This window comes from Megalops cyprinoides, chromosome 20 (genome assembly GCF_013368585.1).
Source record: "Megalops cyprinoides isolate fMegCyp1 chromosome 20, fMegCyp1.pri, whole genome shotgun sequence".
NCBI classification, from domain to species: domain Eukaryota; kingdom Metazoa; phylum Chordata; class Actinopteri; order Elopiformes; family Megalopidae; genus Megalops; species Megalops cyprinoides.
This window is the reverse complement of record NC_050602.1, coordinates 7,483,561-7,544,508: the sequence shown is the minus strand read 5'-3', so window position 1 is coordinate 7,544,508 and position 60,948 is coordinate 7,483,561. Positions and strand designations below refer to the sequence as shown.

Below are 60,948 nucleotides of genomic sequence, written 5' to 3'. Positions count from 1 at the left end.
GCCAGTCAGAACAATGAACCTGTTATTCAGGAGTCTTGTTTTTTAGTCACCATTCCGTGACCCTCATGCAAGGATTATGATAAAGAACAGAAAGTTGTTTCACCCATTGTTAAATGACATGGGGTGAAATATACATTGAAAATGCCCTGGTGTGACATTTCAGGCAATTTTTCCCATGCACAATGAGAACCTGGCTGCAATTCTAAAGAAGAGACACAGGGTGGCAGTAAAGTGCAACAGTTGTCCATACAATATGCAATTCCAGTCTCACACGAAATTTATTCTTAATTAAAAAAGAACGACAGCTGAAACTTTGAAATGTTCGAGAAAGGGCCCTATCTTCAAATATCACTTAAAACAGGTTGTCGCCAGCCAGCCTAACGAACGTTAAAAACGTGTTGTCAAAGACACGAAACTCTGAGTTAAGTGCAAACAACAAAACTATATAATTGCGCATAGCTAATATCACAGGAAACACACACCACAATATATGATACGCAGACATTAATGTCAACTGTTAGCGAGATTGTGGCTCGGGAGATTTAAAGACCAAAAAAAAACAATGCCCTGTGCCTTTAAGAGTGGGCTGCATGCGAGAATGTACAAAGGGAGCGAGGAATTGAGAGATGACGCTGAAGTTTTAGCTAACGTAATTCCCTGACCCGGGAAGAGCCACCGCACACAGGCATTACAAATGTAGCAGCAGACAAAACGCTGCAATAGGTCGGGTGACAACAGTTATAGTGTAGTTAGATGTTATTTTATGCGGCGGTATCCGCACGGACGACGAGCAGTTGCTGTGATTTGCAAGTAAGCAAGTGTGGAAAAGCGAAGTTCGCGAGGCAGAGGCGCCCCGGGAAAGGAGAACGATTGACAGGTAGTGTACTTACTACTGTCGCGACAGAATAGAAAGGAACACATGCTGCTACCAGCACGTCTTCATAGCAAGGTTAGATACTGCACAGTGAGATCTGAGTTCGACTTAAACAGACATATTTTTCCAGTTTGTCTCCTATCGCGTTTGGCGTTGAATTAGTCTGCAGCTTTTCTGCATGTCATTTTTGTAACTACAGCTTGTTTTGATCGTAGTTAGTCAGATACATTACCTGTACTGGATTGAGCACGAAATCTACGTTCCTTTCCCATACGACTTCTGGTGGAGTTTTGAAAAATTATCGCATTGCTCAAATTAATGTCCTTTGCTGCAGTGCATCGCGTTTGGACTGGCGGTAGCTATTTGTTCGTGCGTGCCTATTTTTAAACTAGCCTTAGTTTACAGCTGACTACGATCAGTACCTGGGCACGGCTACCTACATGACTTGGACAGTTTATCTCTGTATGCTTACAAGCTGCGATCTCTCGGCGGTGCGTCGTTTAAAACGGTGCGCCAAGCACTTGCAGTCGCCGCGCTATACGACTTCCTTACTGTACTGCGTGCAAGAGCAACAGAGCGCATTCAACTCGCTTGTCTCACTGCCTACGTCTTGTTTCTTATCTATAGGTCAAGTGCACGCTCGTAATTTATGAGGTGCACGCACGCATTTATTTCAGCCAGCTCACTTACAATATTTCAGAATCTTACCAAGGCTAATCTCTAACCGTGACAGTAGGTTTTTGTCAGTAGTAGGGCGGACTGAGTGAACGTAGCTTGTCGAATGAGTATTGTTCCCGAGCACATTGCGTAAGAAGAGAGCACGAAATGCACACTGAAGCTTTAGGGTCAAACGCTCTTATGGCAATGTTCTTAATGCTCTTACCTCGCTAACGAGCTGACACATTTGATTTAGAGTTGACGTTGCATTTATGTCGCTGTTGTTTAATGCCATAATTCCGATTTGGGATAGTGCTAGTGCTAGTGCTATTTCCCTATCTTTCTTTGTATAGTAGACGCATAATGTTGCATTTCATATTGTGTATACGTCTGCACACAAACACAACTCACTAGCTGCTGTGACCATACGCAAAACGTTCAACGTGTGAAGGGGGATTAAAACGTCTTTTTTGCCCTTCAAATCCTTCAAGTCCTGTTTTGGTGCTGCTCAGTTTTCTGCTGCTAAAAGGTCCTATTTGTCACATCCGAGTGACACATTCTTAGCAAGTGCGTGGGTGTTATGCTTAGTGCACGGAGACGTACAGAACTCGAGTCCTGGCAATCGGAGCCTCAAGTTCAATACAATTTTGTATAGTGCCTTCCACAATGACATAGACCAGAAAATATCCACATGAAGATGGAATCATGGCTACAAAATCCAAAAATCAAAGTTGTTTAACCAGAGCAACAATAATAAACATTTTACATAAACATAAAAAAAAATAAAAAACCAAATACAAAAACTTGAAGTTGCATTATACTTTAAGTTACTGTTATAAATGTGATTGGGTCATGATACTATACTGTAGTTGAGGACTACTTAATGAAAGGACCTCGAAATCTGTATGTTACTGGGAAATACGGTCAATGTATCTATCAGGAGCCACAAGACTACATTTTTGTCTTATTTTTTGCTCATGTCATACCTAAGAATTGTATATTGTTATTTTTTTCCCAGAAAATATGCTTTATTTTAACATATTTGAATACAGCAGAAATAATTAGCTGCCAGCATGGCAGAAAAATATAAATCGCCCACAAAAAATGCTATAATGGGAAGCTCCTAAAATCTGGTGTGTCAATCGTTGTGGTCTGTGTCCCATAAATTCTACATGACATTTAGAATGTATCATATAGTGTTTTATTCTGAGGGTAGGGGGGAGCCAGACATTCATGAGGTCCTGAATGGGTAACAGTCATTTACTGGTCACAAAAGAGTGTGTGCTCTTGTGTGTTCATATGGTGGAGATTTGGCTATAAATACTATTGACAGGTTATGTATTTTGCCATTGCCTGACATTAAATCGTTCAATTGGCCTCATGGCTGAACACTTGTGCTGGAACAGTAGGGGTTGGGGGGGTGGGGTGGGAGAGTTCCTCTTCCTCCCAATTTACATATATGGGTCTAGTGTTTTGAATATCTCTCATACCCAAATGACTTTCACCTTTTTACCCTATGTTCAATGCGCACAATACATTTTGATTTATTAGTAACTATTGTTTTGTTTGTGTGTATGTTTTTAGTGTATATGCGTGCATCTGTGCATGCATTTCTGTGTGAAGGGAGCTCCTTGAGTTCGAGCTGAGTTTGTTGTAATGCAGTATATTTTGGCTCTCACATCCGCAGCCATTATCCAAACATTAGCATTTGTGCTGTCGGGGCTGTCTGTCTGATGGAAGTCAGCACCCGAGGGGCACGGATTCGAATCCTGTGAGAGACATACTTGTTCAAGCTGAACCGAACCTAGTGATGTCATCGCAGCATCAACGTGAATCGTCGAGTGTGTGTGTTTGTGTATGTGTGTATGTGTGTGTGTGTGTGTGTGTGTGTTTGTGTGTGTGTGTATGTACTCTGCGGGCTCTGACCCTTCTCTGCCACGGTACACGGAAGCGGACAGGTTGGCATGGTAGTGAAGCCGGGCAGGGGGAGGGATGGTCCCGGTCACGGCGTGTCCCGGCGTCACTCAGTGCCAGCGGCCGCTGTTGTCTTTGTCAGTGTTGCGGTTTGGCCGCGTGTCCCTGCGCGCGTGGGAGTGCAGCCGTTATTCAGCAGCAGCTGCCCCCCAGGCCCGTATCTGAGAAGGGCCCGGCAAGGCCGGCGTGTATGGGCAGGCCGGCAGCAGGAAGCCTTTCCCACTCCCACAGGCTGTCTCCTCTCTGCCCGCCCCACCTCTCTTTTGCGTAGGATGGTAAAGAACTGGTAAAGAACTGCCAGGTTGATGGTATTCCAACCCCCCCCCCCCCCCCCCCCCCCCCCCCCACCTCCCTGTCTCACCCCTGACAACCTCAGCCTGGGTCATTTCCTTCCCATGGCACTTCTATGAGCACTGCACATGAGGGGCTCTGGTGCCCAAAGCACGGTCAAGCATGCAGTCAAAGAGGAAGTGGTTCTGACTGAGCAGGGCCTCTTGGGCCTTTTTCATTGGGAGGAAACCACAGAGAGGGGAAACTGGGACATATGTCGGAGGGTACGCAGCGGTTTCCTAGTATACAGGAGCTGGACGGCAGCGAATTGACACACCAGGGAGGTGCAGGTTTGACCGCATGTTAGCATCGTGTAGGGCCCTGGCCCCTCTGCCGGAGAGCAGCCCGTGAGGTGCACACTGCTGGCGTTTTTTTTTTTTTTTTTCCCAGCGAACTCCAGGTTACCTTTTATGGCGAGCTGCCCAGCATTTTCAGCTTGGCGTGCTGCTAGCAAGGCTTCGGAGCCTGCGATGAGGCATCGCGCCAAGCCCTGCTGCGCTGGCCTGACAGGTGTTTGCACAGAAGCTAGCGATGGCCTACGAGTCCCGCCAACGGGGCAGCGCGGGGCAGCGCGGGGCAGCGCAGCGCAAACAGAGCGAAAGGGGGTGTCGCAAGCCCTTCCCCCGAGGCGTTTTCACTGGGATTACTCATGATTCGGAGCTGTGGATAAATTATCGCATTGATTATGCGCTGAGGGGCAGAATTTGATTGGCAGTGTTCAAAATGAAAGCAGAGCCAAAATGAGAGATGATGGGTTCTGTATTGGAACACCATCTGCAATGAACCAGAATGGCGCAAACACACACACACACACACACACACACACACACACAGACTCAATAGTGTAGTCCTTTTCTGCTCTGCTCTTAAAAAAGGTGATGACTCAAGCTTTAAAAAAGATGGTTTGAATAGATCTTCATTCTCTTTAGTGCCTTCAATTATCAAACTACCCAGCATGCACTGCTAATGTTCCTTTTAGCAAAATGCTTTTGTAGGAGAAAGGACTTCAGATTGATTCTGTCAATATAAATTTATCCTTAATGATTTCATTAAGTAGTCATTTCTTATTAGCATGTTCTGGAGTTTTGGCTCCACATTTATTATCTTCCTCTAACTGCCTGGAACCCAGCAGGTCATTCATGATTTGTCCTTGAGAGCATTAAGAATTGATCGATTCTGGGGCCTTCCTTTTAGCATGTGCACGGATTGCTCAATGATTCATACATCAGACCTGTGAGCATCAATGGTGGTTCCCTAAGGCAGACTTTTCTGGGTTAGTTTTTTAGGGGGGAGGGATTCCTATTAACACCAGGTCATAAATAACCAGAAAAATGGCATTTCTATTCTTTCTGACTCAAGTAAAGGAGTGTGTTATTAAGGGTTTCCTACTATGGCTGATGTGCTCTGGAATCATTATGCCACTGTCAGCTTTAGTCCAGCAGCCTACCTGAGACTGTGCCTCCAGACTAATATTGGACACCTGTTAACTGGGATGAACTACTCAGTGGAGGAGTGCAGTGTTCCCAGTGTCCTGTGGTGATGTGCCAGCTGAGCTCCGCGTTGCCAGGCACCCCTGTTTTGCTGCACGCTTTCATCATCAGAGAGATGGCCTCTATTTGTGTGCCAAGGTCAATGGCTTAGCTGTCTCTGCACACACGGTGTGTCCTATTGGAGGACATTGTTTCTAAACCGTGTTGGTCCTTCTGCCGTAAAAAGTACACTTAATCCCCACCCCAAACCTCTTGTAGCAAGCAGCTGAATGGACAAGTCCGTTTGAGTGACAGCCCTGGCACCAATCAGGCAGGTGGGCAGGTCTCCTCGGGATCTCTGTCCTCACTCCTTTGTCTTCCCTCATGTCCACTCAGAGGACATGCACTTGCTTTATGTGGTATTGTACAAAAAATTTTCTGCATATATTTTATTTTTAAAACATAACACAGTATCAATCAACTGCGTGTCCTACACTGCGTCCGTTAAAGAATATACCAATTTCGACATGAAAATCATTACTTATTTACAATAAAAAAGAAAACTTAAGTCTCCCGCTTACCGACAGCCCCAGACAAACGAGGTCCCCATTTGAATTATGCGTCGGTGGATGGAAATGTCAGGCCTTTGTGCGTGTGCTGATTGTCATCGTCCAATACTGCGTGTTTGAATGGTCCTTTGTGGCGGTGCAGGAGCCCTTATGAGTAATGGCCAGGATTGACTCACCGTTTGTGTGTAGCGTTTGTTATGGTCAAATAATGTAAACCTCATTAGTCTTTCGGCCCGGGATGCATCCTGGTGTTTTCACTGCGGGTCAGCCCCGCGGGAACGGCAAGTTCATCGTGTGGGATGGGTGATACATGGTGGCAGAGAGAGAACAGAGAAGCAGAATGGATTTCCATCACACTTACATTAGCCCTTTCGACTAACGGGAGTCAGCTTCCGTAATGAACTGTTGTCCGTGACAGGCCATTCGGAACAGTCATAATGTGTCTATATCTTTGTCTTTTGTGCCGTAATTGGGTATGTGCCTTCTGAGGTTAAGATGTGTTTGATATTCAAATGTACAGTGTTCCATGGCTCCCAAAGCAGAATGATCAATTTTGGCACTGCCCTGCTTGCACAGAAGGAACTGTATGAAAGCTATGCACTTCAAACAGGCCAGGGTTCACTCACACTGGAAGGCAGGAAAATGCACTTCAGTATGTTGCCTGCTTTTATGCAGCATTCTAAGACTCTCCTTCTGGTGCATTGATGAGAATGAGTGAAATATTTAAAGCATGCTCATTGGCAAATTTGAATGCTGATTGATTACTCAGATAAATCAATCTCAAGGCCAAAAGAATATCTGCTTTCATCCATATTGGTTATTGCTTTACAGCCTAGTTTTAACCCAGCTTCCAGTCCATAAATCCATAAAGCTAGTGACCAGAGTGTGATCAGAGCTAATCCTCTTATGTACATAAAATAGAAACTTTGCAGAAATGATTATGTTCCCCTCTCCTGTATTAATTCCTCTCACCAATGTGTGCGCCTAAGCACTGGGTGTAGATGTATGAATGCGTAGCTGTCTGTTTTAACGTTACTCACTTATGACATGTGACTTATTTTCTTCATAGGTGACATATTTGTTTGTATGTCCGACTTCTATTAAAAATCACAGTGTCCCTTGTCGCTCATGAGAAAAGGAGGATGTTGGCAAATGCTCAGTGTTCTTGTTTTAAGAAGTGATGTGAAAGACATCATGCAACTCATTGTTTTTGGTTACTGTTCGCTGTTTTATGAGTACATGGAAGCCCTCGGGACATAGACACAATTGGACAAAGATGCTGTGACCTGTTCACACTGTGCTCCAGTCAATAAAGACTACAAATCAAATGCCGGCATAATCATTGTTTGAATTACCCTCTGTTGACTTTATTGCTGAAGCTGTGATGAAACATACCACTTTCTTTGCCTATGAATCATCGCATTCGAACGGTCTTTAACTCTTTGTACTCTGGCATTTGTAACATCCTTCTCAGTTCCCGTGGGTCAGGCTAAACTGCAGTGTGATCGCACTGCTGCTGTACCCTTGGGAAAGGTACTTAACCCAGAATTACCTCAGTAAATACCCAGCTGTATAAATGGATAACATTGTAAAAAAAAAATGTAACAGATATGAGTCGCTCTGGATAAGAGCATCTGCTAAATGCCAATGATGTAATAATGTAATGTAAAGTTTATTTTTCTGTGGTACACAACTGCACATGAATTGAAATCCAGTGAGGTGTTTTATATTCTTTTTTTTTTTTTGCACGTATTAGTTCTAGTGTGCATGCCAGCTTTCTCACCACATCCCAGCCCTGCAGCACCATATTGGGCAGCGTTGCTCCTTGTTTCTGGCGAGAATGTGCGAACATTCAGGAAAATGGATTAAGGCCAGGTAGTAAAATGAAGGATCAAGTGCTAAAACGTACTCTGAGTTCCAGCTTATCTGTGCATCTGAATTTACAAAGCTAGGAGTTTTTGTTCTGGCTGTGGTGTTGAAGGGAAGGTAACGCCCTCTGTGATACTGCCGTTGACCCTACACAAATGGCATTGTAAGGGAGGTGCTAGGTGCTGCTATTGAGCCTACCATTGAAAGGTAAGGACATTGTCATTTGGTGTGTTTCTTCAGGTGTTCTTGCAGCAGTGATATAGGCTGAAGGTGGTGATTATCGTGTTTGTTGTGCTGGTGTTTCCTAGCAAACAGTTATCAATGCTGCGAGGGAGATTGATGGCAGTGCAGGGTGGAGAAGACATAAGTGAGAGGGAAGGTAGCCTACCTTAAGTCCTCATAGCCTCAGGATGGTGGCCTCACCATCCCCTCGCACGCACACACTCACACACACACACCCACACACACACGGCATGACAATGCAGCTCGACCACCACTCAGACAAGCTATATGAGCTCACAGCGCAATATTTGTCTTTGGTCTGGTGGTTCATGAGCAAAGCCTGAGGCATGTGTCCATGAAAGTGTGTGTGTGTGTGTGTGTGTGTGTGTGTGTGTGTGTGTGTGTGTGTGTGTGCGCGCGCATGTGTCTGACGATAGAAGAGCTCTTTGTTGGAGGTAAGGGGGAACGCTTCTGTACTTTCTGTCCCCTGCTGTAGGTGGGTGTGCTGCCGGATTGAATCGCATCGATTCAGCGGCCCGGGCAGAGAGGCATTCCGCAGCACAGTGGCAGCTCTCAGCAGGCCCACTGTGCAAACCTGCTGTGTCACTCTCCACACACTCAGCCTGAAGTGCAAAAAAAGAAACCTTGCTTGTGCGAGGGACATGGCACTGGACATCTCCCTGGTAGCTTTACAGCTGTAGAAGTCAAAGGCACCTGAGTCAAGCAGAGCTGTTACCAGGGGAGGCCCTTGCTGAGTGGCACAGTGACCCATCGTGGTCTGTCCATGTAGCCCAGGTGATGTTGTAACGTAAACTTCGGATAAAATACAACAGTGAGGTAGTGGACCAGGCAGTTGTTTTGCCACTGCGATGCTGGTGCTCCAAGCGTTGGTCCTACGGTGTTGTTCAGAAAGCGGGAGCAGTGTGAGCGGGCCAGCATTCTCAGTTTTGTGTTGGCAGGTGTATGTGTTACCCTGCCCAGGTATTTACACTACTGTGTGACACCATTAGCAAGAGGGAAATTAACACTCTGCTTGCCTTACCATCACTTAGGATGTTTTAGTTGTTTGGAACCTATAGGGAACACAATTTCTCCTCACCATAAATACCCTGTCATCACCACTAATACACCCCCTACTCTTCAGCTTGCTGTACTGTGTGTTTGTGTGTGTGTTTTTATGTATGTATGTATATGTGTGTGTGTGTGTGTGTGTGTTTGTATGTATGTATATAGGTATGTATGTGTGTGTGTGTTTGTGTGCCTGTGTGTGTGTTTGTATGTGTGTGTGTGTCTGCCTGTGTGTCTGTGTATACAGTGAGGTTTGACTGTATAAGCATTCATGCTGGATGAGGCTGTGGGTGTGTTCAGGGAGGGCGGTCACCAAAGAGCAGTGGTGTGATTGGAGCACACCCCCAAAGACAAGAAGAGCGAGTCATGCTATGGGCTGACAGGGCTTTCTCTGTAGAGAATGACGACCACTCTGATCACACGGCAGGTTTTATGACCGTGGGTTTTACGAGCACCAAGAAGAGTCCCTTGTCCACCGCGGATCTCAGTAGTGAACGTTTTATTGTCCCTTAGTTACATAAGTAATTGTGACCAATGAGGTTGAGGGTGACAGAGAAGAACAGAGAGAGGGAAAGAGGTAGAGAAAAAATTCTGTGTGTGATTCCGACCTCACTAACCAGCTTTGTGTCGGACCTGGCTCTTTCAGCCAGCTTTGCGCATGTCTGGTAACAACTGTTATCTCATCTGAGGTAAGTATGCAAGGACCGCCCCCTGAGTGCAGGGTGAAGTGTAACCCCACTCACCCCATCCCTAATGAAATGGTGAAAAGCCTGCTGTGTGCTGATGGAGCGGGTGAATCAGCTGGCGCTTTCGTTTGCTCGGCCTGCGTGTGTAGATTATCTGGCAGTCAGAAGACATGCTGTCAGGCCTTACGTACGACTGGAAGGGGAGTCTAGTCCACTACTGGATAATGACTCAAATTACCAGCAAATGGTAGCCTAAACATCCACCCAGAAAGCATGCTTTCATATCATTCATTTCCTAAGGCTCCAGCTGGGCGATGACTAAACCCTCCCCTACAATTGACTGGTGGGTGAGATAAGAGAAGCGTTGTTAGGTCATGAAGTAAGACGAACATTCTGATAGCCCGGTGGACAACTTAGTTATATGCTTTGGTTGGTCTAGCAAGCTCAGGTGGTCCAATGAACATGGCAAACAAAAAAACACAGTAAACTGTTATTATTTTAATATGTAATATGTATATGTAAATGTACATCCTAATGTGCCACAAAGCTAATGATCACATCCACATTAAAAACAAGCCAATAAATAATACAGAAATAAGACAATGAATACGTACAAACACTGTGACTTTACACTGATCTGAAGGAAACTATTGTCAGTCATTGTTACATGTGCAGAAAGAGACCAGTACACTGTTTTATGGTGGGTAGCCTATTTTGAAGACCTGTCTGTTCATAAACTGTTATTGTGGAGGGTGGACTGTGTGTCTTTTTATGCAGCTGCAGTTGTGAAGAATACAGTTCTTGCCAAGCGTCACCTCAGCTGGTTGCTAATCTACAGGTGTATTGAATGTTCCTTTTTTTTGTTTGTTTCCATTTTTTCCTTCATTTTTCCTTGTTCATTTTTTTTTTTGCCTTGTTCGTGTTTTTGTGTTGTTCAGGTGATTTCCTGTTTTGTTTTTTTTTTTGTTGTTTTTTTCTAGGGGGGTACTGATGATTCTGCATTACCACCGTCATTTCCTGTTTGTTCGCAGGCTGTGCGGAGCCCACGGGTGCAGAGCTCTTCATGGATCGGGCTGCTGGAGACCGAGTGACGGACTGACTGCCCTGGGACCCATGGATTCTCAGCGGTGACTTCAGCCATGGACTGGAAGGACCTTGAGCCCATTTGTGGGTGACCAAGAGAGAGGGGTCCCACCCACGTGTCAGCCAGCTACATCCGGGCCACTATTGGGGCCGGTAAGTCCATGGCAGTTCAGCACTGAAGCAAACGTCCTCTGCCTCTGACTGTTGTTCCCTTTGTGAGGGTAGAATGGGTCTCATCGTGACATCACCCATGGCTAATATGTAATAGGGTTTGTGTGTGATAACGGGTCACTCACAAAGTTTTGTACATGTATTGTGCAGCTGCACAGCATGTTGAGAAGTGCACTTTCTTTAGGGAGCCAATCACAGTGATTTTTATGCATTAAAATATTGGCAGATTCACTAGGATGCACTAGGTATGACAAAAATCCTCAGCTTTTCCCGGAATACAATTAGAAATACCTATCCGATAACCATTGTGAGGCTCACAACAGCCTCTTAACAGCGTTTTACATCTGCCTTTGTAACACGCGGTGTTGTTCTAAGGCAACGCTCTCACCTCGTTACTGCGGCCGCCAAAACTGCCACAACTCTGCACCTGCTGTGGTTTGCCGTTCGGCGTACAAAAACAGGAACTGATCACACAGGCCCAAAATATCTGAGCCATGAGGTTTATTTTTCTTCGGTAACTCCCTGCTGAATATCGGCCCCAGCAGTCTGGAGGTGAACGTTAGTCAGAGTCATCTCTCTTGGGCTCAAAGCAGCCAAAAAAAAACACAGGAAACCGTCTAGTCATGAATAAACAGACTCTGATTTTGCTGGGGGTGGGGTTGGGGGGAAAGAGAGAGAACAGCTAGCTTGTGATTGGAGGAAAATGACCTAATGACTTTTCTTTAATTACAGTCTGCTTATCTCTGCTCATCTGGGACAGTATCTGTAAATGCTACTAAAATTACAGCTTTATTTTAAAGCCCCGATTGCCGTGTTATTTAGATTTTTATCCAGGGCCATTACATAGGATGGGTTGGGCATCCAGTACAGAAAAGATTTATTTTATTTTTTGGTTATTTGAAAAAGAGTCTGCAGTAGGACTTGAAATATGTGGTGTAGGGGGCTTCTTTTTGCCTGTTGGATGTGCAGAATGGTCAGGCTGGCGCTGACAGCACAGGTAGTGTGTGCTGATGCATGCCTGAGAGTGCGTACATGAGGGCGTCACACACTGCGTCAGTCTGACAGCAGGGGCACACGGGTCAGAATGTGTGGCCCTTGTTGTGAGAGAATGTGCTTGTGAACGTGTGTGCGTATGTGTGGCTGGAGGACGGGCTCAAGCATGCGTGTGTCTGTGTGTGTGTGTGTGTGTGTCAGTGCGGAAACTTGTATAGTTGTATATGTGTGTGTTAGTGCTGCAGGTCGTATAGCTGTATATGTGTGTGTATGTGTGTGAGTGCTGCGGGTTGTATAGCTGTACCTTTAGCACAAATGTGGGTTGGAAGGTGGGCGGCGCCCCCAGGGGAGCTGGAGTCTATTTTTACCCCCAGGAGGAGAGTGGGGAGAGGGGCTGGAAATAGCCCAGGGCCTTGATGCGTAGGTAGTGTTGGGCCGAATGCCTGGAGGTCCTCAGGCCTGGACTGACAGCTCTGGAGGGCAGCAGGGTAAGAGGAAGGAGCCGGGGCGATGTTATTTTAACCCCGCGCTCGCATCAGCCCGTCACCCCCAGCCTCACACACGGGCATCGGCTTACTGCGCTCAAGGACACGCCACGCACCTCTCCGTAGCACGCAAGCCCTGGCAGCTGTGTCTTTGCCGCTGCACCCACTTTCTTACAGTACGCCACAGTGGGGGTCATTTCCCTGCAGATTCACCTGCTGGTTACAGGTGAAGTTATTCTGTGCAATTCTTTCAGTGTCGTGTCCTGAAGCTGTCGTTCACAGCATTGATCTGAGCGAGGATGCTATGGCAACCTGAGCTCCTGGCTCGAGTGGAAGCTTTGTCCTGTGACAACAACAGTCAGTTTGGGCATGTCCACGACCTTTGGACATGCCCCCCCCTCCCCCCCCCTCCCAAGGTTTTTCTGAGAGCTGCCTCAGAAAGCGTGGCACGGTGTGTCGTGATGTGCTCTCCCTCTTATTTGGGTTATTATTATTGGGTAGTTACTATAGGTTTCCTGGACAAGCAGAAGAGCCAACCTATGAGTCTGATGAAGAAACCCCCCTCCATGTCGTCCTCTGGCAGCACACTTCTCACCTGAGCCCCTGAAATCCACCCACACACCTCCGCAGGGGGCCGGTGGTAACACACTGTAAAAGAGCTGAGCTGTAGGAGGTAAAAATGGGAGGGGGGGATCAAATAACCCCCCCCCCCCCAGCTCGCTCACCACTCCGGCACCGTCCATTCAAAGTTGGACAAATTCTACAGATACATCTGGAGTGGTTCTGTAAAATTTAAATCAATCAAAATCCCAAGATGAAAAGTGTTCACGCTGGTGAGGGCCATCAACTCACTGTGCTTTCAGAATGTCTAACTCAACACTTACTTTGGGGTTCATCAACTTTTTTTTTGTAAACAACTCAATATTAGTTTCCAGTTCTATTCAGGTACACATTTCCTCTGTGAGTGGAGGTTAAACTACTGAAGTAGGGAAAACCGTGGCACCTTTAAAGATCCTATTGCACTGTAAGATCCCAGGAGATGCAGCAGTTTGATACTACTGTACTGTTAGACGTGAAGTGAGTGTGAGGTGAAGGCCGGGCTCGGAGAAGGAGAAGATTTTGCAATCCATCTTTTCTCAGGTCGTTTTCATCAAGCGGTCCAAGCGTGGGCGGCGGGATGATTGGGACTACTAGGTGACTTATAAGTGAAATGACCCAGGGGAGTGTTCTTAAGTGTGTGGGTGGAAAACCTGCTAACAGCTGCTAACACGCCTTATTCCTCTCTCAGAGATCACAAGTCACTGATCGCTGGTTTGACGCTGGAAAATGATACAGTACAACAAGACTGCCTGTAATTAGCTAAGATGCTCTAATTAAGCTGCATCGCCAGACATGCGGTAACATCCGAATATTTGCCACCCATCGGTTACAGTTTGAGAGAGGATTCTGTTCTGTCATGTTGCTCTGCAGACCGCTTTGAAGGGCAGGGGAAATACAGCAGAGGTTCTTTTGGGAAAACACAGGAAGAAAACAGGAACAAAACAAGTTTAATATCCCATGTGCAGAGGCCGTGTTGGAGCCTGCACATGCTCCCAGAATCAGAGGTCTTCGTCATGGTGATGAGACGCAGCTCCCCCAGGGCAGGAAGTCTGTTAGCTTCTGCCGCATCGCCCTAATCATAGCATGCCGTGCTTGTATGGGAGAGGTTGTGCTGTTGAGCCTATTTGGGGCGGTCTTCACTCCGAATCAAACAGAAAAATACCCAACTGCAGTCACTGGCACTTTCTGTTGGATGAGATGTTCAACCAAGGTCCTGACTCATTGTGGTCATTAGCAATCCCCTGGCACTTACCCTACTTAGAGTAGGAGGCTCCTTGCATCTTGTGAATAAGGCTTGCATAATGTGAATAAATAAATCCCTCCCTCTCCACTTTGGTTGTAGTTTTTGGCACAAAATGGTGGCCATACATCACTCGTCTGAGGGATACACTCAGGCAGTATTAGGGCTAACCCCCCGCCAAACAAAATCATTTCGTAATGATGTTATTATCAGTTCAATGTGGTAATTAATTATTACAGTCAGTCTGGCACAGCTCCCTCCTGGAGTGCAACGGTCCTGCCAATTTCAGAGGTGAATTTTGTTCATTACATTTGGTTCACCTGATATCCTGGGACCCTGTTGAATAATTCAGTGTGGAGATGGAATGAAACCCTGGTGACTCTCTAGACCCACAGACATCTCCTCTCTTTAATAGTGAACGCACAGACAAAGACCATGGGCACCATTTTTAAAGTTTTCTGCATCACTCCTGCGGGTGTTAATCCCACAGCCTCACGGGTTCGGGATGGAAGCTCTCACCTCCCGGTACGTGTTTCTGCATTGCCTTAGACAAAGCGGAAAGGAAGCCATTGTTCATGGCATTGTTAATTTTGTCTATCTGTTTCATCTTTAATCAAGGCCAAGAGATTATCTCAATGCTCAATACTATTGTTACTGCAGTAGTTCACCCCTGGTATGTTGGTATGTTACGCCAGTTCAGTCGTGGTGAGCCGAAATTTATTTTGGTCTAGAAATATGAATGACTGGCTCGGGGTGAAGAATAGTTAATGGTACTTGCTTCAGAGAGCAGGTAAGAGGTGGTAAGATACTCTGGCTCAAAAAGCATATCAATTAGACAGAAGTGAATATGCTACTTTCATGGTTCTTCAGTTGCTGTAACATATTCTTAAGCTGTTCAGTAGCAGGCAGTTTTTTTGCCATTTTTCTTTTTTGATGTTCAATGTTATTTTGTTTGGGGGATGATGAAAAATATTTTATTTTATTCCCTGCACTTTGTGTTTGGAATTTACCTTCAGGGCTCCTTTTAATTTAAGAATATTTCCCTGTCATTTTGGCATATTTTTGTGAACGGGAATGGGCTTGGTAGTGAATGGTCTGTAATCTCTTTTCTGGCTGTAAGTGCCACTTTTGTTCCAGCATTGTTCTTTTTTTTAGGCATAAAAATAGAGTAATCCCTGGGAAGACAAATTGCCCACTCAAATCACAGCTTGGTGTCTGCCTTGAAATCCGTGTGCTAAATATAGGGGAGTGAGCATCCTTCCCCTGCACACTGCCCTCTGCTGGTGAGCTGGACAAACACGCTTAGGTTGCGATTTTTCACTGCACATTTTAATTTAATCGAGCGTGAGAGGGCGCCGGAGCCCTGCTATCGGAGATTGGTGCACACTGCAGGGTGAGAAGCAGACATCGCCAAGGTCAGGCACGCACTGTGCTAGCGTGCTCACGTGCCAGCCGGGCAGCCGATTTCCATTGTGGCGCTGCAGGGGGTTGGCATTTCTGATGCCCAAATTCGTGAGGGGAGGGCGGCTTTATAGAAATATTTTGTACGGCACGCAAGGCAGACAGCACGACATTGTTCAGCCCTGCTTTATGAGGAGCAGATTTCTTAAAGAGAGAGATGTGGCTGCGCTCTGGTTAGTCAGTGCTTACGCAGCTAGATCAGACGGTGTTCATCGCTGTGGGGGAACGAGATTATATGCAATGACACCGTCCGCATACCATACCGCTAACGCGCTAACAATGCTGTCAATAACAATCACGCTGGTGGGTCAGGGTATAGCTGAGTGTAAAGCACTCTAGCAGCCTGCCTCCCCTCCTCCCTACAGTCTCAGGAAGCAGCTAAATAACTCCCAGCGAGGTGACTGAGTGCACGCTGGCTGTGGGTCATTAGGTTATTAGGAAGCGTTGCATTTGCGTGCATGCCGCAGAGCGAGCTCGAGGCTCTGAATCAGAGACAGCAGCTCTCTCATCAGCCCTGATAAGAGTGACCGGGTCACCCGGCCCGGCGCTCTCCTTTACAGCGGCCCGTAATGAAGATTGGAGCCGAAAGGGGGACAGGGGAGGGGTTGGGGGGTGGGTGGAGGACCAGCACACCAGCCCGGCGAGCAGCAGAGTCGTAATTCACCGTTTCCCAGCAGGCTGTGCTCAGACGCCTGGAGCCGTGTGTTCGCATAGGCCTAAATGGCAGGTCCGTCAGCTGCAAAGTGCCTAAAGTGCAGTTACTGTAGACCTGGAGGGCTCACACACGGAGTGGCATGTCCCGTCTCACGGCGTAACTTCAGGATGACATGAAGGCTGTTAAAGGGATAGATCTTCCTGCTGTTTTCAGGGGTGGGGGTGGTGTTTAGCAAACCCTCCCTGTACCCGCTTACAATAAGAGTAAACATAAGCATGCAAAACACTGTGCAGTGTGCAGAACGTGCCCCGTGCGCAGTGTCCTGGTGATCTCTGCTGTCACGATGCACAGCTTCTTGGAGGCGTGGCGGCCGCATGTGCTGATAGAGTGATTTTTTTATTGCTTTTTCTTTTTTTTTTTCCTCACCGCGAGCCGCTAATCCGTCCCCTCGCATCACCTCCAGCTCCCGAAAACCCTCTAAATCCCACCTGTCCCGGAGCAAGGGATCACCAAAATAGAGGCCCGCCCTTTTTTTCCTAGAAAGGTGCTGTGGGCGTAGGGATTAGCCCGTGGAATTTGTTGCCCCCCCAATACCTGACATTTGCCGAGAATTTTCCCGCCATGTTCCACCCCTCCCTTTGGGAGAGAACTAGAAAGCCGGCCGTGGAGAAAGGAATCATGGGACGCATCCACGCTGGGGTCGGAATGACACGGCCTGATCTGAACCTGTGCCAGCTCCGGGGATTAGCGGGACGGTACACCGCAGCACACAGAGAGCACACTGATTGATGTGCGCCTTCTGCATCTTCACATGTGCAACCAGTGTAATGTGCTTTTTTCTGTGTTTCTGTTACCTTATAAAAGAGATGGCTGACTCTCTCTGTTACAGTGTAATGTGTTACAGTGTAGCATCGTGTGTTGTATCTCACCCCTGGTCCCAGAGATCTGCCAAGCTAGTCTGCCTTATCGCCCTAAATCGAGATCGCCCTGAGATCCACCAGTCAGCATTATCGTTAGGTCTAACGATCTTAATAATTAAAATCAAGTAAACAATAAAGAGAGGCCTCTTTGACATCACAAATTATAAATAGTTAAGAAGTGGTGCTCGTTGTAAATAATTTATAACATACTAACAGATAACATGCTGCAATGAAGAAAAGACTCTCAAACACCGTTTGGGTAATAGGAGACTCTGACTTTCAGCCATGGCAAATGATTTATCTGGTGAAGTGCTTGTCTTGAGGGCATCTGCTTACAAACGTGTGGGACGATAAGGGTTACCCATGTAGACAACCAGTTCATTTCGGTCTCGTTGGGTCCTTAGCATAGCTTGCCGGGTGGTCCCCTGTTGTTTTACACAAGCAGTTTTATCCTCGCCCTTGGGGCAAATCAAGGCGGGTGCTTTCCAAAGAACCTGTCACAATTCAAAGATATAAGTCATTTCAAATGACATGAATGGGCGGCTGCAGCTAGACAATGTTTGCATGACGTTTGAGGTGGCTGCCTCACTCCATGCACAGTGGAACAGAAAGCGGAGCGGTCACATGGCGGGATAACCGACATGGTAGCGGAATAGTAAGTTTGGGAATGATCAGAGCGTTTGAACGCTGGCACGGTTCGATTGCTCTAGCACTGCAGTTGCGTGAACTCTCCAGCTATGGACTGGAGAGCAGCGTGAGGGCTCTAGCTGCAGGTCGGCCCATGCGCTTCTGCCCTGGAGTGCATAGAAGCGACCGGCCTCTCAGAGCCCTTCCGCCGCTTCATCATATGGCGAGGATTTAAATTGGAAAAGGAGATTACCTCTCAAATATGAGCGTGCACGTGGAGAGGTCCACGCTTCGCCCGTGAGCCGCTTGTCCTGGGTATGATTAAAGATCAAAACCGCGTCTCTCAGGGAGCGGGAATTTAATCAGGCACATCTCCAACGGCAGGATCCCTGAAAATAGCCTCATTCTGGAGAGCACAGCACAGAAAGATGCATCTAGGTATTGGCTGTGCAGTGATTTTCATCTGACATGGCCGTGTGTTTTTTTTTTTTTTGGCCTTGGGTGTTCATCGTCCCAAATGGCGGTGCCAGTCATGAAAGTCCTACCTCGTACTCCTACCTACCTCGTTCCATTTAGAGGCCGGGGTGTGATGTACATCCTGCCCGGTTGCTTTGTTCGTGTGGGTGAAAGCGATAAGGCCGGCCCTAAAATCAACACTCACGACTGAGGCTGCGTGAACCATAGCCCCTCTTTCTGCATCACTCCGTCAGGCCTACAGACCCCATCACCAAACTTAACACTTAACCCTTAACACAGCGTGGGAGGCTGGTACTCCTTTACAGTGTCATCACAGTAGGAGCCACTGTACTCCAGCTCAAAAATGGAAAGTGGCCTTTGGGAATTAAATATTTTTGTCATAATTGTTGACATTGTAAGAAAGTCTGCATTATAATGGGTTAACATTATAAGCTTATGAGAAACTGGGTCACTGTGCTAAAATAATTTCTTTATGCCTTAGTGCAGAGTCACTATAGCGCTCTAGAGAAGACTTCCTTTCCTCCCATCTGCCCCACATAATGCTACATTAGAGCATGGCTTTCTCAGTCTGAATACACCACAAAACCTAAGTTTGGTTATCGATAAAATGTCGGGGTAAATGCCTTTGCTAGTAAATTATTGAGGGAAATTGAATATGAATGACTCTGTACAGACCAACGGCTCTGTGTCCAAGCCTGATATTTCTGTCAGTGTACTGAAATGCAAATCGTAGCCTGCCTCAAAGCTACACATGGACTGCAGTGCTGTGAGGTAGGCCTGCAGGACTGGCATAAATGAGCCATTTTGTGGTCTTTCTGGTGGGAGGCACTGTGGACCCACAACCAAAACGGTAAGAAGAAACTTTGAATCTATGCAGAGGTAGTTCTGTCATATATGGTAATATAATTACGGTAGCGTGATCATTCTCATTTATAGAACTTGGACAGACCATATGTGGTACCTAAACTCTTGCATTTCTAAGCTTGTTTAATTGTTAAATAAAGAATTTAGCATCTTAAATCTCTGTTATCACACACGTCTTGTCTTGTAATAAATATGTTCTTTAACTATATTGTGGTCATGGCTCATTTTCACGTACGTGAAAGGTATAATCCATTCCTCAAGGTTCTGTATCCGATTGGCTGGCCGGAATGCGAGCTTGATGCTCATTGGACCCCACCGGGATGTCGTATCGTCTGGTTTTAGAGCTCCCACGCGGCCACTAATGTTTTACAGCCGCTCGCCCACTAACAAGATGTGTCTGCAGCGAGCCGGGCTGCACGAGTTCAGGGTGAGAGCCATGCACCGAATGTTCCCCCAGCGTAATGAGGCGGCTCGGCCCCACCGTCTGCCGATGCTGCAGTCGGGAGGACTGATGGATGTGTCTCAGGGATAATGTGGCCGCCCCTCACATTTCCTCTTAATCATCGAAACAGAGGTGTTCTTTCTCATTTTGTTTTGTTTTTAACCTCTTAACACAAGGAAACAGTGTTTTTTTTGCAGGCAGTTGGCTTTGGTTAGATGGTTAGTTAGTATGGAGCTCAGCATTTTACAACGATAGGAAACACAGCTTGCAACTTGACGATTTTGGTAACGAAGTACACAATCAAAAACGGCCCAGGTATTCTGGTTTGGACATCAGCTTTAAGCGAGAAAACGTATGAAGAATAAAAAACAGAAAGCACTGCTGTTAAACTTTTTAGTGTCCTCATTCAGACAGTACTTGTTTCAGAGCTGACGTGTGAGAGTGGGCTTTTAGCATCTCTGGCTGTGGACAGTACTCCTTTCATGTCTGACACAGAGGGACAGACCGTGGACGGTCAGAAAAAAAGGGACCGTGTGTTTTTCAGCGTTATGGCAGCGCGGTGCAGTCGGGCAGCCGGCGGGACCGTTGGTCCGGGGAGGTGGCTCGGGTGTCCCCTCACGGCTCCTGAATGACAGTGGTGGATTTTGTTTGGGCTGCGTGAGGAGATGGATGCCGCGAGCAGAAAGCAGAGAGCTGTGCACGTGAGGCAGGGGAGGGAACACGTGCCACGGCCCCAGCGAGTCGTCACCAGGTAGAGAGGCCGTGCCGCAGCAAGCACTCCGGCACCCAGCTGACAGCCATGCGTGAATGAGTGGCACATGCATACCCTACACGGACGTGCGGGCGCACACTCACACACACACACACACACACTGCATACACACACACACTATATACACTACACACACATGTGCACACACCCAGGCGAGGCTGTCCTGCCAAAGCCACACTCGGTCGCAGGCCACCGCGATAGGGTTAACTGGGTTTATTAATTCTAGCCCCGAGGCTCTTTCTTTTTCTTTTTTTTTTTTAGCAGGAGCAGCCTGTCCACCCCCAATGGCAGTGCCTAATGGAGCGTGGTAATTTCATCAGGGAAGCAGTGGGCTGCCCTGCCCCTCATGCCTCCCTCTCTGCGTGTCTTTTCATGTCTCTTTCTTTCTCTCTCTCTCTCTCTCTCTCTCTCTCTCTCTCTTTCTCTCTCTCTCTCTTTCCCTCCCTCCCTCCTTCTCCCTCTGTCTCTGTCTGGCGCAAATGTAGGCCCGTTTCCATCGTCAGGAGAATATCCCGTAACAGTGAGGCAGAGGTGTGGGGGCTGGGGTGGTTTTGGGGGGGTTTGGGGGGGGGCAGTTATAATGACATCGCTGTTGATTCTGCAGCCATCTGGTGAGAGTGAGAGAGATGGAGGGAGGGAGGCACGGAGGGAGTGATGCTGAGAGAGAAAGCAGGGGAGAAGCGATGGGGCAAGGGTGGTGCAGCCGTGGCACTGGAGACAGAGAATGGATGCTGGGCTCCCTCTAGCAGCAGAGTAGTGATTCTGCTGTAGAGCTGACAGAGTAGAATAAAGGGAGACAGAGAGAGAGAGAGAGGAGTCCGGCTGCCATGATGGATTCAGGTCTTCGTTCAGTCCGACTTGATAGGAAGCCCAGGTCCTCCAGCCCCTGCCGGGGGGCGGGGGGGTGGATAGAGGTGTGTGTGGGAGAAGAATCAGGGGGAAAATGGAGGGAGTGGGGCGGGGATTTAACAAAAAAAAACAACACAGCAACACCTCATTCGCATGACAACAATAGATTTGATTTGCTGCTGATGCAGGCTGGTGCGCTTTGAATCGAGCGGCGCAGTGGAGGAGGAGGGCTGATTGAGGGGGAGGGCCACCGGCGGTACAGGGAGAGGGAGGGGGGAGAGAGGGAGAAAGGGAGAGAGAGAGAGAGAAAGGGAGAGAGAGCGAGAGAGAGAGAGAGAGAGAGAGAGAAAAGGGGTGAGGGAGACCCAGTTGGTCATCCAGCCTGAATTGAGGGCTGAGACCTTAAAAGCACAGCACCTGATTGGGCCTTAAAAGCACAGCACCTGATTGGACCTCGAAAGCACAGCACCTGATTGGAGAGCTCAGCACAGGCCTCTCTGTTCTGTGTCCCCCCGTAACAAGGAAACAAAGCCAGCGATTCTCTTCCCAGCATCCCGAGAAAGCCAGACCACTCTATCAGGACAGAGTCAAAAGGATTCTCTTTTTCGCCAAGCGGGCTACAGTAGACTTTCAACCTCCAGCCTATTCTGCGCGCTTCACAGACAAGATTTACAGACATTTCTGAGCATTCTCCTGATGCTCCAAGGAGGTCTTCTCAGCTTAAATAGGTCTTTACCCTCTGTGGTTTCACGTTGTATCCCTGACTGTGGAATTGACAGGTCCGTTTTTTTGTTCTTAATACGCTGCTAAAGCAAGCAAGCCATCGCGGCATAAGACAACAACACCAGATAAACGCAGCCGAACAGCAGGAGCATCACAGACAGAAGACGGTTTACGCGGCAGCGCGTCGGCGGAGAGGCAGTCGCGGGCGTCCGGGGCCACTCTCTTAGTCGCGCTCGGCGGCTTGATCCTAACGCTGGCAGACAGGGGGAGTCTGTAAACAGTAAACGGCGAGGACGCAGGCGAGAGGAGTGGATCAGGGGGGATCGCGCGGGGGGTAGCCTCGCCCGTCCAGATGTCCGCCCCGCGCCTCCCCAGATGGCCGTCCCCGCCGAGCTTTCACCGACGCGTTTTTTTCCCCCTCTGCCTCTGTCCCGGGCAGATTAAAGCTCCTCATTAGAGGGCTGTGTGTGTGCGTGTGTGTGTGCGTGTGTGTGCGTGTGTGTGTGTGTGGAGGGGTGGGGGGGGTGTGGGCGCTCTCAGCGATTGGGCGAGCCGGCTCAGGACCACCGCTCACTGGAGAGACTGTGACAAACAGAACATCGCGTGTCACCAGGGAGGTGACTGATCTCTCTCACTCCATTGCGGTTACAGAAAAAAACTTACAATAATCATTAAGGGAATAATTATAACAATCATTGACAGATCAGCCCCTGGGCATCAGCAGAGCAGTCAGGGCTGTGTTAAAAAAAATCTCCCAGGTTCCCTAGCTGTGAGCTGGTGCTCAGAGCGGGCAGCTGTTCGGAGACGCTGGAGCACAGATGCGACCAGGGGACCGGTCCCTGGGAAAAGGGGCGCTTTCCCTGCTTTTCTCTCCTCCATCCCCCAGCTCCGTGCATTTTTCGGGATAACGAGTGCGCGTTAAGGACGGGACAACGAGAGCAAGTGCCAGATACAAAAGGACATTGCGGAGAGGCGGCGCGGATGTCGGCTGAGCGGGATGCGCGCTGGCATTAGCGGCAAGCGGAGGTCTCCCGCGACACAGACCTGCCCAGGGATGAGCGGGGACGCACAGTCGCCACGGAGAGGGGAAATTGAAAAGCACGCCTCCCTCCTCTGAGACTCGGGGAAAACCGGAGGGGGCGAGGGAGACGGAAAAGAACAGTCCGTTTGTTTTTTCCGGCGAAAAGCCGAACCGGTCTCTTCAGGAGCATCTTTGGAGTGAAGCTGGCGTTTGACCTTTCAGCATGGGGGACACTTCGGAATACCAGAGGCTCCCCAGCGACGAGGAGGAGGTATGGCTTCCCTCACTAAACGTATCCATTCATCCTCTGCACCGAATGACATCTCCTTACATGTACATCAGCCAGTGGCTAGGTAATCTATTTAGCTATAGGTATGGGACCCATTACCATTGTGAGTTTGATTACACAAAATGCTTGTGCAGGGGTTTTTACATGAAAGGACCTTAGCATTCATACTGTCGTACATCCGCTACAGAGATTATCCCCACCCTTCTGCTCCCCCCCTCCACCTGAGCCATCCCTGAGTATCTATTGTCAGAAGCCATCGCTCAAGCCACAAAGAAAAAAGGAAATCAGAATTTGAAATGGGCACCAAAGCCCATATTCTCTGTCTAACATGAGACTTCGACCTTTCATTTTTGAGTAGTGAATTTGAGCAGGTGTTAGATTTTTACATGCCTATATGTACCAGGTTCAGCAATCAGAAATGAAGGAAAAATAGTATGTCAGAATCCAAGAAATGTAACACTACCTGAAATTTTGTACACAAGGTTGAAATGTGAAGTGTTGTAGTGGTTGGATAGAATGCCACCTTAACTGCAAGTCCAGTTTTTTGTTACTGCTGAAAATGCAGGCAGCTTTTGATTTTGGTTGGAGATAAAACCATTGAATATAAATTTGGTGCCAAAATGAACATAAAATGACAGGAAAGGATCTCTTAAGTGTTCTCACTTGCGCTGTATTGAAATAAGGGAAGGGAATGATCATAGTGGTCTTTTAAAGGAGACCTTTACGTCTAATTTTACCTTTAAAGCATAGCATGATTTTTCTGATGACTCCTCAGATTCCAGTGAGGTAATCTGAAGATTTGTGAATGGTAATTGGTTGAGATCAGCAAAGGACCGTGTACTGTATTTGACATATCTGCTGTCACGGAGTGAGTCACGGCCAAACTGCCGACGGTGTCTGGCTTTGGCCATGTGAAGCCTTTTTTCCTCACTTTGCGGGATGACCTCACCACCCCCCTGAGGGGCTGTCAGGGTTCCCACGGTGTTTTTTAGCAGAGGCCAGCGGATCCTCTCTTCAGCTCTTTAGCTCACCTTTGTTTTATTGCTCTCACAGAGGAAGTCTTGTCCCAGCCCTCTGGGAGACGGGTAGAGGCCTCAGCCACAATCCACCCTGTGTCCTCCAAATCTCGCAGACTGTCACAGGCGGGCACCTGATTACAGTACCTCTCCCACCGGAGTGGGGAGGGGGGAGGAGGAGGGTCAAGGCCTTTTGTCGCCTAATAGTGGTAGCTGTGACACCAAAGCCAGTGCCATTCTTTCAGGCTCAGACACTTTGGAACTCAGAACTGTGATATCTGGAGTCAGAGGCCCTAAAATTCATGTTCACCTTGTTTTTTCATCAGATGAACGTGGAACTTTTGGTGTAGGACCACCCTGTAAATGGAGCAGGGGTTCTAACCCAATGTTCAGTTTGGCTGCCAATGCTACACGTTGTTCCAGGAGTTGTTAAGCTCATGTGGATTCCACCCATGTGATGGCAAGCTTGGCGTGGCGTCCGGAAAGGCTCAGCCTGCCTTCATGGGTTTCTTCCTGCGGAATTCTGCTGTTAAAAAGGTGCCGAGGTTTGACTCATCAGCTTCATCGTGCTGCATCAGGTCGCGAACTCCCCTCAAGCTTTGTCCACAGTAGGCCGTAACGCTCGTCCCAAGTCAACCGCTGAATCTGAGATAAAGAGAGCACTGGAGGGAGGGATAGAAAGAGAAAGAGGGAGAGGGAGGGACAGCTTTGCATTGTATATTAAGCCACCGGCTCTGCTGCTGAATTTAATTTAGAAAGGGCATGTATAGTACAGGCTTGTCTCTGGGGCAGTGGCGGCTAAAGCTTCACCCCCCATGGAGAGGGGGATGAAGTGAAAGGCGGTAATCCGGCCAGAGTGGCAGGACTGGAAAGTCAGGGGGCTGTCTCTCTGGAGACAAGGCTTTGGCGTCCACCATTATCCGTACTGTAATTTAACATGTTTAGATGGGGTTTTTTAGGGTAGGGAGGTGGTGGTGGTGGTGGATTTGTTTTTGCTTCACTTTCTGTGTGGTGTTATGGTAAGGTTAATGGAATCGAATAATGTAATGTCAAAAACTAGACTCCCGTTGGTGAACTTCTGGATTTTGATAGGCCCTGCAGGTGCAGGGATGAAGGGGAAGAACTGAAGAACCGGTGTGTTGATTCCTGGTCTGGTTTGCTGTGCTCCACCTTCAATGGCAGGGTGTTCGTGGTGTGTGGAGCACCGATGGAGTTGCTGCATGGAGGTGTCAGTAACAGGGGGGCTAATCAGAGGATGTCACATCATGTCTCGTTTCTCTGGTCCATGGCTTAATGAGAGACTTGGCCATGCTGACACTGTATGCACTCAATCTCTCAACACTCACACACTGCTACATGCTCACACATTGCTACGCACAGCACTGTGCACTCACTGACACACCATGCATTCCCACACTTAACTACTCACACAATGCTGTGTACTCACAGTCCTACACATACTACCACTCATATCCTCACAAGCTCGCGCGCGCACACACACACACACACACATACACACACACACACACACACAGGCATGGTTAAACACATAGCGTGCTGCATACAGTATTGCACAGCTTGTAAAATCGAGGTTCTATTGGGGTTTGTTGCAGTGACTGTCTGTGGTTATACACAAGTTAATCTGCTCTGAGAAGAGGACACACACACTCTCACTCTCTCACTATGCTCATGTGTCAGGATACTGCAGCGCTGTGCTCACTTGACACAGAGATGCTTGTTCCTTTCGCCCTGCTGCACGGACACCCATTCACGGGCAGAACATTGTGTATGAATTCGCACATTGAGTGCTTTAAAAAGGAACACGGGAGGACTGTGTGAGTTGTCAAATCCAGGAGCAGTGTTTTGATACATAAAGCGTTTGTATATCAGTCTTCCTAGGGCTGTCAGCTTGGTACACGCGTGGCACATCCAGCTGAACACACTACCAGGGGAGTATTTCCAGGGGGGTGTGTTTTTATTAATATTTCACTCCACAGAAAGGGTAAAATTAATGTCAAGGTTAAATTTACCGTGTAAAATGGTAATTGTTGTGAAACTGTGGATCGTTTTTTCTCAGTACGGCCTGAGGTGCCATTTAAGAAATCCCTCTGGTTGACCCAGAAGTCAGGAAAGGAGGGCGTCGCGGCAAGCGCGGCGCTGAGAAATCCATCCTGTACGCCGTTAGACGCGCACACGCACGCCTGCGCGCAGGCTGCAAAAACAAACGGATTGCAGTTTTTTTTTTTTTTTTTTTGATCCGTGATGCAGTTCTAAGTAGCGCTTGGCCTATTTCTGACGGTGGGGCTCTGGGAGGTGAAGGAAAACAGCGGGAGCTGGGAGCCTGTCGCCAGAATTACGGAGAGAGGATGATCAGCTTGCTGGCGTTTGATTGGTTAAACCCGCAACGCAGACTGGACCTGGGAAAATATGGTACAAATGTTGTATTTAGATCATTGTAACCCTGTGGGTATGTACAGGATTCCGAATGACAGATGTGGTGATCAATAAGCATTTAACGAAGCTCCTTTGTGAAGACAGGCATACTCAATTTCAGTTAATTTATTGCATAGCTGTTGGAATGCTGTGAAATCCGTGTGACCAATGTAATTGTTATTCAATGGGCTGTTCCATCTCGGAGCGTTCGCTGACACCCCGTGGCGGAATTGTGGAACTACAGCTCCTGCGGGACCTGCCTGAGACTTTAAAAACCACAAAGAACGACTTGAATGTTTACGCGATGGCGAAAGATGAGCAGTTTGCGGACAGAAGACATTTGTCAGGTCTAAAATCTAGTGCCGTGGGAGGCTGCACGTCCGCGGAGCTGCGCCGCGGATAAAGCGTGATGGTGAACTCGTTTCCTAAAAGATGTCAGCTGGCGCGGAATGAAATTAGCGCTGGCGCGTTTATTCGTGCATCGCCTGCGAGGCCACAGATGTTGCTCATTAAGCGGACGGTGAAGGGAACAAGCAGGTTTATTGTGAGGCGGCGGTTCATGAGCGCCGTGTCAAATACAGAGCCCTTCCGAGAAGTTAGCTCATCCAGCGCAAATCTGCGAGCAGGACAGAGATTACTGCCGGTCAGGAAAGAAAACTCATTTATCATATAGATGTATCATGTTTATCATTTAGATTTTCGCAGCAGGCATGCATTATAGTGTCAAAAAAGTTCATTGCATACGTGCATTAATTTGTTTAATCAAATTAAAATAACGAATCTTAATATGATTAATTTAGCTGTGTTGCTGAGAAGTTCATTTTGATAGTTTCATTCCTAGGCTTCCAGGCTTGTGCCAGTACTGCTAGGTATTAAACGTTAGTCTGATATAATAAAAAAGTTAAATAAGGAGCTATAAAAAAGAAATGTAGTGGAAGTAAGGTTGTGTGTGTGTATACATATATAGATGATGGTATAACAATAATCAGTCACACTATTGCCGTAATAATGATGGGTTGAATATCATCATGACATTTTCAATCGCTCAGAATATGAAGTATACATATAAATATAAAGTGTATATATAATTCTTTCACAATGGTTGATTATGTAAATGCAGCAGGAAAATAGGTCACAGAGAGTCTTGGTTGAAATAAGTTTTATAGAGGTTTGTTTCATAATGCGCAGAGCAATCCTATTCCTACTTCTTCTCGCATCCATCTCTGTCATAACTGAAAATTGCTTCTAGACTCTTTTCCAGAACATTCCTTCCCGAGTTAATCGACCAAAGCTGCGCTGTGCTGGAACTCCAGAGAAATTCCTTCAGTTGGGAATTTAATTGAATGCAGACTGTTTTTGACGTGTAGGGCCTCCTGCTACTGGCACGGTCCTTGTTGGTTTCATAACACTTCCAGCCTCCAGAAAGAACCCTGGCCATCTTTTAAACTCTCCTCAGCTGGTTCTGAAGTTAGAATTGCATGCATACCTTTTGTTGCCAGTACTTTAAAGTTTAAAGGTCATTCCCTAATATGAAGATTTGTCTTGTTTAGCGAGAATTGGAATAGGGGGTGCATGCAAAACTTAATTTGGCCTGCGTAATTCATGTCAGAATGAGGAATGAAACTTCTTTGTTGGAATGGCTGGACTTGGTTTGTTTATAGTTTGGTAAAGATAACATTTTTGGAAGTATTCAGCCAGGAAATCTAGCAAGAACCAAATAAAGATAGGTTGCTTTGTGGGAGTGGACTCTGGAGGGGGGGGGGGTTAGACAGGGAGGGAGGGGAGAACGAGTAAGAGAGAGAACTTGTTAAGATCCTAACATGGGGGGAAGGGGGGGGGGGGCACAGGAAATGAACTCTCCGTCCTGCAGTTAAATCTGACCTCTTGGCTCCCAATCAAATGCTCTCCCCCCCTCCCGGAATGCCACAGAGTCTGTCCCCGCGGCGGGGCACGCAAGGCGGTCCGCGGGCAGAGGCGAGGGACGCTCGCAGCGGCGTCTGGGACCGGCAGAGAGGCAGAGGCAGCGGCAGCGGCGGAGGGGACCGCAGGAATTGCGAAAGCATGCCGTCCCAGATGGGACAGGGTGGGGGGGGGAGAAAGAGAACCAGTCAGCATGCCCGCACGGAGGGAGCAACACGTCACCGCCGCGCATCCCCCCTCCCGAGCGTACACACACACACACACACACACACACACACACACACGCACGCAGAAACTCCGGCACACGCTCGCACACAGACACACAGAGAGCGCTCTTCTTCTGCTCCCTCCCTCTCTCTCCCTCTCCCTCCCTTCCTCTCTCTCTCTCTCCCTCTCTCTGAGTCTGATCCTGGCTCTCATCTGGAACAGCGAGACCGGGCAGGGTTCCCTGTTTACAGTGCGTCCCCGTTGCGTGGATGGGTGACCGGACCAGAACTTTTTGCGCAGACGTTTGTGCGCTCGACCCCTATCCAGCTTCTCTCAGCAGGGGGGGGGGGAGGAGGCTTTTTTTTTTTTCCTTCTCCCGAGCGGAGTCTGAAATGAGGCTTAGCAGGAGCACGGGCTGGAGGAAAACAATCCCATAACGCCGCTGACGGACCGAGCAGAGACCGCCGTGTGGGCCGGGCTCTTTCGGCAGCGCCTCCCCTCCTGTGTGTGTGTGTGCCTGTGCGTGTGTGACGGCGTTTCGCGTGCGTAGAGGCTCAGAGGGTTTCGCGAGGACTTCGAGCGGATGTCTGGCGATGGAACTGGAGCCGCAGGTCGCGGGAGCAGAGTGGAGCCTGTCCCCCAGGCTTAGAGCGGCGTGGAGCTCCCACCACCACCCCCCCGCACAGAGCCCCGAACCCCGGTGCTGACAGGCGGAGTGTCCCCCCCCCTCACCCCCTCCTAACCCCGCGAGGATGCGACGCTTCGACAAGCTGAAGAAATCGCTCCCCTTCCTCGCGCACTTCCACGCGTACAGAGTAAGTCGCAGGTGCTGACGGCGGGGTGGCGCTCGGCCAAGGCTTCCCGCTCGGCTTTCTGATGTGTTGCAGGTCGTACAGGTGAAACAGGAAGCGGAGAAGCAAGTGTCTGTGCTTTAATGTGTGTGTGCTTGTGTGCGTGTGCATGTCATGGACAACCAATGTGAATTCCCGCTGTGGCGTTGAGTGACGTGACTGTGCAACACTGCGTTGGAGAATCTTAACACGCTCGCAGGAGCTGAACACTCCTAACATGTGCAAATCGTGCCGGGACTCATGCATTAGCTTGGAAGTTCTGACTTAGGTAAATCCCTCTGATGTGGTTTCATGTATGCACTCTTAATGCCCTGGTTTTCAACCATGGACCAGTAATGTTTTAATGCCACTCTTTCAAAAGAATTATTCCTTTATCCCCTCCTTCCTCTATATGCGTTTGATCAGTTCTGTAGAATCTCTAATCTGTCTCAACGTCAGCCTTTGAAGTTTGTTTCCCTACAGTTGTAATGAAGGGGCACTAAGCGTGACGGAGCAAAGGGTCGAGTTTGGTTTGAGATCTCAGGCTGAGCGTGTCGTCTCCGGTTCGAATTGTCCCTCGCCGGAGGGAGTCTTCTGCGTGCCGTCGAGCTCCAGCAGGAGGGTTACGGTTCAACCACGGCGAATCGCGGGGGCTTAGCGCCCTGGGAAAGTCGCTTGGCGGGGTTTCAGAGACTTAGTGGTTTTTTAAGACTCCCCTCGTTGGTGTGCGTAACCTGCCCCGCGCTGACGTCAGCGGGGAGCCGCGGCGGACACGGCGCATTACCTGTAATTGCCCCTTTAAGTGGGCGCTTACGACCGCGCCATAACATGTAATTGCATGTGCGCGCGGCCCCGAGAGTGCGGTTAGGACGCGGTTTGTGCAGATAGCGCGTTTGGGAGGACCGTGGCAGCGGGGCCGAACGGGGAAGCGCTCCTCGAATCAGGCGTCCAGATTTTCTCGATTCCTTACTTACAGCACGCGCCAGCACTCGCCGTTCGGAAAAGTCTAAGCAGGCTAGAGGAACGGCAGTCCGCTCAGGGCGCCAGGCTTACGCCCTGAAGGTTTGTAGCTTGTACAAACATCCAGCTGTTTGCACAGATAATGTGGAAAATTTAAGAAATGCGAGCCCCAGTGAAGGGCGTTTGCTAAATGGCGTTCTCCACTTAACGTCGAGCAGCGGGGAGCGTTCCTTATCTGCGCGGGGATGGCGCAGGTGGGTAGCATGGGGCGCGGGGCGTCACAGTCTCCGGTTCCCCATTGGCTAGTTGCCGCCACGTGCCCTCCCCCCCGAAGGCGCCTCGGCGTGAGCCGCTCCAGTAAATTTCCAGCTGCATAAACGGTTAGCATGTCCGGCGCGAGCCCCGCAAACCGCTCGGCTAAGCAAATAAACAGCGCTGTGCAAATAACGAGGCCGCCATTTCTGGACCAATCCGCCAGGGACGTCTTCCCAGAGGCCCCCATGAAAACCGCTGCCAGTTCCCAGAGAAATGTCTCCATAATCCACCCCCCCCCTTCCTGAACTACCCCCCCACCTCCTCCCCCCTCCCCTCACTATCCGGAGCACATTCCCCACTCCCGTGTCACAAGTGACACCAGCCGAACACTATGTCCTGCTTCCGCCCCGGCTCAGAAAGCCCACTTTGTACAACGTCAATATTTTTCATTCCCGGGGACAGCTGGCGTGACAGGCAGAGAGGGCCTGTGGAAACTTCCTCTCTGGACGAGGACGTGCTTCTTTTGCGTCGCGGTTGTTGTTTTGTTTTCCTTTCTTTTGCTCTGTGTTTTGAGAAGCATTCTTTCCCGTCCTGCTGAGGATACTTACGGCCTCGCGTTGATGACTTCGTCTTCGGCGTCAGGATGACAACGTGTGAGATCCCTGGACAGGAGGTGACACGAGGGGGTGGGGGGTGCGTGGGATTCCACTATGTCACCGACGTACTGAGTCCTCTGTGCTGGGACCGGGAGCCAGTCGGCTCACCGATGGCAGTGTGGTTGGCAGCCCTTGCAGGGCACTAAGTGGCCAAGAACACAATGACACACAGTGCAGCACTTTCAGCACCTTGTAACTGAATTGTATCAGTGCTGCTGGTGGGTCTGGACTCCTGAAGTCATCCTCCATGCCTCTTCTGTTTAATCGGTAGCCCTGTTGGCTTTTGAGGCCTAGCCTGGCGATTTGAGCCTCATGCGTTTAGTGGACCACATGTGTGGTATTCCCTGACTTTAATTCCCAATCAGGGGCTAGTAGGACACACAGGCAGAGAGCGGTGTGTGTCTGAGTTCCCCACTTGATTTGGCAGAGGATTTATCTCTTTGAAGGAAGGAAGTGAGGGGAAGGGGGAGGGCAGGAGGGCGAGGGAAATATGAGTTCTTCCACCTCCCAGTGTCACACTCTGCATTTTTTGTTGTCACATTTGAACATACTGTACGTCAGTCACGGCATTTTAGGCCTCTAGGGGGGAATGGTGTGTGTGTGTGTGTGTGTGTGTGTGTGTGTGTGTGTGTGTGTGTGTGGCTAAGCATGCCTGTTTGTGTGACACACCCCAGTTCACCCCTCATAACCAGTACCCTAGGGAGGCAGTGGTCTGACCCCAGACTATTAAGAGCTGACCTGGAAGAGGAAGTCATGACCCCTGCTGACCTCCCAACCCTCTCTGCGTCACGACAGGAGCCCTGTGAGGCTAAAAAGGCCAATTATCCCCCTCCTCTGGACGGAAGCTGGCCCGGAGCTGGAGAGGAAATGTTTGTAATGTGTTAAGGAGACCCCCTCACACAAGCGTCCCACAAGACCTTCAGTAATCCTTCAGGACGTTTTCGTAAGGGCTGGCTCCACCCTGCACGCTGGTGCGAGTACAAAAGCACTTTCTCAGATTTTGCACTGGTCAGTTGCTGTCATGGTTCACTTCTTTTCCTACCACGCTTTTGAAAGTCCTGAACCCTTCAGGCGTAGAGATGAGACGAGAGGTGAGCTGAACGTTCAGTCGCATGCGGTCCGCAGTGGTCCAAGAACGCGGAGTTGAGCGTGAACGGTTTCTCTAACAGGGCTCTGCTGAGTAGTCCCAGGTGTCTGTGGTCGCCTGTCGGCACCTGTTGTTTGAGTTTTCAGACTGAGTGCATACTGTATCTGTCAGGAGCTGGTGAGGAAAGGCTGATTACAATAACTGATGACGGTTATGGGCTGTGCTGTGACACTTCAGTGAAGATGGGAGAGTGCTGTCTGTGAGCCCAGACTCGGTGCAGCAGAGCACAGGACCAGCTCATGCCAGAGGAGGGCAATGGGGGGGCTGGGAGGGGTCCACAAGTTCTGGGCTTCTGCATCACTCAGTGCCTTGGCCGGGTTGATCCCCCTGGCTCAGGGGGCGGGGAGGGGAGGGATGCGGTCTGTGGTTACCAGGGGGCAGCTCTCTCCGGTGACCCCTCTGGGGCAGCGTTGCCGGGGCTATAAAAAGCCAGCCTGTGTGACAGGGGCCCTCCGGGATGGGGGGTTGCCATGGAGATAAACAAGCGGCCGGCAGGCGGGGGGCCCGTGCGGGCACAGCTAAACCCTCTGCCCCCCGTGTTGGTGTTAAGGATGGCCCGACGTGTCAGACCCGTGTGTGTGTGTGTGTGCCTGGGACTTGTCTACAGCCATTCCTCATGTACAGGAACTTCGACAGTCATTTCAGTGGCCTTGCTGAACAGCTTGCTGTCTGTTGTCGGCCTCTGCTCTGCATTCTGTCTGTGAGGTACAGCAGAGCGTTGCCCGCTGAGAGTGAGCACGCCGAGGGGACTGAGGGAAGGGGGTCTGACTCGGGGGGAGGGGGGGGTGTGTGTAATTGAACGCAGCTGATGTCTAACGTGCATCAGAGAGCAGATTACCAGCATGCAAAGAAGCACAGCACTCTGACCGCTGAACACGCACCGTCTCGATCAGACCCGTAATCAGGTTAAAGTGGCGGCAGTTGCAGTTAAGGACCTGTCACGGGAAATAAGCGCTTCACGTGCCAGGCTCAGCAAACGAAACCGAGCAGGATTCAGTGTTCGCCGCGGAGGTCGGGAGATCCAGCCTCCGACTGCTCGGAGCGCACTGCGTTCTCACCCACGCCAGGCCTGCACAGGTCGGGGTTTGCTGTTCTAGGGAGAGCACTGATCCGTCTGTGAGTTACGCAGGCTGGCCTGCTGCGTGCGGTGAGTCGGCCTGTCTTTGGTGCGCGCGTAAAAAGATGGACAGCAGCATTCAGTCAAACAGTGATGTGTCGACAGCGTGTCTGCCTGTCTGCGCATCTGTGCAGGAAGGGTGCGCAGATGGACAGGCGTCTTTTTGGCCAGGGTTTGTCTGCCTTTCTCTGAAGAAGCTGGTTGCTAGTGTGCAGCCAGAGGACGATGTGCTTACTGTCTGTCTGCACAGAATTTGGGCAGTAGCTTTCAGCCGGAGGGGGATGCACTAACCGTCTGTCTGTCTGCCTGTGTGTCCTCGCAGAAGCTGGGCAGTAGCATGCAGTCGGACGAGGGGACAGAATGGCTCCTGGAGCTCCTGATGGAAGTGCAGCTGCAGCAGTACTTCCTGCGTATCCGCGACGACCTCAACGTCACGCGACTCTCGCACTTCGACTACGTCAAGAACGAGGACCTGGAGAAGATCGGGATGGGGCGGCCCGGTGAGTTCCACAATGAGGCACAGACACAAACACACACATACCTCATGAGCATGAAAGAGAAAACCCAGCAATGAATCAAAGGGCCACCTGCTGCTGATAATCTACAGATAAGACACACTTACGCACACACACCACGAGCAAGGCCCCTCTGTGAGATGGGTCTGTCCAAAAAAGTGCCCGTATGCCCCTCCACGAACCGCAGCAGATGCAGTCGGCTCAGGGGAGGAGAACTGCTGTCTTGGCTGTTTGGTTGTGCTGCAGGTTCCTAAGACACTCCACACACAGGGAGGAAGCAGAGGGCGAACCCCAGATAAAAATCAAGCCCCTGTTATTTAGCATGGGGGGGGGCAGGGGGTGCGATAAAGCGTCCGTGAAAGGCGCCGCGGATATTGTAAGCCAAAGAAAGCCTGGCATTGTTTACTGGGAACAAAAAAAAAAAAAACGCCACGGACCCTTCAGCATGGCCGCCGTCCAGAGGGGGAGCATTCATCACAGCTGCGACACCTGCTTCCTTTAGCTGGGGCCTCCCCCTCCGTCTGAGGGTGCTTTCCTTCACCCCTTCCAAAAAAAAAAACCCCACCGGGCACGCGTCCCAACAGGAGTGCCGGGACACTGAGTTCGGGCACGCTGTCTTCTGCCCCATTGTCTCCTCGGGAGGGGGTCGGGGGCAGGGGGGGTCGGCCTCTTTCTGCTACGTGACGTACAACAAAGGCACATTCTTTACATAACTACGCAAACATTACACCAGAGAGGGACTGGCTGCCAAGTCTTAATCACCACGCAGCCTCGCGCTCACAGGCCTCTCTCTGTACAGAGGGGAGCTACAGACACCGCAGACGTAATTTTAAGTAAACGACGATTGTTTGCACTTTAAGCGTATTAAATCTTTTTTTTTTTCTCCTCACTTCATGTTGGCTTTTCTAAGCTCACTTCTTTCTCCCTCAGATTACTGCACACAGTGCATGTCTGCGTTTGGTCTGTTCGTGCTTACTGATGCTTTACCTTGTGTCAGCGGTCTGGCTGATGTTTGCTGTCTGTCTGCTCTTCTTAAAGGGCAGAGACGGCTGTGGGAGGCGGTCAAGAGGAGGAAGGCCCTGTGCAAGCGGAAGTCCTGGATGAGCAAGGTAGGCCGCACTCTCTACAGAAACTTCTGGAGCAAGGATCCCTGCCCCCACCTCAGCCGGGTGGCAGGTCAACGTCGCCCCTGTGGCGGGGTCGTCTCTCACACGCTAGTTTTGTTGCATGACACCTTCTCCCACCATCAGACTCTTAAAGGGTTCCTGCTGCTGTTCTCTTAAAAAAGACCACTAGAATGGCAGGTTGTCTTTTCACAGACATACCTGAGACTGAATGCTAATTTGAATTTATTCACTTACAAGTCTAAAAGTTTCACCTCAGAGAAAGCACTACAATGTGCTAATAACTTTTGCTTGCCTTGGGTTACAAATTCTGGCCACGTCCAACCAGACATTGTCCCTGTGTTTTACTTCTCTTAAAGGTGAGGTGCCTAAGTTTGTGCTTTGTTTGCTTGTTCCTTATTTCGTAAGTTTTGCTGGGTGATTGAAGAGTTTCAGGCTTTTTCAAAACATTTAACAATCACTCCCACGTGGGGCCAAGCAGACGGTGTAATGACCTGTATGTCATTGGCGGCTTCAACAGATGTAAATCCCTTCGGAGTGCAAATTGAGGCCAGACCCCATTCATTCAAACACAGTGTCAAAATCAGCCAGACGCCACAACATTAACGCCGTAAGGTTTGGTCAGAAAAAGTGAGGTTTGTGTAAAACAGGGTGGGGGGAGGGGAGGAAGGAGTTAAAACGGCATGCATGAATCGGCGCAGAGCGCGGCGTTCAGCGCGTCCCGGTCACGGTGGTGCGGCCGCGGGGCGGCCGTCCCGTGCAGAATGCAGAGCGGATGAAATTACAGTCCCGTGAGCGGAGCCCAGTCCCCCCACATTCCCAAACGCCGGGCACGTGGACGGGGGTTACCGCAGCGACCGCAACCATGCTGCCAGCCCCCCCCACCCCCAATCCCACCCCCATGATCCCCTGGGAAGCCTGGCGTTTTCATCCTATCTCTCTTCCATCTGAAGCAATAATCCATCACTGGGTTTTGGCTGCTACCGTGTACAGACTTTTATTACAGCTCAAAATTGCACAAATTCCAGTGCTAAATTTAGCAGGCGGTACCTGTACAGTTTTTCTCATTTTGCTGAAATGCTCGTTGAAATGTTTCCTGTCACCGGATAGTGAATGCTTCTCTTTGCGCTTCCTAAAGGAGCTGGCTGGATGGTCACAGATAAATAAATGTGTTTTTCTTCCTTTCTGAGTGTCCAGCAGTACATACCAGAGGCAGCGAGAGACAGGGGTCCAGGGTGGGAGTACTGTTTACACTCAATGCTCTGTGTTTACCACATTCCTCTCTCTGTGGGCTGTGGGACAGCATGACCAGGAACACACACACACACACACACACACACAGTCAGCACACATACACAGTCAGTACACACACACACACACATACACACACAGTCAGCACACACACACAGTCAGTACACACACACACAGTCAGCACACAAACACTCTCTCTCTCTCTGACATACACTCACACATTTGCATTGCGTATAGAACAGTCATGTTCACCCATACATATACTCATGCACACTCAAGTGCATGCACTTGCACACATTCATACACACAGATATTCAGCAGCTGAGGAGGCAGATTACTGCGTCTCGCTGCACTGCCAGGAACGGAAACAAACACGTGTAATTTTAGAAACATATCATTGCCCCCCACTTCCTTTTGGACAAGAGTGATGGTGCAATCAGGAGACCCTTCTCCCTCCCTAGGAGGGAGCTAGGATTTAATGTGTGTGTGTGTGTGTGTGTGTGTGTGTGTGTGTGTGTGTGCGCGCTAGCCAGGGAGACTGCTTATCTACACGTGTGTGTGTTTATATAGGTGTGTGTGTGTGTGTGTGTGTTTATATAGGTGTGTGTGTGTGTGTGTGTGTGTGTGTGAGTACTCTAGGTGTGTATATTTTTGTGATTTTGTATGTGTGGCTGCATGATTGTGTGAGTGTGTGTGGCTGCGTGTGAGTGTGTGTTTATGTGGGTGTGTTTGTGTGTGAGTATGTGCTAGCTGTGGAGATTGTGCTTATCTGTGTGTGTGTGTGTGTGTGCTTGTGTGTATGTGTGTGTTTATGTAGGAGTGTGTGTCTGTGTGTGGGGGGGGGGTGTACTGTAGGTGTGTGTGAGTGTGTCTCTGCTGTGTGATCATGTGTGTGCTTATCAGGGCAGGCGGCACAGGTTCAGGGCTGTTTCCGTGGCACGCTGGCCTCTTCCACATGCGAAATGCATTTGGAACCAGTCAGCTCTCAGCTCAGTCTCTTCTGTCTTGTATTGATTCACGGAAATGCGAGTTCCATTCTCAAGCTGTCATCAATTTGCAATTGATTTAATAAACTGTTTTGAGTGTCTGTGTGATCTCCTCATCTTTGGCAGTGCATAAAAGGCATTTCTATGGGAAAACAAACCTCAGGGAAAAGTGTTTTGTTGGACATACCAAGCCCTTTATAAATCTGCTTCGTAAGGCTCATTTAGTTGTTGTGTCCTTGGCGCTTCCAGCTGAACACATTCCCTCACTGACATTTTTCCAGAAAACTTCAAATAAATTTCAAGCTCAATAAGATGCTTGTTAAACTGTAATTGTAAACCACTTATAATTTACCAGAGAACAGCCGTATTTGCTGTTTAAATGACTTGCCCCCCCCCCCCCCCCCCCCCCCCATTTTTGGAGATAATTCAATATGCCATAGTCTGAAGTGCTCAGATAACGTTAGGGGGATGTCTCTCCCAGGCAAGTCCACCGGCCGCAGTGCGTAGTGAGGTCTGTGTCCTCTCAGTCAACACCCTCATTGGCGTAGTAGGCGGGGGTCGAGCGGGGTTCCATTCCGTCTTCAGTGCCTCCAGTTACAAAGTACCTCCGAAATATTTAAATGCCCGATAAGAGGAGAAGATACCTGCTATCACAGCCCATTGAGTAAAGCCCGCTACAATGTTGTTTTTGCCGTTTGCCCATCCCCCACCCCCTCCATTCACCCCCTGCGTAACCTCCGCGTTTGAGTTTGTGTATGAAATTTCAGCCGCACTTCTCGTCCGTACCCAAGGAAATGGCGGGGGTGCGTTTAATTCAGCCAAGGCGGTTGACTGATTGTCACTGATACTCCAGTCGCACTTGATATAACCATATAAGGCGCTCGGTGTGAGTTGTCTGCGGATGTGTGTTCGTTCTGGCTTTGGCCGACCCCAGTAACCCCACCCCCCACCTGGTGTCTGCGCTCCCTCTTCCCGGTAGAGGGGGGAGAGGCTCACCAAGCCAGACCGGCCTCCATACCTGTCACCGGAGGCTGAGCCAGGCCAGCTTCGACAGGCGTGTGCTCTGAGGCCCGGCTGGGGTCGGCCCCCAGTGGGCATGTCATGGAGGCGGGGCCAGTCCGGGCTGAGCTACTCTGAGCCGCGGCCTCTCTGTCTTTTGCTCCGCCCCCTGTAGGTGTTCAGCGGGAAGCGGCCGGATGCGGACTTCCAGCCCCAGCCGGCCTCCACCTTCCGCAAGCCCTCCCCGACGCCGCCGCCCGCTGAGGGCCAGCAGCAGGCCCTCACCTGCCTCATCAGCGAGAAGGACCTGGCGCTCTTCGAGAAGCTGGGGGATGGCTCTTTCGGCGTGGTCAAGCGCGGCGAGTGGTTCACGCCCACAGGGAAAGTGGTGAGTAAAGAGAGGGGGAGAGAGGGATGGAGAGAAAGATAGGAAGAAAAGGAGGGTGTAAGAGGAACCTGGGGCCCATCTGTGCTCTCAGCTCTTCTCAACCGGGTGGAAGGGGCAGCAGTGTGGTGTAGTGGTAAGGAGCAGGGCTTGTAACCGGAAGGTTGCTGAATCGATTCTTTGCTGGGACGCTGCTTTTGTACCCACAAGCGCCTCAGTAAAAATCCAGCTGTATAAATGGATAAAATTTAAACCTATGTAACTCTCTCTGGATAAGAACATCTACTGTGATGTGTTGTAATGTTAGACTGTAGCACAACTTCAGTGTGGAACGATGATGGTGTTGTGGTCTTTAGATACAGCATGTGGGTTTTTTCGGAAGAATAACAGGTTCGCTCGCGTGACTTGACCGCAGTGCTCCCTGATGGCTCGTGGGTAATTGCCTCCAGCCGGCCGTGCTGGCTGGAAATATCACTGCCTTCCACAGACAGGCTGTCCTCGGCTCTGCCGAGTGTTATTGTTTTCACACCGATCTCACGGGAGTCTGCAAGGCAGACCAACATTTTCAGCATGCTGTCAGAACCAGGGCGCTAACGGCGTTAGCAGGGAGCTGGCGTTCACAGCGGGCCAGGCTCGAGAGCGTGTTTGTGTGGGTAGAGAAGTGGGGGTTGCAGTGCGGATTCGGACCTGGCCTGTATCAGGTGGGTAGAGGCACTGAGCTGGACAGCTAGGCAGGCCTAAAGGGACCAACACTTAACAGAGGAAGCACATCACACAGGCCTGTAGGATGCAGTAAGATAATCACAGGAGGGGGGGGCTGGAGTTTGCGCGCTGTCTGGATGGACAGTTAGACGGACAGAAAGGCAGAGGCGCTCTCAGTTTCCATGAATACCAGCAGACGGGATGCGTGACCAGCCGGCCCTGGCCTTGCCCCCCCCCCCTTCTATTTTTAGCTGAACGTGGCCGTGAAGTGCCTGAAAACGGACGTGCTGAACCAGCCGGATGCCCTGGACGACTTCATCCGCGAGGTGAACGCCATGCACTCCCTGGACCACCAGAACCTGATCCGGCTCTACGGCGTCGTCCTCACGCACCCCATGAAAATGGTAAGGCGAGACCCGTCCCCCTCCCAAAAACACCACACCACCCGCCACTCAACCAGCAGCATTGGGCCCTAGGGAAATCCAACCCGGAGCGCTGTTAATCACGCTGAGACGTCCCAGGGCGGGGGGGTCAGAGAGGGGACAGAAGGGTTTAAAATAACACGTACATTTTTTGGTCCGCTCGCAGAAAGCCGAGTACTTAGTCATTCTCTGGACGCTTTTTTCCCTGTTCTACAAAGCTACTTTTAGCAGACTTTAAAGGGCAGCGGGGTTCTGTGAGAAAAGAAAACCCAGCGAAAGTGTTTTGGTTGGACGTGAATAAGCATTCTTGCATTAGCCTTTAGCCTTGGTGTGTCTTCGGCACGTCCAACAAGTCATTTTCCCCAGAGACCATCCTCAAATATCTACTCGCTTTCGGGAGAGAGATTATAATTGATTTGTCTCCAGGCAGATTAACACATTGAACTATAATTGCCAGGTAAATGGCTGGTGATTTTTTGGAGAGGAGTTCAGTAGTAGGCCCCTGCATGTTTTCAGAGAATGCTTGTGACGTGTGTGGGACGCTTCTGCCTCCAGGTGACAGAGCTGGCCCCTCTGGGCTCCATGCTGGACCGCCTGCGGAAGAATCAGGGCCACTTCCTCATCTCCACACTGTGCCAGTACGCCATCCAGATCGCCAACGGCATGGCCTACCTGGAGTCCAAGCGCTTCATCCACAGAGACCTTGCCGCCCGCAACATCTTGCTGGCCTCCAACGAGCTGGTGAAGATCGGGGACTTTGGCCTCATGAGGGCGCTGCCCAAGAATGACGACCACTACGTCATGCAGGAGCACCGCAAGGTCCCCTTCGCCTGGTGAGTGAGTGAGTGAGTGAGTACGTGAGTGAGTGAGTACGTGAGTGAGTGAGTACGCGAGTGAGTACGCGAGTGATTGCGTGAGTGAGTGCATGAGTGAGTGAGTGCATGAGTGAGTTCATGTGTGTGAATATGTAGATGTGTGAGTGTGTAAATGTGTGTGATGTGTAAAGTGTGTGTGTGTGTGTGTGTGTGTGTATGTGTGTTTCTGTGAATGTATGTATGTATGTTCTTTGCTCAGGTCTATCTCTCTTCAGTGTGTTTAGTCTTGACTTGCTGAATCTCCAAAGCCTTTATCTCAAACAGTCAAATCCGCTTTTAAATATCAGCACTCAAATCTCATCTCCAAACAAAGGGGGTTGTTTTTCTGACAGTACCCAGATTTTTATTTAAACCTAAACTCAGCGTGTGTGTGTGTGTGTGTGTGTGTGTGTATGTGTTCACTCCCCAGGTGCGCTCCGGAAAGTCTGAAGACACGCACATTCTCCCACGCTACCGACACCTGGATGTTCGGCGTGACCCTGTGGGAGATGTGCACCTATGGTCAAGAGCCCTGGCTGGGCCTCAATGGCAGTCAGGTAGCAGTGACATCACAATGACATCACTGAGCATGTGACCAAGGATCAGGAGGGGCAGTGCCACAGTGCCAGACATTTTAAATAAGATTTTAAAATGTGTCCATATCAGGCAAACGATTCTTCTGATTGCCATATTTTCTCAGATACAACAGGGGGTCTTGTGAGAAAAGAAAACCCAGGGAATGTGTTTTGGTTGGACGTAAATAAGCATTCATGCGTCAGCCTTGGAAAAGGTCACAGACTCGGTGTGTCTTCGGCACGTCCAACCAAGCACTTTTCCCCGGAAACCATTCTCAAATGTTTTCTCAGATAGAGCTCATTTTATCTTGTTTTGTGAAAGAACATCTGTTCAAATCAAAATAAATTTGAAATGATTGAATAGCACTGTCACATTGTTTTATAATGTCAAGACAAGATCAATGTCATCATAGCTGTTCTCTGTAGTGTGCTTCAGAGGCCTTGGTTCTGCAGCAGCTGCAGAGATTATCTGAAGGATCTGTGTGTGTGTGTGTGTATCTTTGCGTGCTCCAGATCCTTCATAAGATCGATAAGGAGGGCGAGCGCCTGCCGAAGCCGGAGGACTGCCCCCAGGACATCTACAATGTCATGCTGCAGTGCTGGGCGCAGAAGCCCGACGATCGGCCCACTTTTGTGGCCCTGCGCGAGTTCCTGGTGGAGGTGAGGCTGACACTGCTCGGCACAATGTGTGTGTGTGCGCGCGCGCGCGTGTGTGTTGCAGAGAGCATTGAGCTCTAGATGTGCGTTTCTTTATATTTTATCAAACTCCATCACATTCTTGCTGTGCATTGTTCCAAACGATTGCCAGGCTAGGTTGTATTTGGGTCATGTGTCCCTGATCATTGTTTTTTTTTTTTTTTTTAAACCACGTCACGGTGTGGTGTTGCGTTTCTCCTGAGCGTTGTTAGACCAGGTTGTGTTCCGGTCGTGTGTTTTCTGCAGACCATGCCCACAGACATGAGGGCCCTGCAGGACTTTGACGAGCCAGACAAGCTGCAGATCCAGATGAACGATGTCATCACCATCATCGAGGGCAGGTGTGTGTGCAGGGGGCAGGGGCGTGGGGGGCAAACTCGGCAGGCAGGCAGGCAGGCAGGCAGGCAGACGCGCAGAGGAAGCACTTACAGCTGGAGCAGAAATAGAGGCTTTCAGGAATGCCCCTGCCAGTTAGACCGTTTCCTGGAAGGCCTGTGTGCTTATACAGTATCTGAAACGTTACCCCTGCATGCAGCAGCTGCATATTTCTAACTCAGCTGAGGTGTTGAGGCCTGGGGATGTAGTTATTGTTACATTGCACGAATCTGTCAGTTTAAAAAAAGCTAAAAATGCACGTGTTGCAGATAAGGACCTCTGAAAAATGACTCTCGCCGCCCATAAATGGACACAATGCAAACATTGACTTTGGCCTTTTGAATGACTTCATTTATTTATTTAAATGAACGCCTCTGCTTCAGTCACTGTTTGTTTGTAACCTTCGCATGTTTGGCGCCGAGTGAAGCCGGGTGGTGCCTTTTGCATTGTCGTTGTGATAACTGATTTGAGGCGCCCTGTCGCTGTGGTAACCAACCGTGGTAACCCCTCCTGCAGGGCAGAGAACTACTGGTGGCGGGGCCAGAACAAGCGCACGCTGAAGGTGGGCCAGTTCCCCAGGAACACGGTGACGTCGGTGGCCGGCCTGTCGGCCCACGACATCAGCCGGCCGCTGAAGAACAGCTTCATCCACACGGGCCACGGCGACACCAACCCCCAGCGCTGCTGGGGCTTCCCGGACAAGATTGACGAGTAAGAGCCTCCTTTTCCACTATTCTCCGTCCCAATACCTCACCAGCATCAGCATTCACAGCAAAGACCCTGCTGCCCTCTAGTGGTCAGATAGTGTGGTACAGCCTGTTTCTCTTGTTGGAAGGTCTTAACACTTGCCTCTGTTTTGCATAAGATGGTCTTCTGTGATTTCCCAGTGTATAGGGAGGTACAGTATGGACATTGTATGTTACACAACATAAGGATATACAGTGTTTATATGGATATTAGGCCAGGTTCTGTTATATGTCTGATAACTTATGTGTAATCCATTTGGACAGTTGGGTGTTACTGACTGTTACTCAGTTCTGGTCAGCTCCAGTTCAGTTAATTCAGTGTATGAAAAGGTTTCATATTAAATGATTCAGGAATAGAATTTCAGTTCGTTCCCTGAACTGACATGGAATTTCCCCCACTGAAGCGGATAAGGTTTAAGTGCTTTGTTTGAGTTTACAACAGCAGTGCCCTGCTCTGGCTTTTTCACCTGCAAAGCTGTGGTTACGCTCTCGTTAACAGGTGGATTAGCTCTCTGACCGTGTTTGTTTATAACGTGGAACGAGCCCTCGCCGCCGGGTGTGTCCAGAAAGCCGACACCGCACTGCGGCTCGTGAGTCACAGGGTGTAGCCCACGCAGCCGCTGCGATGATGATGTATGCGGATTTCGGGATAAAACGGCCTCTTACTGTAAATGCCAGGGGTTGTGTCTGGACTAATGCTTGCAGAAGCAGCTGGCAGAGACAGGGGGTCGGTTTGCGTCAATTCCCACATTCCAGAACGGGCCAGATCCACCTCAGCCTCCATCTGCATCATGCCCGCACGCACAGTACATTCTCAGTATAAGAACCGCAGATTCGATTCGATTCAGTGCTCACAAGTACTCACATACTAAAAGCAGAATGACAAATAATTGGAGTAAATGGGCATTTATTTACACATTTTAATTCATTAAAGGACATTTGTGAAAGTAAATACCTTACCTGAATTGGAACAAACTTGTAACAAATATGTATTTGAATGTACAGTTGTAATACAGTCCTTTATTAAATATGACACTCTTCATGAGTGACACTGCGTATTGCTAACACAATGTAGGCTACAGTGCCGTTACTTACTCCCTACTTTCAACCCTAAAATAATAACTTGACTCGCTGTAGTTATTTTTGATTATGTGCATGGTCATGGCATCTTTTTCTAGCGTGCCAAGGAGCATTCTAGAGCTAATCTTTTTTCTCAGAATATTTTGCATGCTGTATGCTATGGTAATTAATGTCAGATGTGCTCTTCCAATTCAGATTTCAAATTAACCTTTTTTTCTGCTAAATACATGCCATTGGATTGAGTATATTGTTTTGTACGAGTGGGCACCAAGTTATTCTTAAGTGGATTTTTTGATTCCTCTGAGTGGAGTAAGTACATAATGTTCATATCAGAACAATTCAGTCCATGTGTTTTGATCATTGTGAGTTGCTGACTCTCATTCTTATAAATAGAGAGCAACTGTTGAACTGTTACATTAGTGACCACTAGGGGGCAGTAGGGCCTTGCTGTGCTGTTGACTTGTTTACAGAACGTGTGGAGCGACCATGCGTCTAAATACGCATTAATGTTACCAAGGTTATTCAAACAGTGGCATGTTACCACAGATTTACAGTGCAGCATGACTGGGGGCATTGACAGTGTAAGCCCTGGTTTAAGCGTGCTGGTAAAGGCTTTAATTAGCGAGCGTGGAGTGTTTTTATTTTTAATGGAAACAGCCGCTGGAGGAGCGTGTTCGGACACGGCACCCTGCTGGCGTGAGAGCGGCCGCGCACGCTGTCCGCCCACGGGCTGTGCCTCCCGGGGGAAGACACGGCACAGCACAGTGAGGGTTCACTCTCCACCGCCGTCCAAAACGCCGAGCACTGAGTTCCGTTTCTCTCACTCCAGCCTGTACCTGGGGAACCCCATGGACCCTCCGGACATCCTCGGACTGGACCTCAAGGCCCCCCGGCCCACCCAGCTCCCAGGACGCGCCAAAAGTGAGTCGCCGGTCCGAAAATGAGCGCCCCTGCACAGCGAAAGCCGAATTTGAACAGCTTAAAAAATTGAAATCCCAATACGGGACGAAAATTAAAACGATCTAATGAAATCCCAGCGCAAGCCAAACATCCCATTTTGGGATAAAGTTAAAACTGTCGAATTAAATCCTTGCATGGGAAAACAGAAAATGGCCAATAAGTCAAAATACGGGACAAACTGAAATTAGTAGCATTAAATGCTGCTATGGGCATTAACTTAATGTAATAGAATTAGACCTTTTTTGGGATAACCTTAATACAGCAGTCTTTAATCTTTGTATGGGAGGAACTTAAATTGATAGAATTAAATTCCTCAAATAACTTCATTCTCCCAAAACAAAGGACAAGGTTAACATATTGGAATTAAATCCCTACTGTATACATGATAAATTTGATATGGTAGAATTAAATTCCAGTTTTGGATAAACCTAAAATTGTCCCATTAAATCCCTGTACAGGAGTTAAAATAGTAGAATTAGGGGATAAACTGTACATGATAGAAGTTAGTGGGAGTATGTCAGCGCAGTCTTTTGACATGAATCAAGGCTCTTGATGGTTGCAGCTGAACTCAATTCAGCTGTTACCTGGGTTATGCAAAAATGCCTTCCTGCTAGTGACTACTGCTAAAATGCAGTAGTAGGCTGAATGATTGTCTCATCTGCTGTCAGTGAGGTCACACCATTACCCGCTGTCTGATCAACCCCTCTGTGCCAGTCTGACACTTACAGTGACACAGATGAGTGTTCAGGGCTCTGAAATGTCTTGTGAAGCTGTTTCTGCAGGTTCTTACCGCTCTATCTCTGTGTTATCCTGCTCTTTCTGTGCTAGTCATATGCTGCCTCTTTTCCCAGCTGTGCATTAACTGCAACAACCTCTCTCTCCCCCTTTCTTTCTCTCTCTCCCTCTCTCTTTTTCTCTCCTCCACACGCTGCCGCTCCTCTCCTCCTCCGCGTATGCTCCTCCTCCTGCGTTCTCCAGAGGAGCCCCCTCCTCGCCCGCCTCAGCCGGCCGTGCTTGTCCAGAGTAAGTCTGGGTCTGGACGCTCTGTCCAGTTTAAACCCTGCTCCTGCCCCCTCTGTTCTCTACTCGCGCCACTCCTCAAAGGTACACCGTGCACCCTGTCTCCTTCTCTTCCTTCCTTCCTTCCTTTCTCTCTTTCTGCCTCCTCTCTCTCTCTCTCTCCCTCTCTCCCATTTACCCTCTCTTTCCCCCTCACTCTCACTCTGCTCTCTCTCACTCTTTCTCTCCTTCCCTCACTCTCATTCCTCTCTCCCTATCATTGCCTCTTTCTGCTTCCTCTCTCTCCTCCCCCTCCCTCACTCTCACTCCTCTTTCTCTCCCTCCCTCCCTCTCTTCCTGCCTGCCGAGTGCTGTGACTAACTCACGGCGGTGTTCAGCGCTGCTCATTAGGAGTAACACAGATGAAACATGGCCTTTTCCTTGATGGGGTTCTGGCCTTGTCACTGCTGCTTTCATGAGCTTCTGCTGCTCGCTGCCTCATTAAAAGCAGTTCACGTGCTAGACAGTTAGTCAGATAGTTTTTCCAGGCGTCAAAGTGAAAAGGGCATTTGCATCACTGTCAGGGGGACATTTAGTGAAACCTCGTGAGGACAGGTTCCACTCTGTCAGGTTCCCTAAGACGCACTGACACATGAAATGTCAGTCATGCTCAGGAAAGTAATATTGTCGTGTGTGTCGTGTGTGTCGTGTGTGTGTGTGTGTGTGTGTGTGTGTGTGTGTGTCGTGTGTGTGTGTGTGTGTGTGTGTGTGTGTGTGTGTTCAGAGCCGTGCTATGATCCAGTGACTGAGGACGAGGATCTGAGTGCGTCGGGTCTCAAGAGGCTGTCACTGAAGAAACCAGGTGTGGTGAAAGGACTGAAGCTGAAGCCAGCAGCCTGGGTGTCGGCCACCAAGATGGGGGAGCGGCCGGCCTACGGGAGCCGGAGCGCGGGCAGCACCCCCAGCGAGGTGTCCCTCATTGATTTCGGAGAGGAGTTCCCCTCCGCCACGCCCTCGCCCTCCCCTGTGGTGGAGGTGCAGATCCCCACCTTGGCCAAACTTGCGCTGGAGGCGGAGTCCATACTGGACAGGACCCCGCCCCAGAGCCCCACCCGGACCCTCCCCCGGCCCCTCCACCCGACCCCCGTGGTGGACTGGGACGCCCGGCCCCTGCCCCCGCCCCCGGCCTACGACGACGTGGCCCAAGATGAGGACGACGTGGAGGTGAGCTCCATAAACAGCGCGGAGCAGCAGGGGGCGGCGGAGAGGGGCGGGGCCGGCGCGTACGCCCCCGCAGGAAGAGAGGGGGAGGGGGCGGGGCAGGGGGAGGGCCCGAGGGAGGCGGGGAAGCCCCGCGTGGAGGACAACCTCTTCCTCCCCAGCCGGCAGGCCCAGAGCAGCAGCTTCTCGCAGTCGGCGGAGATCTTCCAGGAGCTGCAGCAGGAGTGCATGAGGAGGCTGAACGTGCCGGCGGGCTCCTCCCTGCCCACCTCCCCCAGCCCCACGGGCCTGGACTCTGCCCACCGGCAGATCATCCTCTCCTTCTCCGAGGACAAGCCCCAGATCCCGCCCCGGATCCCCATCCCACCACGGCCAGCCAAGCGCAACGACTACGCCCGCCGCTCTGGCGACCTGTCCCCGGCCTCGGGCGGGGAGGGCGACGATAAGGACCGCCCACCCCAGATCCCGCCCCGTGACCCCCTCTCTCAGCCAACCTCCCGCACCCCTAGCCCCATGGGCCTCCTCGTGGGCTCTCCCCAGCAGCGGGCCAGCCTGTGCTCCGGCGCCTCCCTGGGGTCCTACCTCTCCACCTCTCCCGGCAAGCTCATGCCCACCACCCAGAGCTTCGCCTCCGACCCCAAGTATGCCACCCCCAAAGTGATCCAGGCGCAGGGCAAGGAGGCCGCCCGGGCCCCCTGTATCCTGCCCATCGTGCGGGACGGCAAGAAGGTCAGCAACACCCACTACTACCTCCTGCCCGAGCGGCCCTCCTACCTGGACAGGTATGACCGCTTCTTCAAGGAGGCCGAGGGCCCCGACGACAAGCGGGCAGCCAACACGGCCACCGTGCGGCCCATGATGCAACAGCAGCAGCAGCAGCAGCACGGCGACCTTAAAGCTAACTTCTCCTCCAACAACAACAGCACCCTGGTTGCCAGGCCCGTGCCCCGGACCTCCTGCAGCCTGCCCAGGCTGAGCGGCGACAGTCAGGCGGCCAGGGCGGACGGGCTCAGCACTGCAGACCGGGTCAAGCTGGTGAGCGCTGAGTGAATGGGTCCTGTGTGGAAATGAGAGAAAGCCCAAAACCCCAAAATAGGTGGAGCCATCGCATGCTGACAGTGACTCACTGGTCCTTCGCTGTTCAAAGAAAAATCTCAAAATGATTGGTTGAGACATATCAGCAGTTGATAGCATAGGGTAGCTTCACCCATTTTTGGACCCCATGACTTAGTTTTGTTTCTCACTTTCATGTGATGCTGCAGGTGACAGAATTGAACAGCAAAGGGCAGCATGGAGTAGCAAATTCAGATCATTTACCCTAACTTTCCTTGTTATTCTTCTTCTCTGCAGAGATGTGTAGTTGTCACCTGTAGCTGTTAGTTTGTGTCTCTGCCAAGCAGTGTGCTGACTGGTCGTGAGTGTGTGCATGTGTTTCACAAACGCTTTTCATTGGTTGTCAGTGTGTCGTTGGCTTGTTCAGGCAGAGCTGATTGGTTGTTTGCGTGGTGTACAGGTGCAAGAGGCAGTCCATGGCGTGACCATAGAGGAGTGTCAGGCGGCCCTGCAGAACCACAGCTGGAATGTGCAGAGGGCAGTGCACTATCTGAAGGTAGGGAAGATGCAATATCCCCCTTAAAATGCTGATCCTGGATCAGTTCTGGCTTTTTGTGCAATATGGTGCAGGCTAGCATTATGTTCAGAGCTGGGGCACTGTCTTCCCGGAGCCATTTCATGCCCTACCTTTTGAATGTACATTACTCTCTTGACAGTAGTGCTCGGCAGCATAGCAACGTGTTGGAATTCAGCTCATAAGTCACATCACATGTACTGTAAAAACTGGTCTATACTGGAATTTCATGCCTCTGTAATGAGCAAACCATCATGGTTCTGCGATGTTTGAACATCGCCACTGCAAAGCAAGATGATGTTTGAGTAAAATGCTGTTGCAGAGCAGGGATTGTCTCACGGACAAAATTTCAAGGTTTGTTTAATTTGGCTGTCACACAGCATGATCCGCTCTTCCCCACGCAGTTACCTGCCTTCTTTACATTTAATCAGAGTTGGGCTGGCATGTGACATTTAGTCACGTGTAACACAGGATCATTGAGTTGTGTCTGCTGGGCTGGTGTTATATAAGATGGTTAGTTTCTGCAGGACTGAGCCCGCTCCTCTGGTTCCTGACTTCATCTCTGCCCTGTTGTAGGTGGAACAGCTGTTCTCTCTGGGGCTGAAATCCAGGGCGGAATGTCTCAAGATTCTGGAGCTGTACGACTGGAACCTGGAGCTGGCCAGCACCCAGCTGCTGGACTCGTACGGCTCCGTCAGGCAAAGGTGAGAAGCCACCCTGCCCCGCTCCTTTACCCAGAACCCTCCCACGGACCCTGGTCCTGCTTCATGTGTCTATATGTGTCTCTGGTCTCCGCTGATACTCAGCGTGGTTTCCTTTACTGGTTTCCTTTACCTGAGATTTAATATAGTCCTTATAAACTCTTGATTTTATCTAATGAAAAGCCAGAATACCTTGCTATGGATTGCCTCTCATGACCAGGCATTGAAATTGCTGTATAACAGTACAGTACCAACATGGAACTTTAGCAGGGAAACAGATTATCTGGTGAAAAAAAAACTTCTGAAAGCCCTGGTCTACAGAAGTATTTATTTGCAACTATCCAGTAACTACTCTAAAACTTGCCATCACCTTGAACACACACACACCCACACACACACACACACATACACACAGAGAAACGAGTTCCTTGAACTGCATGCCACAGTGCTGCATGCAAAACTGTACGTCTACAACCGTTTCCGCTGACAGAAACCATCCTGTCTTTCCGTTCTGAACAGGCGTTGATGGCCGCTGCTTGGAGGCTCCGTCCTCAGCTTTTGACTGACAAGAGAGCCTGGAGTCGGCTCCCGTTCCCACACACCCCGGACTGCTGCTCACTGTGGGAAAAGGTCCAGTCAGACCCCTCCTCGCGCGCCTGCCCCCATCTTGCCCTCAGTAGTCTCCCACGGGGGCAGGTCAGTTTACCACAGGACCAGGCCTAACTGATTGTAGGATTGTCCAGTGGTTCCCATAGGATGTTTGTCTAAGGTTAACGCCCTGTCCGCTGTCTCCCATGGTGCACTACTGCGTTTCAGCAGAGGTCAAAGTTCAGCCAGCCCAGTATTGAGTCTGACAGGAACAGGTGGATATGAGGATGCTGTTGTACCCCTCGTCAGCTCCCTGTTCTTTTTTACAGAGATCTATATGATATATAGAAGAGGAATTTACAGAGAAATAAATATATATAAGAATATTGTTTTTTGAGTTTATATATTTGCATCAAATATGTGTCTCTTGTCCTTATTTGAAATGTTTTATGGTTTTGTATGTTCTGCAGAGGCTATGATGAAAGTTGGAATCTGCGCGAGGGATGCAGTTTGGTTTTATGTTGTTTCGGTTTTTCTCATTTATTTTATAAATCCAGTTTACATAAGAATATGTCCCGTTTGTGGTTTCTTTAAAGCAGCACAACTAAGGTGACTTTGTGACAGAACCAAAGCAGTCAGCTACTCCAACACCCCTTTCACTCATCCACGTGTCCTTTCTGTGTTTTCCTCTGTGCTTCCCTACATCTTTCTCTGAGTTTTCTCAGGTTTTTCTCTGTGCTGTGCCAGCTGTTTCTCTGGGCTGTTGGGACTTTTTCTTTGTGCTTTCCCAGATGGTTCTCTTTTCTTTCTCAGATGTTTCTTCTGTGCATTCTCAGCTGTTCCTCTGTCTTTTCTCTCTTTCTTTGCGCTTTGCCAGCCCTTTCTCTGTGCTTAACCCTTTCTCCATACTTACTCATTTGAAAGGACTGTCCTTACATTTTTTCCATTTTATTTTGGGATTGGGATCGAGAATTTGGATCGCTCATCTCGCATGCTAGGTAGAATGAACAATGATATTTATGCCGACATATCCAAAATATAAGGAGCTCATTTTTATTTCAAAATATTCTGCACACATTGCAAAGGATATCAGTTATTGCCATTTTCATACTTGCAATTTTATTTATATTTTGTAGAATATTTTACAGTATTTGCTACAATCTGCAATGTAATGCATACTGATACATATATGAATGTGGAAATTGCTGACATTTTCTAATATATTCAGAATGTTTTAATGTATTCAAATTGTACCCCTTTCTTCTTGGATTTTATATTTTAACACAGAGTACTTTTTAACAGGGCGGATAGGTGTAAAGGTTCTTTAACCAAAATTGGAAAAAAACAGAATCCAAAGGTGATGTGAAGCAGATAACTTTACAGTTATGGATCTGAATAAGTACAGATTGCTAATTTTTGTGTGTAGTTATGTGCAGCTCAATCAGTAATAAGCATGCCTTAATCACACAGGTGTAGCATGTTCCAAATGCTTTAAATTAAGTTGTAAAGTGTAGCTGTACAAGTTCTCCAAATTCATGTACTCAAAACACTGTAGAGTATTTGATCTGGATATCTATAGCTTTCGAACCCAGAATCTGTGGAGCGCTTTACTAGTTTTAGTGCATTTAGTTCCATGTATTGTGCTATACTGTATTCACACTATGTTACACTGTAGAATGCATGCTTAACCAGTCTTCCAATCTCTTTATGAAGTTGCTGCTGCTACTGCCTGTGTGTGTGTGCCTGTGCGTGTATGTGTGTGTGTGTGTGTGTGTGTGTGTGTGTGTGTGTGTGTGTGTGTGTGTGCGCGCGCACGCGTGCGCTCTCTCAGCACTTCTGTGTCCAGGCAGCAAAGCTCTCCAGTGTGTCAGTCATAGTGGATGTAACTGCTCACCTGTAGGACACTGAAAACAGTAGACAGGCCATAGCGCTAATTCTGTGTGCATATTGGTGCTCAGTGTTGCCCCTGCTGGTCAACCCAAGTCATTACAGTAGGAGAAACTGTACTACCACTGTCCTTCAGTGCTTTTTCCCCCCAGTAGATCCGAGTGACTTCCAGTACATAGAAGCATATGGTATATACTGGTGTCCTGACGCGATGACAATGTTCCTTTGCTGTGAAAGCGTAGACAAAATGTAGACCCTGAAATGTTCGGTGTTAAGTGTTTGTGAACCGACCTGATGCCATCCTCCATCGAAGTGTGTCCCAGTCTTACCTTAATTCTGCTAGTTTTGATACAAACTGCTGTAGTGAAAGGTGCATCCTCTTCGGTGTGGTGAGACCCAGACCCTTTGCGCATTGGCGCTCATGTCTGTATGTGTTTCACATGCTTAATATTTCCAACAGTTGTACAGTTAAATATCTTTTTTTTTCTGATTGTCAAAATTGTGCAAGAGACATAATGCTGCCAATCTGAAATGTATATATGTATTTTTTATTAAAATTTACTATTTTTTATCTCCGTTTATGCGAGTCTGTATTATTATCACTGCATTATTGTGTGTATGTTTGCTTGATCTTCTTTTTGAATGACTGTGGCACTTATATGCCTCTGAAACTAAGCGGAGCATCAAATCAGGCTGTTAAGTACACTCAAGTCACATCTCCCACATATTGTTGTTGCAGTCCTGTTACAGTTTTGGAGGGGAATATGGCAATTTAAAGTATGAAATGGCAATCGTGTGTTGTAATTTATAGATCAGCAGCAGTTCAGTTGAATCCAGCCATACTGTAAATAGCTGGCCATTCTGAAAGAGAGCAGCAGTCTAAAGGATCAAGGTTTTGAAAACAGACAAACTTGGCCATTCTGAAGTTGTATGCTCAGGCACTCACTGGGGGGCGCTATTCTCAGGTGTAAAAGCCTTGTGTTGTTCAACATGTAAGAGCAGCGTTGCCTGTAAGTTGTCAAAATGACATCACAATGGTCCTACGAACCTAAGCCATAATTTATTAGTTTACAGCACTGCTCTCTGAGCCCTAGAAATGAATTGCAATCAATGTTACAATATTGCTGCGCTCATGGTTATATCTCTGTACAATTAGCCCGTTCAGTAATATACCTTAGCAAGCCTGCTAACCTAAGCAGGAGACATGCACTTGTCCTTTTCCATCACCCAGAGATTCTATACCATTATTCTTTTAATAGACCCAACTGCTGAAATGATACTTATCAACTCAGCCTTTCCAAAAGGTCTTTCTTAATGGAAATCGATATCGAGTCATGTGAGTAGGTATCGACACGTTGTTACTATTTTCATATATAATTTATCTATAAATGTCAGGGCCTTTCACTTCCCTCATACCCAATATATAAAGAATTCATAAGGAGGTTTTTTCTAAAGGCTAAATTCTTACAGGTCAGAGGAGATGTTCTCATAAATGTCTTGGAGGAAATCTCATTTAGTTTGCTGTGTTAGCTGTGAGATTTACCTCCTGTTTCTCTTCTTCTCCCACTTACACTGCACACTCTCACCATGGATTAAGGGGGATTAGATGTTACATGACCTAGGGGCTCAAACAGCATTTAATGCCAATGAAATGTGGTTGAGTTTCAAGCCAAACCCTTTTCTTGAGTTCACATTATGGTCTATGTATCACAGACTCACTGCAGACCATGAGAGCTGTTCAACTGTCAATGAATGCTTTTAATTTTTTTAGTATTAGTAGAGTGACCTCGACAATGTAATTCCCTCACTCCCCTCCACAAACCAATCATTTCAGCCTCAACCCAAAGTTCAGTCTCCTCGTTTAGGCCTCTAAATTTATAATCCTCATAAAGTTGTCTGTGAAAAACCTCATTTCATCAGTTTTGGTCCAGGTCTGTTTGCTGTGGGCTACTAGATAAATATCTTTGGTGGTCCAATCTTTCCTCACCAAGCTGTCAATCACAGCGGCCACCCCCTTTTCCCCCCTCACTTGTCATTTCTACCTGAAGTGAAAGGTCAGCTGTGTATTTATCCACTGTGTTCATGGGAATGCTTAACTTAAATTACATGCTGGTCCATATCTGTTCCAAGCATAATAGAAATCACCGATTTAATACCCTTTCGTTGCTGTCAGTTAAATCAGAGAAAGTATGTAATATGGCAAATGTGATATGTTGTGCTCTCTAACGGTTTGCGTCACCAGAGTATAAACCTCAAAAGCAGCATGTCTTCTGAGCAGAGCATCTATACATGAAACTGTCTACGAGGTATTTTACCCCAAATTTATAATAAGTTTGGAAATCCAGGGCAAGGTTTGGGGTAAAGATATAAAGCTTAAAGACCCAGTATATGATTTTTTGTTCCTCTCGGAGGTCATTAGATGAAAAAATAATCAGAGCTAAAATGTAAAATCCTGGTGGTCTTAACACTGATGTGAGGGGTGAGTCTGTACCCTCTTTCTGAAGAGATACATTTCCCAGCCTCTGTGACACACAGCATCATCCTTGGACTGCAGACATGGCACAGCAGCCAGCCGCAGTCCCAGAGAGCGCTGACGAATAGCTGGCATTTCCATATTCTTTCTTTTCGTTGGCTTTCTCGCGGGTGAACTTCTGCTAACTGATGAGCAGCGTATTTCTCCCCGCCCGAGTTACCCATTCATCTTTCTGATTGCTGGAATTGTTGCAATCGCCTACTGTCCCGGGAATATTATTAATAACTGCCATGCTGACCATTAAAGGATATGTGAAGTGTTTTGTTTGTAGTTTCCCCAGAGAAATGAGTTCTCAGAAAAAAGTTGAAGTGCAGTTGCAAAAAAGAGGTAGAAGGATGGGGTAGACATTCTAGAATATACTGGGTACGCTGAAGTGAATTTTTACCCCTGCTATTGCAGTTAACCCCCTGGATGACAGCCATTTAATACATAATGGACCTTCAACACTTTGTTACATAACACAATAGTTGCTTACGCAGATGTATCCAATACTTTAGGTAAGATTTACCCAGATAAAATGAACCTCAGTGAACTTCACAGTACTTTGAGGTGATTCTGTTTATAATCTGCTTATATCTGCAATTATGATGTTCCTAAAGATGGTGCCATCAGTTGTTTTAGAGCACAAGATACGGATTTATAAAGAAAGAGCAGCTGGATGGTGAAAATGAGCATGAGGAAGTGCTACATTTACTTAGTAGCCACTCTTGCCCAGATCAAAATCTACTTCTTACAGTTTTTACATGCTAGGCGTTTATACAGTTGGGTATTTACTGTGAGCGCCCCCTGTGAGAATCAAACTAACAGCCTATGGGTAACGATCCTTGCTCTTTATCAGGCAGTTCCTTCATTTCCTCTTCTGGCTGTTTTCATTCAGTGAACAGCTGTCATGGTACTGAATATTTATGTCATACTTTATCTGTATGAGAAAGCATTAAATATAAACATATTTATATATGAAGCCTTTTTTGAGAATGTGAATGTGACTCCAAATACTGCAATTAGAATAAGAACAGTGTTTAAATAGAGTTCAAATCCTGATGATCCAGCTTCCAGTGGGGTGTTTACAAGATACATGATGCTGTCAGGGCAGGGACCACCAATGTACCAAATACTACACACAGTACACTTGCTATTTCAGGGTCATTCCAGTAGATGCCACTGTTACTGTATGTTGTAATATTAAATTGACAGATTTCCCACAGAAAGGTACAGTTAACAGTGAAACCTTTTTTTACAACTCTTCCTTTATGATGAAAATGCAGGAGCCGATTGTATTCTATGTAAATGTTTCATGGGTTTCCATGGGTTTATACTGTTCTCTCTCTTGGTCTCTCTCTCTATCTCTCTCTCACTCTCTCTCTCTCTCTCCCCCCTTCTCTTCTAATGTTGCGCACAGTTCAGTGACAAAGATGCAGAACATTTGTGCTTTGAAATAGTTCTTTCATGAAGGAAGACAGATAAATGAATGCTCATGGTAAGAAGCGGAAGCTTGATCAGAGAAGGGTCCCCATGCAAAGACTAGGAAAACTGAGAACAGTCAAAGCAAAGAAATGCCATTCTTTGAAAACTTTGACTTTGTGTCTAACTTATGTGATTGGTTTTGTGTGTGTGGTAGGGGTGTGTGTGTGTGTGTGTGTGTGTGCGTGTGCTTATGTACATATGTGGGCTGTACACGCGGTCAGACATCTCCTCTGTCCTGCACATCTCCCATACACACCGCACTAGCTTTGACATTCTCTCCACGGGGGGGGGGGGGGGGGGGGGCTGCAATTTCCAGGAGCATCTGGCGAGAGCCAGGGTGGGAAAAGTGTGGGGGGCGGGAGACACATGGAGCGAACATGACAAGGCCTGTCAGAAAAAGCACACTCAGCAGGGGGGCAGGGGAGAGCATCTCTCAGAGGTGCCGCATCGTGAAGTCTTTATTAGTGACCTGCTAATGGGATGTTCTGCGGAGCCCGCAGGAGAGACCCAGAGGCAGAGAGAAGACTGCACTGACAAATAACCTGTTAAAACTGTAACCAGGAACCGTAACCTGCTGTAGCCACCTATGCTACATCTAGCTACATCTTGATCTGCTACATCTTGATTTTCACTCGTTCATTTTGGAGGTAGTCCAATGGACACAAGCTCTCCTGGTAAGGTTTTAGGTCCTAACTAGCTCTGGGATGTCCCTCAGGTACCAAGCAAACAGTGCAGCCTACCTGCACGTCGCAGAAACTAGCACCACATGTGACTCCATCATCAAGTGGGCTCAAAATTCTGTTTCTGTGTCAAAGGGCACCACTGAGGGGTTTGGAAGCCCTCGTCAGTTTAGAAATGTTCAAGTCCCTTGAGATCTGCGTTTCAGGGACACTAAAGGTATCCCTCATGAGTTTGTTCTGTGACCTTTTCCCGGTGAGGTCACCCTTGACGATGGGGTGTACCTGTGTGGAAGAGAACCGTCTGAAAGGCACACACTGAGGCAAAGATGGCATTAAAAGGGTAGAGGCTGCATTAAAAAGGACAGGCCGTTCAGGCGCTGCAGAGCGATCTGCTGACTCATGAGGATTTTCTCTGGTCATTCTCCGACTCGCCGCTTTTTCCGTGATCCTCGGCTCGGAGAAGGAGCTGAAAAGCGTCACCTCAAAGTCACAGGCCACTCAGAGGAAATGACCTCAGAGTGCAGGGCTCGTGTGAAGCTTTGTGTGTTTTGTAATTGTAATCCATCGTCCCGGTGTAGAGATAGGGGCCACTGTTTTGTAGACGGCTCTGCATTTCTGATGAGACGTTAAACCAAGGTCGTGACTTCCTGTGGTCATTAACAATCCCACAAGGCATGCATCGAGTGAATAAGGTGTTAACCCTGATTTTGGGTCAAAATCCCAAACTGGCATTCTCAAACTGTCCACCTAATCTCCTCCAAAGTTGACTGGTCATTCTGTGCTATGCTAAGCTATGATTCCCTTTCCATTATCGTTATGCTCATTTCCGCATGTCTTCTCCTGAGAAATGAGTGCTCGATTGATCTTTCTGGTTAGGTGAAAGGAAAATAAAATAAATGAGGTAACCTTGTTTACTAGTTTTTAAACTCAAACCCAGTGCAAGTGTGTGAAACAGTACTTTTTGTTGCAAGTGAGCAGGAGCTAAAAGAACACAGTGGTGTGGATCACAGACTGTGGTAATGGAGGTAATGCACCTTGATCACAGCGAGCTCTGCTCTCCCCCGCCTCTGCGTCAGAGTCGATGAGGGCGGAGCAGACGTCCAGCTCTTGGCCACAGGCGGTAATAACCTCTCCAGCTGCTTGATGATCCAACTAATGAAAACTGACCAGCCTGCATTAGGGTTTTTGGGAGGTTGCTGCCTGGACGCAGCAGTGGAGTGTGTCCGAACTGGGTCTGAGCAACGGTGACAGTTCTGGTCCACAGCCATCCAGGTCCAGACCAAAGATCCTCTATAGAGATAAGATATTGTCCAATGTATACTTTATACTGAAAATTTCCTCCCCACCACAAAGCATTCTATTGGCAGAACTTGAGCAGGTTAAACTCAGCAGGTTAAATGATGACTGAAATGGCTGATCCAGGAAGGAACGCAGAGAGCACGGCGTCCCTGGCTCGTCGCTCCGTTTCTCATGATCACATTAGAACGCAGCTGTGAGCCAATACATTATGAATGACTGCACTTCAGTAAATGGACCATTGCCCCACCCAGCACTCCGGCTGTGCAACATGAGGTCCAGAGGGGATTTTCTGACCTGTGCAAACAGTTTAAACAGCAAACACAGGCAACATTTACCCACATCAAACACAGCAGCCAAATAACCCCCACAGGAACCGCAAATATCACGCACACAAACGCAGACACATACACACACTCAAACACATGCAGACACACATACACCACATACAGACACAGACACACAAACACATACATCACATGCAGACACAGACACACACACATACATACAAACAAACCCACATGCACAGACTCACAAATAGACACATACACGCACACATACATACACACACATCCGCCACATACTGACACAGACACACAGATACACATACACACATACAGACACACACCCACACACACTGATACAGGGTGTAACTGTGCAGCCTGGATATTGGCATTTTGCATACATTGTTAGCAAACTCTGTTGTGCTTGCCGTGGAAATGAAGCTCAGAAGTTATGTGTTTTATGTGGCGGTCAGTATTTCACTTTTCGGAAAAGTATTCATTGTATTCGCGTATTCAAAGCATTCATTGTTCATGATATTATTACACTTACACTTTCTTACTCTACTTTCTCTGCCTGTGTGCCAGGCCTGGAAATGCAGATGTGACCACTGCCACAGCCTGTCCACCTTGACCAGAGGTCTGTGCTAAGACATGCCTGATAGGCTCCTCGCCTAATGGCAGACCTGCCGCGGACATCTGTGTTTTTCCTGAACTTTGCTTTTCGCTCGACTGAAAAATGCCATACCCTCCCCATGTCAGCAGCAACAGATCGTCACATTACCAGCTCCCCAGCACGGTCAGGGCGATAAAAGCCACTCAAGTGTCTGAAATTGAGTCTCTTTAAGAAGTGTTTAATTCAGCCCACACACTCCCACTGCACGGTCCCAGAGCTCTCCTCCCCTGCGGTTTCTGACAGCAATGCAGTACCACCGACTGGAGCGACGGGAGAAAGCGAGAGAGATGTCACAGACTTCTTGGTCCCATCCTGCACCCTGGTCTCTTTCACCTGAACCAGCACAAACACGCACACACACACACACACACACACAGATATGCATACATCAATGTGCACATTTACGCGCAAAAAGCACACATACTCATTACATTATTGGCATTTAGTAGCCATTTATCTACAGTGACTTGCATAGGTTACAATTTTTACATGTTCTTACATGTTAACCATTTATACAGCTGGGTATTTACTGAGGCAAGTCTGGGGTAAGTACCTCACCCAAGGGTACAGCAGCAGTGCCCCAGCGGGGAATCAAACCGGAAACCTTTCGGTTACAAGCTCTGGTCCTTACCAGTATGCTACATTGCTGCCCACTATACTACACTGCTGCCACTCATATGATTACACACACAAACACACTGTACACACACATGCAAGCGTAAACAAATGCAATCCTAATACACAATGCGTCCTCACAATCACATGTGCACAAGGGCACCTACACTCATATAAACACATGCACGCACATGCTCAAAGATGATGACAGGTATCTCCCCTGTGCTGTGGGACAGAACAGCAGGCGGGGGGGAAAGAGTTCCTCTGTTTTGAAATCTCTCATCCCCTCAGAGGGCTCTGCCAAACTGTTTGTGTTACAGAAACGCAGACAGGGAACTCAGCTGCACCCTGGGGTCCCGTCCTCCTCTCCTGCCCTTCAGGCTCCTTCCCCTCACACACATGGCCTTTGCCTTTCTAACAGGCCTCTGCTTTCATTCTGGCAGAAATGTCCCCCTAGGGGAGAGCGGTGTGTTGGTAAAGCTTGCTGCCGGGCCACACAGAGGCACGCGGAGAGCAAAGCGTGCCCCCCAGCAGCGCTGCAGATCGACTCTGCAATGGGCGTGAGGTAGCTGGGCTCTCCGTGCGTCTCTGGCAGGCTCACACCATTAGCTCCACCTCCTGCCGTCCCAGCCTCACTGTGGTGTTCTATTAATTTTAATTCTGCGTCCCGCACACCCACTTTAGGGCAGGCTTATTTAATGGCTTCGTGTTATGGCTGCTGCTCGCCGTTGGTGTTGACCGTACCAGCTCCGGTGGCTCACCGTGGTGATTTCACATGT

At 48.8% G+C, this 60,948-nt stretch overlaps 1 protein-coding gene across 4 annotated transcripts; it reads left to right on the top strand.

The window, feature by feature from the left end:
* The first annotated feature begins 644 nt into the window (after positions 1-644).
* On the top strand, positions 645-51,470 carry tnk2a (tyrosine kinase, non-receptor, 2a). Of its 4 annotated transcripts, none has more exons than XM_036554961.1 (16): positions 645-877; positions 10,750-10,954; positions 34,254-34,431; positions 35,485-35,555; positions 38,982-39,194; positions 40,145-40,297; positions 40,871-41,148; positions 41,600-41,726; positions 42,258-42,404; positions 42,687-42,781; positions 43,332-43,526; positions 45,471-45,562; positions 47,385-48,856; positions 49,335-49,430; positions 50,025-50,152; positions 50,669-51,470. In XM_036554961.1, the coding sequence occupies exons 3-16, from the start codon at positions 34,269-34,271 to the stop codon at positions 50,673-50,675; spliced, it is 3,237 nt and encodes a 1,078-aa protein (XP_036410854.1). In that variant the 5' UTR covers positions 645-877; positions 10,750-10,954; positions 34,254-34,268; the 3' UTR covers positions 50,676-51,470. The 4 variants fall into 4 exon arrangements, with proteins under 4 accessions (XP_036410854.1, XP_036410853.1, XP_036410855.1 ...); XM_036554962.1 differs by lacking the exons at positions 645-877; positions 10,750-10,954 and adding exons at positions 29,145-29,781; positions 46,580-46,705; XM_036554960.1 differs by lacking the exons at positions 645-877; positions 10,750-10,954 and adding an exon at positions 22,622-23,372.
* Positions 51,471-60,948: the final 9,478 nt, after the last annotated feature.

What these genes read in the sequence shown, in the direction of transcription:
- tnk2a (XM_036554962.1), top strand. Translation starts at nt 29,719, where the DNA reads ATGCGACGCTTCGACAAGCTGAAGAAATCGCTCCCCTTCCTCGCGCAC. An exon ending in TTCCCGGACAAGATTGACGA is followed by an intron (nt 43,527 to 45,470) that starts GTAAGAGCCTCC and finishes CTCTCACTCCAG; the next exon opens with CCTGTACCTGGGGAACCCCA. An exon ending in CTGCAGACCGGGTCAAGCTG is followed by an intron (nt 48,857 to 49,334) that starts GTGAGCGCTGAG and finishes CGTGGTGTACAG; the next exon opens with GTGCAAGAGGCAGTCCATGG.